Source organism: Camellia sinensis, chromosome 6, assembly GCF_055761805.1.
Source record: "Camellia sinensis isolate YWXY chromosome 6, ASM5576180v1, whole genome shotgun sequence".
Classification (NCBI taxonomy): Eukaryota; Viridiplantae; Streptophyta; class Magnoliopsida; order Ericales; family Theaceae; genus Camellia; species Camellia sinensis.
The window spans coordinates 122,669,380-122,741,468 of NC_138966.1; the positions used below are offsets into that span (position 1 = coordinate 122,669,380).

General features: G+C 39.4%; 2 protein-coding genes and 1 long non-coding RNA gene across 3 annotated transcripts; 2 read left to right on the forward strand and 1 right to left on the reverse strand.

Moving 5' to 3' along the window:
- The first annotated feature begins 14,903 nt into the window (after positions 1–14,903).
- On the forward strand, positions 14,904–21,048 carry LOC114288435 (amino-acid permease BAT1 homolog). Its single transcript, XM_028231936.2, has 7 exons — positions 14,904–15,609; positions 15,935–16,114; positions 17,182–17,301; positions 17,486–17,677; positions 18,985–19,290; positions 19,700–19,882; positions 20,425–21,048. Exons 1-7 carry the CDS (start codon positions 15,496–15,498, stop codon positions 20,914–20,916), a joined length of 1,587 nt encoding a protein of 528 aa, XP_028087737.2. The 5' UTR covers positions 14,904–15,495; the 3' UTR covers positions 20,917–21,048.
- LOC145792859 (uncharacterized) lies at positions 20,910–24,269 on the reverse strand. The gene is made up of 4 exons (XR_014332966.1): positions 24,065–24,269; positions 23,040–23,157; positions 22,601–22,729; positions 20,910–21,774 (listed from the first exon to the last, which is right to left on the reverse strand). It is a non-coding gene; the product is annotated as an uncharacterized LOC145792859 (long non-coding RNA).
- Positions 24,270–50,711: 26,442 nt separating this feature from the next.
- LOC145793550 (uncharacterized) lies at positions 50,712–51,744 on the forward strand. Its single transcript, XM_082876399.1, has 3 exons — positions 50,712–50,940; positions 51,022–51,123; positions 51,287–51,744. The coding sequence occupies exons 1-3, from the start codon at positions 50,712–50,714 to the stop codon at positions 51,742–51,744; spliced, it is 789 nt and encodes a 262-aa protein (XP_082732525.1).
- The last annotated feature ends 20,345 nt before the right edge of the window (positions 51,745–72,089 follow it).

Consider the following 72,089-nt stretch of genomic DNA (forward strand, 5'->3'; position numbering starts at 1 on the left):
AGACCAAGTCATGTCGAAACAATGCTTTGTCACGATCAATGGCAGCCGGGCGACAAAGGGCTTCGTCCAAATGATAGAAGGGCCAGAGGGCAAGGAGGGCCTGGAAGATGTGGGACGGAAAGCCGAAGAGAAATCAATTAAAGACTTAGTAAAGGTTCGGATCAATGAGAATGATCCAAGCAAGTTCTTTCTCTTGGGCTCGCCATTGTCTAGCACCGAGCAGATGGACTACGTCAACTTTTTGGTCTCCAACATTAAGGTCTTTGCGTGGATGCCTTACAATATGTCTAGCGTTGACCCAAGCTTTATTTGCCATCAATTAAATGTCTTTCCAAACGCTCGGCTGGTCATTTAGAGAACTCGGTGCTCAGCTTTACACCATGCCGAGATAGTGGCAGAGGAAGTCAAAAACTTGTTGGAGACTGAGGTGATCGAAGAGGTGCAATAACCAAGGTGGATCTTTAACACGGTTGTGGTGCTGAAGAAAAATGAGAAATTGTGGGTATGCGTCGACTACAAGACCGTCAACCGTGCCTGCCCGAAGGATAGCTTTCCACTCCCGAGGATTGACCAACTGGTGGATCTTACTACTGGTCACCAAAGGTTTAGCTTCCTAGATGAATACTGCGGCTACCACCAAATAGACATGTACGAGCTAGACAGAGAGATCACATCATTCACCATGCCAAGAGGCTTGTATTGCTACAAGGTTATGCACTTTGGCCTAAAGAACGTTGGGGCAACCTTTCAAAGGATGGTGACCAAAATGTTTTCCCTTCTCCTTAGCCGTACTATGGAGGCTTACATTGATGACATGGTAATAAAAAAGCAAAGATGAGTCCCGGAACTTTGCCGACCTAGCTGAGATGTTTGCTACATTTAAACGACACAAGTTACGCTTAAATGCTTCCAAATGTGCTTTCGGCGTTGGGACATGAAAGTTTTTGGGTTTTTTGGTTACAAATCGAGGTATGGAAGATGACCTTTCACAGATCAAGGCAATCTAAGAGCTGAAGCGACCAAATTCCACAAAGGACGTGCAACATCTTGCTGGAATGGCAACTGCACTGAATAGATCTTTAAGCCGGTCTTCAGATCGTTGCAGGCCCTTTTTCAAGACTTTGAGAGCCAAGTTTTTCTGGGATGAAGAATGTAATCGCGCTTTGACGAACCTAAATGCATATCTCTCTTCCACCCCAATCCTGGTCACTCCACAGTTAGGCGAAGAGCACTATCTATACTTGGCTGTTTCTTAGCAAACAATGAGCGTGGTGCTCGTCCGAGAAGAAGGGATTCAGTAGCTTCCTATTTTATATCTCAACAAAACATTGCTCCCAACCAAATTGAGATATTTGCCGCTTGAAAAATTGGCTCTAGCTCTCATGATGACCTCCAAAAAATTGGCGCACTATTTTCACGCTCACACAATAGTAGTGCTAACTGAATTTCCACTCAAGGTGCTCTTTGAGAAAACGGATTTTACAGGCAGAATTTTGAAGTGAGCGGTAGAGCTGGGGCAGTACGAAATCAAGTTCCAGCAGCGAACAGCCATCAAAGCATAAGCCCTGCTAATTTTGTCGCGGAATTTGCACCAGGCACCCACCTTATCTGTCTAATAGACTTGGCGTGCGACACGGAGCAAATGGAAATGGCTAGTGCAGATTTTACACAACCCATGGTGTCAATGCTGCCATAGGGAGATGAGGTGCATACGATAGACGAGCAAGACAATCCTAAGCAAGTAGAGTAAGGGCCAGTTGACTTACTGAACGACAAGATGAGTGCGCATGCAGGAAAACTGCACATGGTGCCGACCAATGCCTTGGACTTGCAAAAATCTCGAAATCCCTCTGATTGCTGGAAAGTGTTCATTGAGGAGATGTGGAAACTCTTTGTTAATGAGGCCTCAAATAGACACGGTACTGAGCTAGGAGTTGTATTAACCTCGCCAAACGGACTGACCATTGAACATGCCATCACGTTAGGATTCCCAGCGTCCAACAATGAGGCAGAGTATGAAGCTCTCCTAGCCGGCTTGAAAAGTGCTCTATGGATGGAAGCCACCAGGCTCATGGTGTTCAGTGACTTCAAACTCATTGTTAACCAAGTCTCTGGTGAGTATAAGGCTAAAGATGAGAGAATGGCCAAGTATCAAGCACTGGTACGGGCCGATATCAAAAAGTTTGCCACAATAAGAATGGAATGAATTGGCCGCGAAGAAAATAGTTGAGTAGATAAACTAGCTGACTTGGCATCCATGTAAAATACCTTTCCCAATCCTTTGATGATTGAGTTCTTGCTCCCAACCTAGCATCAAGGAGCCAGAGGCGCCCGAAGTACTCTGCACCAACTTGGGGCCATCCTAGATGGATCCAATCATCACCTTTCTAAAAGATCGAATCCTGCCCACCGAAAAGAAGGAAGTCAACAAGATCAAGGCCAAGTCAGAACGGTTTTGGCTTTCTCCGTCTGGCGTCTTGTACAAAAAGTCCTTTACTAGGCCATACCTGAAATGCGTCCATCCTAGCAAGGTTGATGCTTTCCACTTTGAGATTCATGAAGGCATGTGTGGTAGCCACATTGAAGGCAAATCCCTAGCATATCGAGCAATTTCTCAAGGGTATTGGTGGCCATGTATGTAGGCTGGCGCGTAGAAATATGTTCGCAAATACGGGAAATGTCAAAAGTTTGCTCACTAGATCCACCAGCCGGCCAGAGAGTTGTTCCTCTTGACAAGTCCATGGTTATTTGCCCTTTGGGGGCTTGATATTGTTGGACCACTCCCAACGACTCTGGGCAAGCGCAAGTTCTTCATTGCTGCCACTAACTACTTCTCCAAGTGGGTGAAAGCTGAGCCACTACCCACCATCAAAGAGAAAAATGTGAAGAGGTTTGTATGGCAGAATGTCATCACTCGGTTCAGAGTCCCAAAATCCCTCATCTCGGATAATGGTACACAATTTAATAGGAAACTGTTTCGTGGATTTTGTGAAGAGTTAAAGATTGAATTCTACAATTCCAAACTGGCCTACCCTCAATCGAATGGCCAAGCCAAAGCTTCGAACAAGACTATCTTGAGCGGGTTGAAGAAGCAGGTTAAGAAAGCTAAAGGGAGGTGGACTGAGGAACTCCCGAACGTGCTCTACTCAACCAGAGAAACTCCATTAACCCTAGCTTATGGCATGGAAGCGGTCATACCTTTAGAGAACAGCATGCCAACCATCCGGTTTGAAAATTTTGAGCCAGACTTGAACAACGAAGCTATTGCCCTGGAGTTAGGCCTAACTGAAGAAACAAGGGAAAGGGCGCTAATTCGTGTCGCGGCCTACCAACAAGAGCTCTCCAATAAGTACAACAAGACCATGTATCCACGTCTATTCAAAGTTGGGGACTAGGTCTTGAGAAAAGTGGTGGGCAACACATTAGTCCCCGGTGAGAGCAAATTGGGTGCAAGTTGGGAAGGGCCATACAAAGTAACAGGCCTTGCTGGCAAAGAGGCATACTATCTGGCGGACTTGGACGGCAAAGCCATTCCAAGACCTTGGAATGTGGCCAATCTTAAGTTGTTGTTTTGCTTTTGAAATGTAACTCTTTTTTCCCTTATTCAAACTTAGCCTTTTTGCGTTGTATGTAATGTTTGTTGAGCAATAGAAAAAAGCCACCTATTTCTCTTGTATTATGTGCTTATGCTTACCCTTTCCCCATTTTTATATTAAAGTGTTAAGCTACTGAGTACTAGGAGCAATTCAGCCTTCACCATGCAAAGAGTTAAGACTAGCTTGGGGCACAAAATCGAGTTGACTTCGCTCAATCCAGACTGACTTTGCCCGCCGTGCTAACAATTGTTATTCCCAATTGTGGTTGCTTGTTTTGAACTGATGTTACTCATCCTTTGCCGAGCTGATCTTGAACTCTGAAAGGGCAATTGGTGGTATCTCCAATTTTGACCATAGAATCTGAGCTGATTTTGCTCGCTTCCCCCCGAGCTGATTTTGCTTGCCGAGGAGAAAGTTGCTGGTCTGCCCAACTTCTGATTTAAAACCGAGCTGATTTTGCTCGCCGGAGAGAAAGTTAGTGTTCTGCCCAATTCCTAATTTGAAACTGGGCTGGCTTTGCTCGTTATCCTGAGCTTATTTTGTTTATCGGGGAGAAAGTTTGTGTTCTGCCCAACTTCTGATTTTGCTCAGTGGGGGAGGGAATTAATATGATTTCAAAGCCAACCTTTCACTTCTCTCACCGAGATGATATCTACTCGGAGGGACGTTGTGCTTCCCCATATTGAAACTAGCTAAGTCTATTATGTGAAAAGTTATTTCACGTTTGTATTGTTTGAGTGGAAATTAGATCGGCACGTCCGACACACTTCACATCTATGCAAATTTAACAAGACCGAGCTAAACGAGCAGTTCTATATTGGCCATTATACAAGATAGCATTAGTTATTCAAACAAAGAAGTAAATTGAAGAAAACAAATGCACATGGCGAACAAAAAAAAGCTGATATTTCATTGATGAAATAGTTCGGTTACAAAAATAGGGTTCATAGCCTGGTTACAAAAAACAAAAAACAAGAAAAAAAAACAAAAACATGAGAGCTTAATCCACGTTCACTATGTTGGCTTCGTCGGCAACTCCTTCATCGGCCTTTTCCTCAGTGCCAAGCACGGCATTATCTTCCAGCTTGGGATCCTCCTCAGTAGGGTTGGTCATTTCCTCAAACCCTACCAGCGACAGATTCAGTTCGGCTGGTTGAGCGGCAAATGCGTCGGCCGCAGCTGCAAGTTTCGCCGCTTTAATGAACTTTTGTTGCACGGCATTGGCATAAGCCTGCATGTGGCCCGGGATGAAAGCAGCTGGAGGATGAAAGTAGCTGGAGGATTCTTGAACACATCAGAATCTTGCGCGAGGCCAAGTTTCTACGCGGTAACTTTCCAGCCGCACTAGAAAAATATGTCCTTCGTCGCTTAGACCAGCCGTTCATATGTTCTTTCGCCCTCAGCGTAGCCGCAATCTTCAGCGTCGTCAACTTGCTTCTCTAACTCAGCTTTATGTGCATCACAGACTTTGCGCAGCTCGGCAATGTATCTAGTCTTAGTAGCCTGCAGAGCCTTATGTTTGTCCTCATCCACCCTCACCAACCGCTTAGCCAGCTGGTCAAGCTCGGCCACTGTTGCCTTCTAAGCAGCCTTCAGTTTTTCCAACTTGGTAGTTTTGGCCTTATTATCAGTTATGGCCTCCCTCAAACTTTGCTGCACAGAGACCATGCGCTCGTGGGCAAGGTAGTTTTTCTTCGTGGCCTGGAACAAAAAAGATGTCAGTACTCGCCGAGCAATAACTTGTTAACAAAGAGGGTCACACACATACCAAAGCAATCAACTTTACGGCCGGCCTAAGGACCTTCAGGTCGGAAAGTTCTTCATGCCTCTTCATGTCTGCTAGAAGGAGCAGACCCTTAGTTATGTTGAAGCCGAGGGAGTAGTCTTTGTCAACATAAACTGAATCGGCCATGGTCACTGCTCGACCCTTGTTTTTCAACTCGAGTAACCAGACTCGAGGAGCAGTGAAGCGAGTGGACTGCTCGGCCAAGGGCTGTTTGGTCTAGTCACCCTGATTGGCAGACGACTGCTTGGTTGAATCTTCATCGACCAAACCCTGCTCAGTCGAACTCCGCTTGGGCCTCTTCTTCGACCGACCAACAACTTACTTGCTGGCGAGAGCCAACATTGGTCCTCCTTCTTGCACGGCTGGCTTGGAGGATTGGCCCCTAGTGGTTTCGGCCGGCTGTGAATCGCTTGGCTCACCTGTGATCATGGACTTTATAGCACGGATCTTGGCCTTTTCTTGCTTGACAGTTAGAGGTACAAGTCTGGTCAGCGGAAGGTTTGGATCCGGCTCTAGAGAGGGGGCACAAAGAAAATTAGTGACCTTGCTTTTACGTGGTGTAGTGTGCCAGTAGCTCGGCTCGTATCTGAGCAGCTTGTAAGGCTCTCGTTCCTCGACAAGATACCACAAAGCAACTCTGATGGCCTCCTGATTGGCACGAGAGTAATCCTCCGCCAAGATTGTGTAATCTGCAAGGAATTCTAAGTGTTAGATCGGCAAAATAGACCATACGCAAAAATATAAACTGTGCTAGGCTGCTCACCAACGCTCCCGAAATTTTTGCGTATATACTAACCTGGTATAAGCGCCTCAGTGTCTTCGTAATTGCCAGACACCCATAAAAAGTCATCGTCATTTAGTTCTTTGTCTGGGTTACCCTCTACAAGATTTACTTGGCTCTTTCTAACCTTCAGGTACTAGCAGAAGCCTCCTTTATTTTTGCTAAGTGTATATTGATAAAATATCTCGGCAAGGACAAGGTTCAAACCGAGGATTCGGTTCAGTGTGGCCACGCCATTTATTATCTTGTAAGTATTGTTGGACACTTGGGTTGGACACGGCCTAGTTTGCCTCAAAAATTCACAAACTAAGGGTTGGACTGGGAAGCGTAGGCCGCCTTCCACAATAAACACGACTGTAAAGGGGCAGGCATCCAATTTGCCCCAAGGAGTGTCTCCTTTCTTGGCCAGCTCAAGGTGGACATCATCTGGAATGTTAAATTCTTTACAGAACTCGGCCATTGGCCCAGGCGAACTAACCATAAACCGGCACTTCCTTATCTACCCTGGTTTTATTTCGTATGGTAAGTTCGATAACAGCTCAGCCAAAATTGAGCAGCTCTGGTGATTATTTGCTCGGTCTTTGAGCCCCACCGATTGTGATGTTGAGATGTGCCTGGTCGATCTTAGTGATTGTCTGCATGATGACAAAAAAAGTGCAAGTATTAGCGCGGCATCAAGTGCGTGGTTTTTGTGGATTTTGTTCAGTTCAAAAAGACATCATTTTTGTTCGGTCGTAAGCTGATTAGGCCTCTGCCCTAGATAGCTGGCTCCTACCTCTGTAATGCCCCAACCCTTCACATGCCATCGATATTGTCCGCTTTGGGCCACGCACAAATTTGTTCTTCCCAGTGGGTCACCCATCCCAGAACTACTCCAGCCTAAGCACGCTTAACTGCGGAGTTCTGTTAGGGATTTCACCACCCTGGAAAAGGCCTCGATGCTATATAAAGGTCTAGGTTTTTACTTTTATAACCCAGGAACTCTCCCTCCATTCCCAATGTGGGACACTGGGGCCTTACAATCTCAGTTCGACACCCTTACTGGATTCTAGTACGGTCCAAATCACTTAAATCAACCACAAATACTTTGTAGCTTTGTTTGGGGCAATTTCAGGATCCAAAACCGAAATTTTGCTCGATTTTTCCCAAGAATTACATTGTTCATCCTAAGTATGAAGTCTATATACTGGAATTAAAGGGAATTGGGGACACGGAGGCCCCATTTGTGTTTTTGGCTCTAGTTTTGCCTAACATCCACGAATATCTTTAGTTTTTACCCCATGAGAAGGGTATCACCTGAGTTTTTATAGCCCTAGACAAGGAAAATGTGAAGAAGACGAAGAACAACAATGAAAGAGAGATAAAAGCGTGAAGAACTTATAGATTTGGATACCAAATCAAGATCCAATCGACCTCGACCTCCGTTGCGATATCCGTAAGGATGGGAAACACTGGAAGTGGAGCAAACGGGAGCAGCAACGGCGATGATGGAAGAAGCTCAAAGGTTTAGGGTTTTTTGCAAAAAAGATGAACAGTGATTAGGAAGGTCTGACCCTTTGTGTATATATAGGTGATACTGAAGAGGCGCCAATTTTTTGAATATCAGAGATAGTGGGGACAACTGTAGGGTTACACGGAACCAATCAGGGAAGGTCACATGGCATCGAAGTGATGGGTTGTCAGTACGACCAAACCCTACTCAGTCGAAGTCCGCTTGGGCCTCTTCTTCGACCGGCCAGCAACTTGCTTACTGGCGAGAGCCAACATTGGTCCTCCTTCTTGCACGGCTGGCTTGGAGGATTGGCCCCCAGTGGTTTCGGCCGGCTGTGAATCGCTTGGCTCACCTGTGATCATGGACTTTATAGCACGAATCTTGGCCTTTTCTTGCTCGACGGTTAGAGGTACAAGTCTGATCAGCGGAAGGTTTGGATCCGGCTCTAGAGAGGGGGCACAAAGAAAATTAGTGACCTTGCTTTTACGCGGTGTAGTGTGCCAGTAGCTCGGCTCATATCCGAGCAGCTTGTAAGGCTCTCGTTCCTCGACAAGATACCGCAAAGCAACTCTGATGGCCTCCTGATTGGCACGAGAGTAATTCTCCGCCAAGATTGTGTAATCTGCAAGGAATTCTAAGTGTTAGATCGGCAAAATAGACCATATGCAAAAATATAAACCGTGCTAGGCTGCTCACCAACGCTCCCGAAGTCTTTGCGTATATACTAACCTGGTATAGGCGCCTCAGTGTCTTCGTAATTGCCAGACACCCATAAAAAGTCATCGTCATTTAGTTCTTTGTCTGGGTTACCCTCTACAAAATTTACTTGGCTCTTTCTAACCTTCAGGTACCAGTAGAAGCCTCCTTTATTTTTGCTAAGTGTATATTGATAAAATATCTCGGCAAGGACGAGGTTCAAACCGAGGATTCGGTTCAGTGTGGCCACGCCATTTATTATCTTGTAAGTATTGTTGGACACTTGGGTTGGACACGGCCTAGTTTGCCTCAAAAATTCACAAACTAAGGGTTGGACTGGGAAGCGTAGGCCGTCTTCCACAATAAACACGACCATAAAGGGGCAGGCATCCAATTTGCCCCAAGGAGTGTCTCCTTTCTTGGCCAGCTCAAGGTGGACATCATCCGGAATGTTAAATTCTTTACAAAACTCGGCCATTACCCCAGGTGAACTAACCATAAACCGGCACTTCCCTATCTACCCTAGTTTTATTTCGTATGGTAAGTTCGATAATAACTCAGCCAAAATTGAGCAGCTCTGGTGATTATTTGCTCGGTCTTTGAGCCCCACCGATTGTGATGTTGAGATGTGCCTGGTCGATCTTAGTGATTGTCTGCATTATGACAAAAAAAGTGCGAGTATTAGCGCGGCATCAAGTGCGTGGTTTTTGTGGATTTTGTTCAGTTCAAAGAGGCATCATTTTTGTTCGGTCGTAAGCCGATCAGGCCTCTGCCCTAGATAGCTGGCTCCTACCTCTGTAATGCCCCAACCCTTCACATGCCATCGATATTGTCCGCTTTGGGCCACGCACAAATTTGTTCTTCCCAGTGGGTCACCCATCCCAGAACTACTCCAGCCTAAGCACGCTTAACTGCGAAGTTTTGTTAGGGATTTCACCACTTGGGAAAAGGCCTCGATGCTATATAAGGGTCTAGATTTTTACTTTTATAACCTAGGAACTCCCCCTCCATTCCCGATGTGGGACACCGGGGCCTTACAATCCACCCCCTCTTAAGTTGTACGTCCCCGTGCAATAGCCTGCTAGCTTACAAGCCCGCCCACATGCACCGAGAGACGCCAGGGGCCCATACTCGATACTCTGGAGAGTCGGCTTTGATATCATTTGTAACGCCCCAACCCTTTACATGTCATTGATATTGTCCTCTTTGGGCCACACCCGTACGGATTTGTTTTTCCTAGTGGGTCACCCATCCCAGAACTACTCCAGCCTAAGCACGCTTAACTGCGGAGTTCTGTTAGGGATTTCACCACCCTGGAAAAGGCCTCGATGCTATATAAAGGTCTAGGTTTTTACTTTTATAACCCAGGAACTCTCCCTCCATTCCCAATGTGGGACACTGGGTCCTTACAATCTCAGTTCGACACCTTTACTGGATTCTAGTACGGTCCAAATCACTTAAATCAACCACAAATACTTTGTAGCTTTGTTTGGGGCAATTTCAGGATCCAAAACCGAAATTTTGCTCGATTTTTCCCAAGAATTACATTGTTCATCCTAAGTATGAAGTCTATATACTGGAATTAAAGGGAATTGGGGACACGGAGGCCCCATTTGTGTTTTTGGCTCTAGGTTTGCCTAACATCCACGAATATCTTTAGTTTTTACCCCACGAGAAGGGTATCACCAGAGTTTTTATAGCCCTAGACAAGGAAAATGCGAAGAAGACAAAGAACAACAATGAAAGAGAGATAAAAACGTGAAGAACTTACAGATTTGGATACCAAATCAAGATCCAATCGACCTCGACCTCCGTTGCGATATCCGTAAGGATGGGAAACACTGGAAGTGGAGCAAACGGGAGCAGCAACGGCGATGATGAAAGAAGCTCAAAGGTTTAGGGTTTTTTGCAAAAAAGATGAACAGTGATTAGGAAGGTCTGACCCTTTGTGTATATATAGGTGATACTGAAGAGGCGCCAATTTTTGGAATATCAGAGATAGTGGGGACAACTGTAGGGTTACACGGAACCAATCAGGGAAGGTCACATGGCATCGAAGTGATGGGTTGTCAGTACGGCTGATTAATTGATGACAAGACAGTCGACACAAATCTCAACAGCCGGCTAAAATGGATTGCTCGATTGTAAAAGGTAATCCCACTCATATTTAACTCGAATGGGATTAAAGGGCAATTGAGAGGGAGAGTGTGTCGAACGGTGGACCAAGCTATACCAATACGGAATGTGGTGTTGGGTCGTGTGAGGAGAGCCTAGGGCGCATAGTTGGGCCGAGTCGGTCGGCACGGAATATGGTACTAGGTTGAGCTAGACCCATGCAGAATATTGTGACGAACCAAACCCGGCCGAACTGGCACACGTCGACGAGCCAAACTGCCCCAGTGTTGAGGTTCCAAGTAGCGGAACCACGTGGCGGCCGAGCTGTATACAGTTTGGGTTACATTCGTTGACAGGGATAGGTCATGAGATCGTGGTCTGTAGCCGAGATGACGAGCAGCGCGCCCACCCTCAGTCTGTTCTAGATGATGTTGTTGGGGTTTTGGCCAGGCACCTTACTTCTAATAGACCGGTTTGATTTAACTCGGCATCAAGGAGGTCAACATAATGCTAGTGGTTCACAAGTAATAGCCTGGTCAGGTATTCCATGTGGACCAATAAAGAGAAAAGAGGAATCCACTTCTGGTATGCGTCAATACCATTTGACAGTGCGACAAACATTGTTTGGAGGCTTTGGTCTCTACACGTGTAAGAAATGTAGAGGACAGCAAAACCGCCTGTCCAGAGAAGGACAACAGAGGTACTGCGTCCACAATCTCTGAGGCTACATGGCCAGCCTTGAAAAAGAGGAGCATCCAAGCATTAGTGGTAAGTAATTTCGAACTCTCTCTCTCTCTCTCTTGATAGTGCTCTAACTTCTCTCTTTTCCCAGAAAGCTAACTTCACCGTCGAAGGGGTTTTCCGGCAAACCCACCCAGCGAGTAGCTCACCATTGTTTGTTTGTAGTGTGACGGAGTTCAATTGCAGCGATCTCAGCTTGGTAGCAAGGAAATACAGAGTGAGGTGAATATTTCTCTCCCGTACAGTATCAAACCATACTCGTACTCAATTTTTTTTTTTTTTTTTTGAATTTTATCGTATCAACATACCTGTATCGTGCCAATACTAGTACCAGTACTCTTACCCATACTTCATAGGTGATAAGATAGTGGTCGCAATGACAGTGTGGGTGGTGGCACAACAATTGTAATGGTAGTGTTGTGAGGTAAGATAAATTTAGGAAGTTGGTTAAAAGCTGACTTTTTTTATTTTTTTTGACTTTTAGTTCTTTTGTGTGTAAAAAATGTGATAGGTGACGTGACTCAAAATGGGTTAAAACCGAAAAGCTAGCTTTTAGCTAACTTTCCACTAACTTTCCAAATCACTCCAAAATTAACCAAAGTAGTAATAGTAGAGTAATAGTGATAGTGGTGATTTGTGGTGGTGGTGGTGGTGGTGGTGATAGTAATTTGGTGGTGATGACAGTGATTACAAATGGTGATAGTGGTACAACTCAATAATGCACTCGTTTGGCATAATAGGTTAGGGTGGTTTGGGGCTAAAATAGTCACAAAAGACTTAAATATGCTAAAAAGTCAATAAAGCAAAATATCACATCCAAACCATAATCATTTCATTTTTTCTCTCACAAAAGTTCAAAAAACCAAAAAGCTCATCCCAACGAGGCTTTTTAGACCCAAAAATAGTTACAAAGTGAAAAACCCAAAAAACCAACCCACATCCCAAACGAACCCAATGACATAGGTGTTTGGCAAGTTAGATTTTAGCCCATTTTTGGGCTAAAATTCATAAAAAGACAAAATAGACTAAAATAGCTAATAAGACAAACTGTTATATCAAATCCATAATCATTTCACTTTTTCTCTCACAAACATCACATCTAATTATATAAAAAAATCCAACTATCTTCCTAAATACAAAAATTTTAGCCTACTAAAATAGTCAAAAACTAAAATAGTCTACTAAGGTGTTGTTTGGCAAATTTGGCTTTTTGGCTTTTTTGACTTTTTTAGCCTGGGACTTTTTTATTTGTTTGGTTTTCTTGTTTGACTTTTTTGACTTTTTTGCATTGGAATGACAAAATTGCCCTCCACTTGGAAATGATGCTTTTTTAACTTTTTGTTTGTATATGGGTCAATTTGGTAATTTTGCATCAAAAGTCAAGTGTTTTGTTATTTTGTGATTTTGTGACTTTTTTTTGTCCTTATGTGCTTATTTAGTCCCAATATGTTTACCAAACCAAGGCTAAAATAATAACTTCCCAAACACTCACATAATCATGAAAGGTTAAAAGTCCAATATTGAGTATTCATAATTATGTAAAAAATTTGTGACTTAAAAACTTTATGTTGTACAAAATTTGATTATCAAATCGACTTAATTTATTTTTACTAAGGAAAATGATTTTTTCCCCGAAATTTGTCCCCCCAAACAGCCCGAAATTTAGAAGAGAAAGAGAAAGAGAGAGAGAAAGAAAAGAGAGGAGAAGAGGAGATGGCAGCTCGTCGGCGCAGCCCCGCCCGCCGTCGCCTCTGCCCGATCGTCGCAACTCGTCGCAGCCCCGCCTCCGCCTCCGCCTCTACCTCCACCCGCCGTCGTCTCTGCCTCTGATCATCGCAGCCCCCGCCTCTGCCTCTGCCTCTGCCTCCGCCTCTTCTTCTTCTTCTTCTTTCTTTTTCTCTTCTTCTTTCTTTCTTTCTTCTTCTTTCTTCTTCTTCTTCTTCTTCTTCTTCTTTTCTGATTGAAAAAAAATAAAATAAAATAAATTCAAAACGACGAAACGACATCGTTTTGAATTCGGGGGATTCGGGCGCCCTCTCTTTCGAGCTACGTAGCACAATTCTTTTACTAAAATACATTCAGATTTGAGTTACCACTAAACTCATAACCAAACACCTGTGTTTTTGCAAAGAATTTGAGTATTGACTGTTAGTACCAAATTGTGTTTTTGCCAGGGACGGTTTATTGTTGCTGTGTCCCTTTGTGTAGAGAATATGGACCAATGTGCTAAATTGGTGGGGGATTAGCTGGATAGCTCCTCAATCGATGGAGTCATTTTGGACAAGTGGCTAAACTTCAAGTTTTGAAAGCTAGAAGGACAGATTTGGAGCTCTATTCCTTGTGCTATGCTGTGGTTAGTGTGGAAAAGAAGAAATGATTTTTTCTTCAATTATAAACAACCAATCTTAGAGGAACTATATGAAATGGTAAAAGTGCGAGTGGCAATTTAGGCAATGGCTCATTCAAATGGGATATTTTTTGCAGTCAATGATTTTGTTTCAAACTTGCAGGAAGTTCGGTTCAATAGCAGGCAGGGTTTTAAAAAGCGGCCGCAACTATTACGTAACGCCGTTATGTAACGTAATAGTTGTGATTGTTACCGCCACCCGTTACAGCTGCTATAGCGATGTGACAGAAATTCACATGTATAACGGCCATTTTGGTATTACATAATAGTCGTAACGGCACCACAATAGCCGTAACGGTCCGTTAAACACCGTTATACCTAAAGTTTCAAAATGCAACATTATGTAACGGTTGCATCGGTAGGCACCACGCGTTACCTTCGCTTTTGCGGCGGTAGTGGAGATTTGGTCAAAACCCCCTCATAATAAAATTTTAATACATTAAGAACAAGTACAAAAAGTCTTCCTTGAAAAGTTCAATAAATATTACTATTATCAAATTATTAAATTTTAAAATAACATAACTTTTAACGCAGATGTTGATTTTTAATAAAATTAATATTTTTATAATTCTCTCATCAAGATTTATCAAATAAAATTCATGTTGACTATGAAATTCTTTATAAAAAAAAATTATTGCTGTTGAAATTGATGTAAACAGTAACAGTAACATGCTACTTTGTTTGATAGTGGCATGTTATTCTATTTGACAATTACTCTATCTGTCAGTAATTTGACAGTAACATATTACTCTGGCAATATTATCTAAGAAAGAAAAAATATATATTTTATTTTGTCCTTACTCAATTATGTATTTTCTCCTCATGGGTATGAAGAAAAATAAATTTGTCTGTCCTTTTCACCGAATAAGGATCCAATAGTGAGGTTTTGACCAAATTTTCTTTTTAGAAAAGAAAGACAAGCAGATAGCTTAAACAACGTAGCAAGGCCATTTCCTGTCAAGTTGAAAGTGGGAATTGGGAACTGTCAAGCGAGCGTTTAAAATGGATTGTTATCTTTAGCAGTACATATGGACCAACTGAAAACCAAATATTTTAACTTCTTTTGTCTTTCCCTAGCACCCTCAATTTGACCTCAACAATTAAAGACAATCAAAAGAGATGGAAACGAGCCAAGAGAGTCAAAGATGCAACAGAGATCATTCTTATAATATTACCAATTTCAATAATATTATATGTAAAAAAATTAATGTAACTAAAATTTTTCTATAATTATACTAAAAATAAATTTGAAACTATGTTGTATAATTTTTTTTTTTTTTTCCTGGGCATACTTAACACTACTTTATAAATTTTGAACTTTTCTTCACAAGGTCTTTTGACCAAATGCAAGTGACTTTAAATCAAAATTTTCAAATTCAGATAGTTTTGAATTTATTTTTCAAACCTTAATTATTTGGTGAACTCATACTTTGAAATGAAACTTCAACTCATTTTTCTGTTTAAAAATAAAAATAAAAATAAAAATTGAAGTTATTTTTTTTTGAAAATATTACTTCAACCCTATAAAGTGTTATATTGAAAACATGATTTCATGAAACAACATAGATTTGAAAAATAAGTTTGACTGTTTGGATTAAAGAATTATATTTCAAAACAACTTGCATTTTAATTAGTATGAAGAAACTCCTTTCACATTCCACCTTTAGGTCTCTAATCTCTCTTTGTGAAAACATTAAATTTCATCTTCCAGAATGGGTGCTTGACTAATGTGACTGGCTAATTCAAACTCACCAGTCCTCCTGACATCATAGTCCTCGAGTTCTTGGAAAGATATATAAGATTACAATTGTTATCTCCCTCTCCTTGGCAAAATTGATCAGTTAGTTAGTTCGTAGTGTTGTATTTGCTAACATTTTAGGTATGGGCTCAAGAGAAGAAGAACAAGCAATTGTCAATTGGCAAGTTCTGGAAATGGATTCGGGAGAGAAGCGTCTCAATGAGCTCGGATACAAGCAAGAACTCAGAAGAGAGATGGTCAACTCCATATCTTCACTTAATTTTATGTCTGCATGTCTGTGTCATGTCCGTGTCCACAAATTTTGTGTAATTTTGACTATTTTTTATCAGGTTCTTTTACGCTGTGTTTGGTTGGGAGATTTGAGGATGGATTTGGAAAGAGAAAGGAAAAGTTAGGTGAAATATGAATAAAATATACTTACATTTTACCTAATTTCACACACATTTTCCCTTTCCCTTTCCAAATCCCTCCCCAAATCCCCCAACCAAACACAGCATTAGTGATCCAAAGCTAGAAATGTTTGATAAAGCAATCTTTGTTTGTTTGGTTGGTTTGTTGCAGACATTTTTCAAAACACTTGCAATTACATTCTCAAGCATGGCAGTGTTTACCGGAACACCACTGTATGGACAAAGTCTGCTATATGCAGGTCCAGCACCCTTAATATGGGGATGGATTGTGGTCACATTCTTCACTTGGTTTGTTGGAGTTGCCATGGCTGAAATATGCTCTTCCTTCCCAGTATGTTTCTTTTCTCTTCCTATTACATTTTTTGCATAATTATGATCAATAATACTAGAAACTCAGAAACTAAATATAAAATCAAACACACCAGATTTATTTGAGGGCCTACTTCTCAAAAATCCTCTCAATTCATTTATTTCAGTGTCCCATTTTATGTTTGAGTTTTGTGTTTTCTAAACTTATAATGGAATAATAATATACAAACAAAAAATTCATAGGGAAACTTTATCCAAAATGATGACAGCTTTATGTCTTCTCAATTTAAAATCAAAAATCCATCAGGTTTTCCTTTATAAAAATGTCATTATCATATCATCCTTCATAAATTTTGTATAACAATTTTATTTGTAGATCAATTTCCATATGATGCTCTAATAATCTATGGGTAGCCTCAATTTTTCAATTTCTTTGGGACCCTATGGTATCTTTTAGATTCTTTTCCTTTTCATGTTCTGTTTCCCTTTCACATGTTTCAAATTGAATAAAGATAGTATGTTTGACAGTACAATGTTTTTAAAGTGTTTTTGTTTTGTTATGAACCTGGATTTTGTATGACTGAAAACAGTTTAGAACTATTTCATTAAGATGGGTTGTCTTAAAAAGGACTAATTAAACTAATGGTTTTTAAAGTATGACCTATGTTGCATCTTATTGATTACTTTTTTAATTTTGTCAATTTATAGTCTTTGCATTACAAAATGTAAATTTGAATGATCGCAGTACTCATGCGGTCTAAATTTATTAACAGAAGCTGAAGTATTTTTAGAACTTTATTTAAAAAAAAAAAAAAAGTAAAAAAATTAAAATATGAAAACTGATTTGTATACAAAAAAATTCGACAAGAATGGTGTGATAGTAAATTATAAGTCACTTCAATGGACCTTTTGATTTTAAATGAATGGACATATACCTATCACATCATTTTGTATGAATTTTGAGTACTGTTTGTACATTACTCATCTATGTTTCTTTTTTGTCTAATTGTGTATTTGATTGATGTATTTTTATACTTCCTGATTACCAAATCAATGTGATTTTGGAAATTTGAAACATGTTGAACGTAGACAACAGGTTCGCTCTACTTTTGGGCAGCTTCTTTGGCTGGACCAAGATGGGGACCATTTGCATCATGGTGTTGTGCATGGCTCGAGACTGTCGGCGTCATCTCTGGAATCAGTGCTCAGGTGGGTGCTCTATACTCCTTCACATCAAAATGTATACAGATGAATAAGATTTTTCAAAAAGGAGTCTACTAACAAATTTTGTACATTCATATGTATTTTGTGTTCCATTGATTTTTTTTTGTTCCTAGCAAAACTGTTTGCCTACTGAGAACATTTTATATACACATTTTTTTGTGATAAATAGGCATATTCAGGAGCACAGGCATTGCAGATGATAATACTACTGGGGACAGGAACAAACAAGGGAGGGGGATACTTTGCACCAAAGAGTGTGTTTTTGGGTTTGTATTTGTTGTTAATCTTCATCTGGGCTGTCCTCAACTGCTTCGCTTTGAATTTCATTGCCTACCTCCACATTCTCTCCATTTCGTGGCAGGTACTCACATCAATAATTCATGTTCTAAATATATTTTTGATTTTTTTTTTTTTTTGATACATAGTATAGCTAGTGTTCGGGAGGGCTACTCCCATGTGATTTGATAATGGAAAGGACATGGGTTTGAATTTTTGGGTTGACGTTCTAGGGCTATATCCATTAATTGTGAGCTACTGACTCTTTGCCACACTACCCCTTTGGTAAAGCTAGGATTAAGCTATGGCCCAAGTCTCTGTCTTGATGAAGTGTCTGCAGATTTCCAGTGTGCAGTTCCACCGTGCTGTCGAGCCTGTCTACAGTGGCAGAGCCAGTAATTCAGTGAAGAGGAGGCACAAATTAATAACAATACTGATTTTGTTTTTTTCTCATAATAAACAACAATGAGATATTACTAAGCGTAAATATTAAGAGTTTATTTGGATAAATGTGAATTTTAAATTAAATGATTTGAGGTTAAATTTTATACAAATATTGTGGAGTAACTCTTTTAGGTGGATTGAAAAATTAAAAAAGAAGATAAGTTGAAATAGAAATGATATATTTTAGTAGAGAAATTCTATAATGCGCACAGCAAAAAAAATGCTTATCATATGTCGCAACTATGATTTTTGTGGTCTTTAATTATGACACATTATAATGTTAGATATAACTTAGTTATAACTTCTTGTGGTTGTTATTTTGGTTATGATTGAAGAAGTCTTTGATTATACATCAAGTAGTGATTCGTAATGCCTCATTCCGATATTAATTATGACTTATTATAATTTTTTTTTTTTTTTTTTTTTGTTATAATTGAAGATGTGTTGTTTGGTTATAACTTATATAATAGTCATTTTAGTTATGAATGAAAATAATTTGGTTATGAAAATTTATAATATCAATACCATAAAGTAATAACTAACATATGGTACACCCTTTTTGGAGATGTATAATAGAATGACTCATTTTAGTAGGTTCATTGTAATTAGAAATAAAATTTATAATACAGGGACTATTATAATTTGAAGAACGGATATTATTTAATCTTATGAAAGATATATATGATATAATTTATATATATAAGGGTACCAATATAATTATCAAAACTTGAGAGGAGGGGGGTGGGAGACGTGCCCCCCTGGGCAGTGGGCACACACTGCCTTCGCCCCTGCCTGTCTAGAAAGCTCCTTCTATCCGACTCTCCAATAAATAGAGACTCCTACGACCATGCCTAGTATAATTTTAATTAACAATATCACGATTTATATATTAGTATCGACATATGGCTTTGTCAGTTAATCATCTGAGACAAGTTAACATATTGGCAGATCATTGGTGGTTTGGTAGTGATCATAATGCTTCCACTGGTGGCACATCCAATACAACCAGCTGCCTATGTGTTCACACATTTTGAAATGGCACCTCAAGACACTGGCATTTCAAGCATTCCTTATGCAGTGATTATGTCTGTACTCTTAAGCAATTATTGTCTATATGGCTATGACACTGCTGCTCATTTGACTGAAGAAACCAAAGGAGCTGATAGAACTGGACCGCTTGCTATTCTCTCTAGCATTGGTATTATCACTGTGTTTGGATGGGCATATAACCTGGCTCTTACTTTCAGCATCAAGGTACATCCCTGAAGGTTAAGCCCTTTTTTTTTTCTTCTTCTTCTTTTATTAAGAACTAAAAATGTATAAATTCGGGATTCAAATACCACTCCTCAGCCTATGAAATGAGCAAATGATTAGTTTTCTGTCAACTGTTTATTTTTTTACACTGTTCATTTTTTTTAAAAAAAAAAATGGTTTGATCACGTAATTATTAATATCCGATCAACATAATTTTTTATAAATATATAATACTCGACGAGTTTTACACATTGAACGATTCGATTTATCAAAATAGAACCCGTGATACACCTCCACGGATCCAACAGCACCCTCCAGTCCGATCTAAGACTGGAGGGGAGCCAGTGACTTTTAAGTAAACAAGAAAAATATATTTGTAATTTATTCTAATTAAATCGTTTGATGGTAGGACCCAAATTACTTGTATGATGTGAACAACGAGACAGCAGGGGCGCTCGTACCGGCTCAGATCATTTACGATGCATTCCATGGGAGGTATCACAATTCCACAGGAGCTGTCGTTTTCCTCTGCATCATCTGGGGTTCCTTCTTCTTTTGTGGCCTTTCTGTCACCACCAGTGCTGCTAGGGTTGTAAGTCTCTCTCTCTCTCTCTCTCCAATAGCATACAAGAATTTTCCCCCACTCTCACTTTACAAACTTATTATTGTGGGTTGCGTCTGAATCATTAGTTTTGGTAAAAATTTAAAAAGAAAAATAAAAATATAATCAAATATGAATAAAATATAATTAGGTTTAACTCATTTTTTTTTTTTATTGTTGGTTCTTGAATCTTTCTACGACTGTACTTGAATCATAAATGTAGATAGGAATTTGAAAAAGAAAATAAAAAAAATAGATAAAATGTGAATGAAATATAATTATATTTCACTCATCTTTTTTCTTTTTGCTTTTCAAATTTTTACATAAATCCATGATGCAAATAGAGCCATAGAGCGGTCCAAGAACCAGTTAGCTCCTTTCTCAATCACTCTCCTACTTACTACTTTCCTTTCTCATAAAAATTTAGTTTTATCAATTATTTGGGCACAATATGGGCCTATAGTTTTCTTCCCATTCCACACTCTTATGCTATGTTTGGTTACAAGCAACAAACTGTCTCTTTTTCCTTCCAGGTTTATGCATTATCCAGGGATAACGGAATCCCATTTTCCCCAATATGGCGAAGAATTCACCCCAAGCATAAGGTTCCAATAAATGCAGTGTGGTTCTGCGCAGTCATCTCCGCCATCCTCGGCCTCCCCATCTTAAAAATCAATGTGATCTTCAATGCCATCATCTCCATAAGCACAATAGGGTGGGTCGGTAGCTACGCTGTCCCAATTTTCGCGAGGATGATGATGGCAGAGGAGAATTTCAAGCCCGGCCCGTTCTACTTGGGAAAAGCAAGAAGGCCTGTTTGTTTGGTGGCATTGTTATGGATATGCTATACCTGTTCAGCATTCTTGTTGCCAACTCTCTACCCAATTACATGGAGCACCTTCAACTATGCACCAATAGCTCTTGGTGTTGCTTTGACGATTATAATGCTTTGGTGGGTTTTGGATGCTAGGATGTGGTTCAAGGGTCCTGTAAGAAACATTGACATGAGGAATGGAAATTCTTAGTTTTTTTTTTTTTTTTTTAAAGATTGGAGAGGCAGTTGAATTTGTGATACTAGGGTTTGTTTCTATCTCCCCTGTTTCCAAAGCATTGATGTGATCTTCGATTATGGTATGATTTAAGGCTGCTGACTTGCATACTTCTGTTGCGCCCATTTCGAAGTTAAAATCTTAAACTTTCACAATCATATGAGTAAACGGAACAAAGATGCGAGTTCTCAATTCAGGGAAACTTTGGCAGAGTTGTCAATGTAGCACACGATGAATGCAGCAAAACCAAAAGCATTTCTATACATAAATCTCCGAGGAAAAAAAAATATTAAAAAAAAGGAGACAATAAAAAGAGACGTTACAACTAAAACTAATGAAAGATATGTGATCCTTTCAAACAAAAGGCAGCAAAGCAAAATTAATCTCCCAAACATGATAAATGTAACCGGCGCTCACCTTAAGGCAACTTACAGTAAAGAAAGAACAATCAAACTTGTGAGCTAACAATAAGAAAAGAGAAGAAAAGGACTAGAAATATAATTCCAATCGAAAGTCTTCTATACAAATTACCTACCACCTTTCAGACAAACCATATACCGTGCGATCCAGTTTCATAGCAAGCTGTACTCTACACATCTCATTTATCTTTCTATATCTCTTTTCTTTAATAGTGACTTAATATGGTATGCACATAAACAACTTCTGCTATATACAAATTATCTACATTACTGAAACAATAGTTTTGTTGACTTATTAGTTATGTTGACTTGTCCAGATTGTCGTACCCACGGCCACCAGCATGGATCTTCATATGTTGTATTCATCCACATGATCCTTCAAGTGAGACTTCCATTACGATCCACAATAGTATACCTGGTGAGCTCAAATAGAAACACTGAATCAGCATTTATCCAATTGTTAAGCTTGTATGTTGATTTGTCTACCGACAACTCATGCAATGCAATACTAGACTGAAAATTTTTATTGTACAAAAACTTATTTTTGCATCACCCTAGCGAATAAATTAGCAGTTTTCAATATGAAGGACAATCAAAACGAATTCTAAAGAATAATAACAAGCAGATTTTTTGAATCAATTTAGGGGATAACATCCTGAAATAGACCATTTTAAGTAAAATTGGTGTTAATCAAGGCACCAGTAATTCAGGAAAGTGCACTACATTAACAATCCTGCTAGGCTACTATTAACGTTCTTTAGCAAGAAGATCCTTCAGGCTAACCAAACTAAGCCTTAATGAGTCAACTACATGATTCATTTTTCATCTTCCTCCTCTATCAACGGCTATATGCTCAGTTGTATTAAAGAAATTCATATCCTTCAAACTAGATGTCCAAATTGGAGGTTTTTTTGAGATAACATAAAACTGACTTGTAATTAGGAGAGACTCTTATCCAAATATATTGCAAGACTTCGGATACCTAACCTGAAGCTAAATGACATGTATATCAAATTTTTGATGAATTTTCATTTTGCTATGCCCCGCATGAATATCGTAGACAAAATTAATGAATGCTTTAAAGGATGCGGTCTTTCATATGGACACAAAGCTATTATTTTTTTTTATCTTTTTCAATAAAATCATAGCATTTGTATCAATATTAGTCGGGGAAAGCTTAGAGAGATCTCCCAGAAAAACAAAACGAAAATCAAAATCAAAGTGAAAAATATCTGGTATACCTTAATTACTTTATCAGCTGGTACAACAAAAACCTTTCATTGCCAGTATAAGAGAGCCGTTATGACAGAATCACAAACAATAGATCCAAGGCTCGTCACATCTATTCCAAACTCATCCCCTAATAGTTCCTAAAAATCAGTAGACAACCTCATGAGATTTCAACAAAATGGACTAGATCTAAATTCTGAATTATCTAAATTAGAGAAATCATTGAACAAAAAATATAAATATTATTTTAAGAAGAGTATAACATTTATTCATCAGGAAAAATAGAGAAGTGCATCAAATTCAATAAAAAATTTTATGAAACTTGCAATGTTTCGTAACATGACGAATTCTTATCTAGGTTAGCATCAACATGGCAATCAATTCAAAAAAAAGCTCAGGACTTAGAAGGGCGATCGACATAGAATCTATGTAATATACTACAAAATTTACCTACACATTGGCAACCTTGTCCCAACCCCTGAAAAAACCCACTTTCCCTCCATGCCAACAGAAAAAATGGCACCATTGTGAGCTTGTTTGGATTTCAGAGCACATCATTTCTCCAAATCTGAAAGAACAAAGAGAAAAGAAAATGATTGCTTGGTACTAAATTTAATTAGTAACTCTTTATCATTCTGTAGTGCACTTGTATGATGTTATTCCAGTGATAGCCTCTATTAAAAAATTTGTTAGTTTCAATCCAAATACTTCAAACATAAGAATAAAAAATTCCATGTTATTTTACAACCCAATTCACGCATTTTGAGACTATGTCATCTCAATTCTTGGAAGAGCTTGACTTTTTCTCCTTTTTTGGGGGGAGGGGTAAATTACATTGACATCCCCTGAATTTCTTTGAAATCACACTGACATGACACCCCTTTATTATTTGAAATATCACCAACCTCCCCAGTGACGGCTAATTAACTAATAAAGTTACAATATCACCCCTTTATGTAAAAAAAAAAATTCTTTCCTTTTTTTTCTTCTTCTTTCCCTTCTGTCTTATCTCTATCTTCTTCTGGGTCTACCACACGATGGTAGCTATGGCAGTAGGAACACCAACCAAAATCCATCGTATCTCTTTCTTCAACCCTGCAACATCACCATTGTCAACCTCCACTACCTCCAATTCCTAATACAAAAGCATAAACAAGGCAACTATATTTGAAATATAGTTGCGAAGCTATTTTTTGGCTAAAATAGTTAAAAATCTAAAAATAATCCATCACGTCACTTCGTCTATTTTTTAACACGTTTTTTAAAAAAAAAAAAAAAAAAGTCAACTAGTCAATTCCCAAACGAGCCTTGTTGGGAGTTTTAGCTTAAGCAAATTATCGAACAGTTAATGGGCATCCTCCATCCAAAGAGAAAAAGAGCATGCCCCCCATACAACCAAAGAGTCCAATGGCAGCAATCAACGAGAATGAAAAAAACCCAGAATTAACGGGAAGGAAAGGATCTAAAAGTCAGACCCGCTTCTTTACGTGGCGCTTGATGATTGAACTCTGCTGAATCGGACGTCTATTGAATGAAACTCAAAACCAACAGGAAGGAAGAGGGAGGTTGCGGTCTTTGGTGGTTTCGGGTGGAGGTGCGTGAGGAGTAGGGGTGTAAATCTGGCGCGGCCCGGCCCGGCCCATGTCGAGCCTCACGGGCTCCCGCCAAAATTTCGGTCGGGCCGAGCAGGTCCACGAGCTAAAAAATCAGGCCTAGGCCCAACCCTAGTGTAATAACATCGATATCTGATTTACGTTAATTCATGGTTAAATGAGCTTAATTAGTAATTAAGAGAAATTCTGAATTAAATTACATGTGTGTGTGTTGCATTATTGTGCTTCTATCTGTTTATCGTAGAAATATCTATTTTCGTTTTTGTTTCGTTCTGTAAATTGAAAGCCTTATTGGCATCCAATCGCAAAATTGACTTAAATTATGTATTAGTTGGAATTTTTAGAATATTATAGTAGATTTAATTAAAATTCAATTCGGAACAATTAAAATAGGAATATCAATGTTCAATTAAGCTTAATTAATGAATTACTTAATCCAAGCCTATATAAGGCACCTTTTATACCTTCACTCATCATTTTCCTTCATTTCAACACATTCTTGAGCCCATACACACACACACAAACGTGAAAGTAGGAAAGTAAGGAGAAGATTGAGCTCAACCAAGGGATTTGCTACGAAAAGGAAGAATTGAATTTAGAGATTCAAGAATTAAGCCTCTAGCTCTCATCTTAGGAAGTTTAGGTAAGGTTTCAACCTTTAGATTGTTTACATCTGATGTGTAGGACATGAGCTCTAAATAATTAAGTAGGTTGATACAAGAATTGAGTTAGAATTAAAGAGAAATGAACCATATCATGCATGCATGCTCATTTCATTATAATTTGAAGTTGTTTTCAAAGAATTCCCTCTTACATGTCCTCATTTTGACCTTGGTTTGAGAATTCAACATATTTTCAAGTTAGACACCTCATTGGATCATGTTTTGGAAGCTTGGAACTTGCAGCTTTACATGCATGATATATATAGTTATATTTTCAAAGAATTGGGTTTGGTTTTGCATACATCACATACTCTTGAACCTTGATTTTGTGGAATTAATTTTGAATTCACCATGTTTTCCCAGTTTACAAGAGTTCCCTCAAGTTTTTGGCCCAAGAAACCATAATGTGCAGCTTTGGGGTTGAATTTGAAGCTTGGAAGCAAATCTGAAAATTCCAGAATTCTGCTTCCACGCTCGAGCGACAGATCCTATGCTCAAGCGACCACCTTCATTTTCATATTTCTGCTCGAGCGACCAAAAGTTGGCTCGAGCGTAAAATGCATGCTCCCAAAAGTTTGTGTGTTTTGTAGACCGCTTGAGCAACAAAAGTTGCGCTCGAGCAAGGGTATGGTCTCACGCTCGAGCGAGCATCGAGCGGGAAAATCAAGCAACCAGCACTTTTGCAAAAGTTTACAGACCGCTCGAGCGACAAAAGTTACGCTCGAGCGACCACTCACATTTTGCATGTCCGCTCAAGCGAAGGAAGTTGCACTTGAGCGAGGACCCTGTTTTCAGCATGTGTTTGTTAAGTGTTTTCAAGTGCATTTTAACATTCTCATTGCATCCTAGGCATTCCTAGGCCAAGATTAAGACACAATAATGGGAATAAGAGATAGAAACACACCAAGACAAGAAAGAACCTAGTTAATGATTCTGGGTGTGTAATTCAGTACGTATTCATTCTGTATCTGTGTAGGTCACGCGTTACAAGATATCTGAATTGCCTACTGTGTCCGTTTACTTGGAGCCATTTGTTATCTGTGAGTAATATTATATTCAAGTTAAATTATTTTCTGTATGTGGAATAAAAGCTGTTTTATGAAATGTTATGTTCTGTACTATGAATGATTGTCCAATTCTGACAAATATTTGTGACATTAAATCTGTGATTCAAGTATGCTATCTGTACCCAGACCGGAGGTTCCTTTATGGAACTAACAAGTTATATGTACCCAGTTGGAGGTTCCTTTATGGAACTGACAAGTTATCTGTTCCCAGTCCGGAGGTTCCTTTATGGAACTGACAAGTTATCCGTACCCGGCCGAAGGTTTCTTATGGAACTGACAAGTATGACCTTTGATGTTCTGTATGAGATATATTAGCCCTAACAGATAAGCCATGTAAGATTAAGCGTGACCTTTGATTTCTGTGTATGTTCTGATCAAGAATACGAATGTGAACCTGTCTCCGATATGAACTCTGATTTCTGAATTAGTTATGGGACATCATTCATTTAACCCTTTAGTATATTATTATTCATTAGGCTTCCACTCACTGTATTATTTATATATGTAGGTGAGCAGGCACGTAACCAGGCTTAAGATGATGCCTGAAGAATTTTGTGTTGTCAACCACCCTTTTGTTCCTCCAGAGGAGGTTCCGGATCATGTCAAGTCTTGTGGCCTTGTTTTGTAAATGTTTAAGTCTTTGTTCCTTTTGGTTTGTTTTACGAACAAACTTTCTATTAATTACACAGGAAGTGGCGTGTGGCTACTATAACTTTTGACGTCACACGTGTGTTTATAAAAGTTTAAGACTATCTGTCTCATGTATGTCTTCACAACTCAATGGACTATATATATTTTTGAATATTACTTCCGCAGCCCCAAACTATATGTTATTCTGTTAAGAGGCCTTCGGTAATCTAAGGATTACTGGCTGGTTACGGCGCTAAACCTATAAGGGTAGGTTTGGGTCGTGACACCTAGGCCCAGGGGTATTCAGGCCTTAGGCGGACCGGTAGGCCGAGCCTCGGGCCGACCCGTTGGACCTAGGCCTAGCCTCGGGCTTGGGCTGGGTTTAGGCGGGCCTAGACATTATTTTTTTATTTTTTTACTAAAATTTTATTATTTTCTACTAAAAAAGACATTAGGCCTTGGGCGAACCGAGCCTTGAGTGGGCCTTAAGCGAGCCGCTGGGCTCGGGCTTGGGCCCAAACAGGCCTGGCCCATCCCGAGCCGAGAGCGGGCTTCGGGCTGCCCATGGGCCACAGGCCATTTTTACACTCCTAGTGAGGAGGAGAAATTGTATGAAACGTTGTGGCCAATTAATGAAAATTATTAGGTATTCTCGTACTAGTTTCCATGCTCCTTCGTCATGTTCTTCAATCATTCAAATAAAATCATTAGGAAACGTATAAGTTTTATTATCCAATTTGAGAATTGATTACTTTGTTTGGTTCTGGTTTTAAAAAATAATTTTCAGAAAATTTTATTTTTTTATTTTCTGTATTTTAATGTTTTCAATATTTTAAGCAAATTTCTTTTAGTTTTTAGACATACCTAATATAAATACACTCCAAAATTATAATATTTGTGAAAAAAATTCTTAAAAAATACACTAAATATAAAAAATACCAAAAAAATATAAAAATTCAGTACATTTTTCGTATTTTTGTTTATTTATTAATTTTTAAAAATATTTTTTCACAAATATTTTACTATTTAGATTCATCTAAGTAAGGTGTATGTAAAAAAGTAAAAAAATTGCTTAAAAATTAAAAAATATTCACTAAAAACAAGAAAATTCAAAAAACAAAAAACTTAATTATCAGAAAACTGAAACCAAACACACTGAATGACATTTTTCATCAAACACTATTAAAAATGTCACTGACTGTTAATTTTTAATGACAGTTTAAAAATTTTATCACAAAAAATGTCACTAATTATGAGTTTTAATGGTGATTTAAAAAATTTGTCACAAGAAAAGTCACTAATTTTTCACTTTCAGTAACAGTTTGAAAAATTCGTCACAAAAAACATCACCAATTATAAGTTTTAACGACAATTTATAAAAATCGTGATAAAAAAAAGTTACTAATTGTTATTTTTTACTAAAACTTATTTTTAATAAGATTTGATGAAAATTAAATTCAACTATTATGATCTATTAATAGTTTATCCAAATTATAATACTATAGCACCATGCGGCCGTGTTTCGAGAGTATCCAACTAGTAACAAAGTTGGATGGAAAGCCAACTATGTATTTTGCTCCACAAAAAATTATATAATTATTTTTATGGGATTTTTGGTGAAACTCCCATTTTGGACCTTTTTATTTGGGTAAAGGATAATACAATCAATTTTCTTTCAAAAAGCCCCTGAGTAGGAAATGCCTACCTTAATAAGGACATTTTATAATTTTTATTTTTTTATCACAATATTGCCCTTCTATATATACGTATCATACATTTGAAATATTTGAAATCTGAGCTGAAGATCTCGCAGGAACGAAATCGGTGAAGACGATCTCAAAATCTGAAGATCTCGCAACCGAAGATCTTTCTCTTGGTCAACAATAGACGATCTCGCCGTCGACGATCAACACTCTCAATTAAACGAGAGTTTCATTAAGATTTGTGACTGTTGATCGAGTTTTAGAGGTTTTTCTTCTCAATTAGGTATGTTGATTTATTGATTAATTTTTTTTTGTTTTTGTATGTTTTTTTTTTTTTGATTTATTTTTGTTATGTTTCATCTGATTTCGTTTGACAGAATCAGAGTAAAATTTTACTCTGGTTCTATTGCTCTATTTTTTGTCTAAGAGAATTAAAGTAAAATTTACTCTGGTACGTGCTCTGTTTAGAATGAGAGTAAAATTTTACTATGGTGTTAGAATAACAGTAAAATTTTACTGTCAAGCGGTGGTCATTGCCAAACACTTCAGCCGCCACAAACACTGCCTCCACTGACGTTGATCATGTTTGTTGCAACTTTTGCTTGGGTAAAAATATCTTAGATAAGCATAAATTTTGATTATTGAGAAGATATGGGAGATATGCTCTTTTAGCTTATGCGTTTTAGTTATCAAATTTTAACTAGCAAAAAATTGCACCAAACAAATTCATTGTCTGCAAATAATACCATTTCTATAAAGTACAAATTTACTATGTTATTGAATGGTTATCTATGGGTGTGATGAGCCTGTGGTTTCACAGTAAAATGTTACTTTTAGATTAAAATTTTACCTTATTTCAAAGTAAAATGTTTTACTTTTGTACAGAGTGACATTTTACTTTTAGATTCAGAGTCTAACATTTTACTCGTTTTTCATAGTAAAATTTTACATTTATACAGAGTAAAATTTTACTTTTAAATTCAGAGTGTAACTTTTTACTTGTTTTTCAAAATAAAATTTTACTTTTGTGCAAATTCAAACATTTTATTCGTTTTTCAGAGTAAAATTTTACTTTTAGATTCAGAGTGTAACATTTTACTCTTAGATTTAGAGTGTAACATTTTATTCTTATTTCAGAGTAAAATTTTACTTTTATGCAGAGTAAAATTTTACTTTTAGATTCTTTTTGTAACATTTTACTCTTATATCGAAGTAAAATTTTACTTTTAGATTCATGTCTTAAGTTGTGTTGGTGACACACTGCATGAGTTGTCAATCTTTGGCAAACCAAATAGTAAAAATTAATTCTAAAATATAGTACAATGTTACACTAAACCACAATAAAATTTTATCAATTCAAACTAAACACAAATTGACTTTTGGACTTATAGTGACAGTAAAATTTTACTTTGATTGACAGTAAATTTTTACTATTAATTGATTGCAGATTTGTAAAATAGTTCCACCTCTTGTGTTGTTATGCAAGTATGGTGATCGTACCTGGGAGGGAGATTTATGGTCTGGAATTGGGCCGAGGTAACGGCCGGGCAGGTTGAGAGCCCAATGATGCATGGGGCCGAGATGACCGGCGATCCGCCCGTTGACGGGCTGCCAGGAATTGGGCCGGGCAGAAATTGGGCCAAGCATGTGCCGACCAGACCGTAAAGAAGCTGCTCGGCAGGTAGTGCTCGGTTGGACTGAGCTCCTTGATCAGGTAAAGGCGGAGCCAGTCAAACTGAATGACCGGCGCCCGGAAAGGCGTGGTTAGCCGAGATAATCATTTGATCGGCAGTAAGGCTGACCACAGGAGGTGCCTCGGGCTAGGCTTTGCCGAGATACAGCCTAACCCGGTCCTCCCTAGGCTTAGCCAGTGAAGTGCTTGGGTATGAAGCACGGCACGGCAGTGGATAGAGCAGCTCGGCTGCCGAGCTCCAGCTATGAAGGCAGGCAGTTGAGATTAGGTGATGGTCAGCAAGGTTTATGCTGACAGATGGGATAGCAGAGCCACGTGTCAGGAGATGACTGGGAGTAGATATAGGGCGCAGAGGGTATATATGCATGTGGACGCCCCCCCGTACGCGTGAACACGAACATTTTTGGTAAAGAAATTCTTACACTCAAACTCTCCTCTCTCTCTCTCTCTATCCTAAGGTGTGTGCTAACTTGATCGTCGGAGGGTTTTTCCGGCCACACATTGCCGGGTAGCTCACCCTTATTGGCTCGCAGGTGATCGGACAGAGACGGAGCTCGGAAGAAAGGAGTACGGGCTTGCCGGAATATTTGCTCCCCGCACAATTGGCGCCGTCTGTGGGAAGCTTGACAGACAAAACCTTGTCTTCCAGGTTCATCTGATCGCCGTCCATGGCGAACAACGACGAGTTTCCGTTGTCTACCATAGACGGAGCCACCCCGGAGTTCACCCGAAGGAGAGAAGGTCCTCCCGCCATCCATCCAATGGCAGACTTGGGGACGCCCGCTGGAGGACAGTCAGTAGACGCGCGGGATAAGCGCGGAAGAAGTCATGGTCATTCGCGGAGTCCAGACGGTCACCGGCGGAGGAGAGACTCACACACCAGACGACTGGAAAGTAAGTTGAGGGACCAAGATGCTGTCATCCGGCGAATGGCAGCGGAGATGGAGGATCTGAAGAGGCATGTCAAAGGGAAAGGTGTAGCTGGAGTGGGAGACCACAGTGAGTGCACCCTATCCCGCCGTTCAGGCGGATAGAGTCAGCGACGTACTCAGTCCATATCTATTACCAGAAGTTACCAGGTTGGTGATTCCGACGCGAGTGCAGAGAATTCTAGCGCGCAAGACAGCACCTACAAACCCTCACGTCCGGAGACGACGTCGAGGTACTCTTACTCCGCTCATTCAGAGGATTTGCGGGCAGTTTTAAAGGAGCGGGCTCGCCGGTGCGAAGCTCAGAGAATACCGGCGTTCCAGCGGTTATCCTATGGGGTTCACGCCAGCGAGGAGGTTGAAATGCCTCCCCCCCGCCAAGCAGTGCCACTCTTTGAAGATACGGACTTGGCCAGGCTGAGCGCCACCCCTTTCTCCCTGGAAATAGACACAACACCGCTTCCGGCAGGCTTCCACCAGCCTAAGTTCACAATCTACGATGGAAAAACTGATCCTTACATGCATGTGAGCCACTTCCGACAGGTTATGGCCGGACATAGGCGAAATGACGGACTTATGTGCCTAATCTTCCCGTCAAGTTTAGGCGAGCTGGGCTTAAAGTGGTTCAAGAGGTTGCCTGAATGGAGCATACAAAGGTGGCATCAGTTGGCCGAGGCGTTTGTTACACGCTTCAAAACCAACACAAAAACGCCGAAGGAAGTCGATCACTTGTTAAGTGTCAAGATGGAGCTGTGCGACACACTGAAGGCGTACAACTCAAGGTACTGGGAAACCTTCAACGAGATCTTGGACTGCCCGGTCAACCTAGCAATCACGCAATATAAGCGTGGTCTCCCGGTCGGCCATAGATTGCGGGACTCGCTGACCATGCACCAACCGACCTCCATGGGCCAACTCATGCAGCGTATCAATGAGCACATCCGAGTAGAGGATGACGCATCAGCTTCTACCGTGAAGGCAATACCGGTAGCAACGGACAAGAAGACAGCAGGCAAGGTGCACGCAGTTGGGCAAGAGTCCAGCCGCACAAATGAGGGAGCAGAGGAATCAGACCGTGGCTCGAATCGCAAAAACCGGGGTAGAGGACGTCGGAACGACCGGGATGACTACGCCCGAGATGATGTGGCAGATGCTAACAGAAGATTGAAGGCGAGGACTGGCATCATCACGGTCTTCAAGATTCCAATTTATCGCATACTTAGTGAAATTCGAGACGAGGAGTATGTCTGGTTTCCTGCTAAGTTGGGCGATGGACAGAAGGGCTACAATCCGCGGTATCGTTGCACATTCCACCGGGAGAGGGGCCACCGAACAGAGGATTGTTTTCCTTTGCGGCAACACTTAGAAGAGCTGGTCGCGGCCTGGCATCTAGATCTTTACATTGACGGCAGCGTAAAGCCGAATCAGGCTCCGGTCGATCCCAGGGGACAGGATGACCGAGACGCACCACCACAGGGAGTCATTAATGTCATCCACGGCATCGTAGAACCGGAGCGTGTTTGCGAACTCCGGGGAATGATAAAAAAGGCAGAACATATGCGGGAAGTTTTGTCGGTATAGCCTGCCATCAAAAGGGGGAAGACAGAAGAAAAAGACGTGATTAGTTTCACCTCAAGGGATCTAGAGCGTATCCAGACGCCGCACAACGATGCCCTAGTAGTAACACTACGCGTCAAAGAATTCGATGTTAGACGGATCTTGATCGATCAGGGAAGCTCGGTCGAGATCATGTATTATGATGCGTTCAAGCAGCTCAAACTCCGTGAGACAGACTTGGCTCCGGCGACTTCGCCATTGGTTGGATTTAACTCGCAACCGGAGTGGCCCTTGGGAAAGATTATCCTGCCGGTCAAAGCGGGATCCGTGGTCAAGCAAGTGGAGTTTTGGGTGCTACAAGTGCCTTCGACGTACAACCTTATCCTTGGAAGGGGATGGCTTCACGCTATGCAAGCCGTAGCGTCAACCTACCACCAGGTGATGAGATTCCCCTCGGCTATGAGGGCAATCGAGGAGATTTGGGGCAATCAGGTCATGTCCAAGCAGTGCTTCGTGGCGGTCAACGGGAGCCGGGCTGCCAAAGGATTCGTTCAAATGATTGAGGGACCGGAGGACCAGGGTGTTTTGGATGATGTGGGCACCAAGGCCGAAGACAAGGCTGTTGAGGAATTGGTTGAGGTGCGAATTGATACAGAGCAGCCGGACAAGTTCTTCTTGCTCGGCTCAAGTCTCACGGCCATAGAGAGGACCGAGATGGTTGAGTTTTTGATGGCCAACATCGAAGTCTTCGCATGGTCGCCCTACGACATGCCTGGCCTCGATCCAAGTTTTATCTGCCATCACCTCAATGTCTTCCCTGGAGCAAAGTCAGTCATCCAGCGAACAAGGAGATCGGCACTACATCACACCGAGGTAGTTGCAGAGGAGGTTAAGAACCTGCTTGAGGCACGAGCAATTCAGGAAGTGCACTACCCTCGGTGGATTTCCAACATAGTAGTGGGGCCCAAGAAGAATGGAAAGTGGCGAGTTTGTGTCGACTATAAGACAGTCAACCGAGCTTGTCCCAAAGATAGCTTCCCTTTGCCGCGCATTGACCAACTAGTGGACTTGACGGCTGGGCATAATAGGCTCAGTTTCTTGGATGCCTACCGCGGCTACCATCAGATTGCCATGCACGAGCCTGACCGAGAGATCACCTCTTTCACGACTCCAAGGGGACTCTTCTGCTACCGAGTCATGCCTTTTGGTTTGAAGAACGCCGGGGCGACCTTTCAAAGGATGGTGACCAAAATGTTTGCTCCTTTGCTTGGCCGGACAATGGAGGCCTACATCGATGATATGGTGGTAAAGAGCCAACATGAAGCAAACCATTTGTCCGACTTAGCCGAGATGTTTGCCATTCTAAAGAAGCACAAGCTGTGCTTGAATGCGTCAAAGTGTGCCTTTGGCGTGGGATTCAAAAATTTTTTGGGATTCTTAGTCACGAACCGAGGCATCGAAGCAGACCCTACTCAGATCAGAGCCGTGCAAGAATTGAAACAGCCCAGCTCGGCTAAGGACGTGCAGCATCTGGCCGGGATGGCCGCCGCGCTTAATCGGTTTATAAACCGGTCATCAGATCGCTGCCGCCCTTTCTTTCAAGCATTGAAGTTAAAGTTCTCGTGGGACGCAGAGTGTGACCGAGCTTTGGCCGAACTCAAGGAATATCTGTCTACTCCGTCACTGTTGGTTACACCAAAGCCGGGAGAGGAACTTTACCTTTACCTTGCTGTCTCCCAGCATGCGGTCAGTGCTGTGCTAGTCCGCGCTGAAGGAATCAAGCACTTTCCAATCTTTTATGTCAGCAAAACTTTGTTACCGGCAGAGTCGAGATACTTACCGTTGGAAAAGCTTGCTTTGGCATTAATGATGGCCTCAAGAAAATTGGCGCACTATTTCCATGCACATACCGTCGTCGTCTTGACCGAGTTCCCCCTCAAAGCCTTATTCGAACGGGCAGACTTCTCCGGTCGGATCCTTAAGTGGGCGGTCGAGTTGGGACAGCTTGATGTGAAGTTCCAGCCGCGCACTGCTATCAAAGCCCAGACTTTGGCTGACTTCGTCGCCGAATTTTCACCTGGCACTCATCCGGTATGCCCGGTCGATATTACCGTAGCAGATGATAAGATGCACATAAGACCATCCGAGATACAACCAGTTGGTGGTGGTAGCGACGCGGAGTTTGCGCGCACCGTCGAAGCACCCCCAGTTTTCAAGGTTTTACCACCTGGTGATGCGACGACGGAGTTGAGTATCACCGACCCATCTGCTCTGTCCGGTCCCGCCTCACCAAGGGGGGAAGAAATGGAGGAACAAGTGGAACCACACAGCTCAGAACCTGCGGCCGGCATAGCACCGCAACCTGATGATTCGCCTACGGACTTGAGCATTACAGACCGACTTGCTGAGTCCGGTGCCGAATCACCAAGGGGGGCTGGAGTGGAACCAATCACCACAGAACTTGAACCCAGACAGCCGAGAAACCGTGATCTCATTGCCCTTCGCAACTCTCAAGACCCATCAGACTGCTGGAAGCTTTTTGTGGGGGAAATGTGGAAGCTTTTTGTTGATGGAGCGTCCAACCGTCATGGTGCCGGCCTAGGTATCGTTCTTATCTCCCCAGATGGCCTAACCATTGAACATTCTATCACACTTGGTTTCCCCGCATCTAATAACGAGGCAGAGTACGAGGCCCTTCTCGCCGGGCTCAAGAGCGCTATTCAAATGAAGGCCGCCGAGCTACTTGTGTACAGTGATTCCCAGCTTATGGTGAACCAAGTCTCTGGGATTTATGAAGCAAAGGACGACAGGATGGCGAAGTACCAAGCTCTGGTAAGGGAACACATCAGGCAGTTTCAGGCAATCAGAGTCCAATAGATTGGCCGTGAAGAAAACAGCCAAGCTGATGAGCTGGCCGGCCTCGCTTCCATGGTAGATTATACGTCTCTAAACCCCCTATTAATTGACTTTCTTCCACGTCCAAGCATTGAAGACACCGGGCAGTCGGATGTTCTCTGCGCCGCACTGGGTTCTTCCTGGATGGACCCCTTAATCTTGTTCCTCAGAGACCGGACTTTACCAACTGACAAGAAAGAAGCACACAAAGTCCGGGTGAAGTCAGAGCGGTTTTGGCTCTCTCCATCTGGTGCGTTGTATAAAAAGTCCTTCACCGGTCCTTATCTAAAGTGCGTGCACCCGAGTAGTGTGGAGGCCTTCTTGTACGAAATTCACGAAGGCATCTGTGGCAGCCACATAGGGGGGAGGTCTTTGGCCTACCGAGCTATTTCACAGGGATACTGGTGGCCGTGCATGCAGGCTGACGCACAAAAGTACGTCCGCAAGTGTGAAAAATGCCAGAAATTCGCCCATCAGATCCATCAGCCTGCTAGGGAACTTCTCCCCCTCATCAGTCCTTGGCCATTCGCCATGTGGGGGCTAGATATAGTGGGGCCACTGCCAAAAGCACCGGACAACCAGAAATTCTTCATTGCGGCCACAGATTACTTCACAAAATGGGTTGAAGCTGAACCCTTGGCAACAATCAAAGAGAAAGACGTGAAGCGGTTTGTCTGGCAGAACGTGGTCACGCGGTTTGGCGTCCCAAAAATCTTGATCTCTGACAACCGCACCCAGTTTGACGGTCGCCTGTTCCGAGGATTTTGTGAAGATTTGAAGATCGAATTCTACAACTCCACTCCGGCTTACCCGCAGTCCAATGGTCAAGCCAAGGCATCGAACAAGACTATTCTGGATGGGCTGAAGAAACGGCTAGAAAAGGCAAAGGGAAAGTGGGCTGAGGAGTTACCCAGCGTCCTTTGGGCGTATCGAACAACCCCGCGGCGATCTACCGGGGAAACTCCATTTGCTTTGGCTTATGGCATGGAGGCGGTCATACCTTTGGAAGTTGGCATGCCCACCCTAAGAAGTGAGAGTTTTGAGCCCGAACTAAACGCCGAGGCTATAGCCTTGGAGCTGGACCTAGTGGAAGAGCGTCGGGAGAAGGCCCTCATCCATGTGGCCGCCTACCAACAAGAGCTCTCAAAGAAATACAACAAGTCGGTGCACCCCAGACCGTTCAAAGTTGGTGATTGGGTTTTGAGGAAAGTTATGGGCAACACCCTGGTGCCAGGTGAAGGCAAACTAGGGGCAAATTGGGAAGGACCCTACAAGATCACCGGTCTGGCGGGCAAGGGGGCTTACCACTTGGAGGATCTGGAGGGAAGAGCAATACCCCGGCCATGGAATGCGGCCAACCTGAAACTGTATTACTTTTAAGTTTTTGCTTTCTTTTCTTGTGCAAAGGAATTTTTTGGCTTGCACTTCACAATGTAAATCTATTTGTCAATCTATAGAAGTCATTTTGCTTTAGCACTTGGACTATTGTTTTAATGTAAAAAACCGAGATGAGTTATTCCGGTTGGGAGAGTTGGTGTTTTGTCCAACTTAGGACTCCCAACCGAAATGGTTTTCTCCGGTTGGAAGAGTTGGTGTTTTGTCCAACTTATGACTCCCAACCGAGATGGTTTATTCCGATTGGAAGAGTTGGTGTTTTGTCCAACTGCGGATTCCCAACGGAGATGGTTTGCTTCGGTTGGAAGAGTTGGTGTTTTGTCCAACTGCGGATTCCCATCCGAGATGATTTACTCCAGTTGGAAGAGTTGGTGATTTGTTCAACTTTGTTATTTACCAACCGAAATGGTTATTTCGGTTTAACAATTCGTTTTGTTCTTAATATTTCAACCGAGTTATGAATTCCGGTTGACGAGGTGTTGTTCAATCTATGATTTAATACCGAGGTGATTTGCCGAAGATGGAATTGATAACAACCGTGCAAACACTTAGCGAAATTTAAGTTTTTTCATTGATAAGAAAGTAAATACAAAAGGTGGGGACAGAGCCCGGTTACATCAAAAGCGGGAAAGCAAAAATACAAAAATAAGAAGACAATTAAACTAAGGGGGAGAGATTGGTAAACTCGTCCTCGGCGGCTTCAAGGTTGATGGTTGGACTTTTGTCTCGTGCACCGGGCTCGTCATGGCCGGGCTGCTCCTGCATCTCGGCATCTTCTGCCTTTGAGTCTGTCTCACCATCTCCTTCTTCAAGCCCTTCCTCGGCCTCAGCTTGCAAAGCGCTGAAGACGTCGTTCGCGTAAGGCACGAGGTAGACCGGTAGTGAAGCAGGAGGAGGATTGGCAAATACGTCGGTGTCAGAGCCCTGGCCGAGATACTCGCAGGCGGACTTCCAGCCAGCCTTGAAGTAGATGTCTTGTGTTGCAAAGACTTGCTTCTTGTAGCTCTGCTCGGCTTCGTTAAAGCCAGCATTGTTAGCAGCCTGGCAGGCTTTCTTCTTTGACTTTTTGAGCGCGTCTACCTCGGTCTGGAGCTCATCCCGTTTTTTCTCGGCCGCATCCAGCTAACCGAGCAGTCTGTTGTTATCTGCGTTTGCAATCTCAAGCGAAGACTTTGCCCGGCCGAGCTCGGCTTGGAGGCTCTCCACTTGGCTGGCTGTGTCATTGGCCTTTTGCCGAAGCCTATGGATGCGCTCCAATACGAGATGTTGTTTCTGAATGGCCTGCAAGAAGCAAAGTTGATTAGAAAAGGCACCAGGCAAACACTTATGAAATTTTCAGAGGAACATTGACTTACTCTAGCCATAGACTTCACTGATGATTTGACCAACCGAGTGTCAGGGACGTGGTCGCTGCCGACCACGTCGCTCGGTAGAAGCAGAGCTTTGGAAAGATCGAAGGCGAGCAAATGCTCTTTGTCGCCCTTGATCGAAGCCGTGGCCGGGATGTCTTGACCCCGGTGTTTCAACTGTGGACGCCAGGCCGGCACTGGGACAGGGGCGTCAGATGGATGCTCGGTAGTCAGCTCGGCGACTAGCTCGGCAGATGGGTCTGCCCGAGCTCTTTTACCGGCACGTCTTGGAGCAGGTTCTCGGCTGGATTGCCCGGTCGCTTGAGAGTCGAGAGCGACCACAGCGCCACTGGATTGACCGGCGGCAGGCGAGCGAGTGACAACGCTCGGTATCTCGGCGGATGTGGCGGTGAGCGGGTTCTTGATTCTGCTTCGTTTGGCCATTTCTTGTTCCTCTGTCAGGCGAATGAGGGGAACGTCTGGCAGAGTTGGATCTGGTGGAGGTGTTGTGAAACCCCATACTTTTATATAATAATAATAATATATATTTTTAATTTTCTTAAATAATTAGTCACAATATTTTGAATTTAATAGTCTGTATATTTTTATACTGAACATTTATTTAAAATAAAATAAAATAAAATATTTTTTTGACTTTATATTATCACTCAATATAAATTTATGAACCTTATGATATTTTTATTCAAATTACACTGAAACCTAATATTTTATATACTAAAACCCCAAAAAACAAAAAATATATATATATACATATTAAATCAGACTCTAATGAAAGTCAATTAGACTAATTAAATTAGGTGGGATTTGAGATTAGATATAATTAACTAATTTTGTGTCAATCAAGACTTATTAAGAAAATGTATTATTTAATTAAATCAATCTTAATCATAAATTAAACTATGGAAGGAAAAAAAAAAATTTATGGGTGTATATGAAGCGAGGGTGTGCTGAGAAACCCAAGTGTGTGTACAAAGAAATCTGTTTGTGTGTGCATGTGTAAGTGATGTGCTGGAAGCTTGACCAAGGTGCACGTGTGCAATATGTGTCAACAAGAGAGGTGCATGTGTGTGTGTGTATAACTAAGGAGTTAAAGGTGTTTGGGTTAGGAATTGGTGGGTATGTGCTGTGAGAGTCCTAGAGGGAGAGAGAGAGAGAGAGAGAGAGAGAGAGCCAAGAATGAGAGAGAGGGAGTGAAAAATAAGAGAGTATTGAAGCCTATTCAATTTTCTTTGGTAGAAGGAATTTCATGGGAAGCAAAAAAAAAAAAAAAAAAAAAAAAAAAAAAAAAAAAAAAAAAAATTAAAGAAAGGAAGATCTTGAAGGCTAATAGGTAAGAAAACCCTCTCAACCTTCTCATTTTTTTTTATATAATTGAAATTTTCAGATTGTATACATAGGATACATTGTCTAAACTGTTTTGAATCTGCCCGCATGTTTACCCGAATTTTTAGATAATTTTATACTCAAAATTTCGAGATTTTTTCTTCTACAAGGTTGTTGATAATGATGTCTAGTTTGTCCAGAAAGTTTTGGAAATAATTTTTGAGCTTTCTACGAATTTATACAAATTTTTAACTAAATCTGAAACTGTATTGAGAATAAATTGTTTTGAATCTGCCCGCATGTTTACCCGAATCTTTAGATAATTTTATACTCAAAATTTTGAGATTATTTCTTCTACAAAGTTGTTGATAATGATTTCTAGTTTGTCCAGAAATTTTTGGAAATAATTTTTGAGCTTTCTACGAATTTATACAAATTTTTAACTAATCTGAAACTGTGTTGAGAATAAACTGTTTTGAATCTGCCAGCATGTTTACCTGAATTTTTAGATAATTTCATACTCAAAATTTAGAGATTATTTCTTCTACAAAGTTGTTGATAATGATGTCTAGTTTATCCAGAAATTTTTGGAAATAAATTTGAGCTTTCTACGAATTTATACAAATTTTTAACTAAATCTGAAACTGTGTTGAGAATAAACTGTTTTGAATCTGCCAGTATGTTTACCCGAATTTTTAGATAATTTTATACTCAAAATTTAGAGATGATTTCTTCTACAAAGTTGTTGATAATGATGTCTAGTTTATCCATAAATTTTTGAAAACAATTTTTGAGCTTTCTACGAATTTATACAAATTTTTAACTAAATCTGAAACTGTGTGACAGATTTTACCATGTATTTGAAAATTTATTTAAAATTTTATACTAAGCCAAATCTGGTAATTTCTAACTAAAAGATGAAATTTGAGAAGTCTAGTTTCATGATAAATTTTTAGATTATGGATTTGATCTATAAAATTAAGTATGTAATTAATGTAAGGAAATGTGACAAATCTGTGTCATAAAGATTGCTGGAAATTTTACAGGATTATTTACATCTTATTTTTCTGAAATTCTTTCTGAAAAGTGACCTAAACATCCACATTGAGTATTCTGTTCAATTGCATGAATTTTTGGATTGTGTAAATAGTTTATTTATAATTTTAATATCTAAGTTATTATGTTCATACCATTGTTTAAATTAATTGTCTGTTAAATTTTGGACATTAAATTATTAATGTGTGACATGTATAATGTTTTATATTTTAGTTGGTGTAACATTATTAGTGATTGAGATTTGAATAATTTGTGTTCAATATATGAAGTTACTGATAAAGGATTAATACTAGTTGTTCAGGGTGAGTCTTGATTTTAAAGAGTGTATGAAATCAAGGGATTGACGGTTAATACCGGTCGTTCAGGGTGGGCCCTGGTTTTGAGAATTCTCACGTAAATTGTGTTGCGAAACTCTAAGATGGCACGGGACTTATTTGAACCCTTTTCGGTATTCGGTTTTGGAATAAGGGTGGATGTGCAGGTGGCACACAGGGAAGTTACTTACCCCTGGCAGACCGTTTCCTTGGGGCAGACCACGGATGCCACTACTTGGGTATATAACTCCGGACGTGGGCATCCCTGGTAGTTACGGTTGGTAACACTTAAATATTTGACCAATGGAGGGTTTCAAATTAACCGTTGCCATGCTTAGTGGTTGGTAAGTTAAATCTCTTTGGTGAGATTTCGAGTGTCACCTAATTTATTAAAAATTATTAAAATTATTCTAAGGGTTGTAATTTAAATTAAATCTCTTTGGTGAGATTTCGAGTGTCACCTAATTTACTAAAATTATTGAAATTATTCTAATGGTTGTAATTTATGTTTACAATTATATTGTTATCTCATGTTTAGAACCTCATTATTTTTCTCTTAAAAAGAATGGTAGGTTGGCTATGTTTTCTTACTGTGTTGCAAAACTCATGGCATATATTTTTGTTGCCCTGGCATTTTATGCCAGGTTTTAGCGAGGAAATAATTGAAGCTGAAATGGAGTTGACGCTAACGTAGAGCCTTGGCTGACTTGAAATCATAGCAAAAGTCGAATAACTTTATTATCCTATATATTAGCTATTAAGGACCTTATAATTTCATTGATGTTGTATTTGGATAATGTTAAGTTTTTATTTAATATTATTTGAACCTTTGGTTATGTACGAGAGTTGGAATGCCCTATTAAGATGTCAACCTTTTAGTTTATTAAGTCATTTTGTTTATTTAATTTCCCTTGATGTTTCAAAAAAAGAAAATTTGGGGCGTCACAACATGGTATCAGAGCTCTAGGTTAGAATACCTAGGGACGGTGGGAAGAGGTTTAACCTCAATTGAGGAGTAGTGTCATGTGTTAGAAGGAATAGAATTGTGTAACTCATAGTTTTTGAGAGCTTTATGCTAATCATAGTAACTATCATTGTTTGATGCTAACTGGGTTGACGCCAAATTTGTCGGATGTAAAATCATCACTGCTCTATCTTCATTGAACCTTTCCAATTCGACAAAGTATTGCCTTAAGATGATCAATTGGTAATTTTTGAGTCATGTTTATTGTATCTTGTATGTTGTTCTCTTGAAAACCGATTGCACTCTTTTAATCTTTACAGGGTGAAGAATCTCAGGTGTTTGGTTTGAAATGTGTATGGCCAAACACAATTTCAATTCAAATATCTAGTTTGGTCACCAGCTCCATAATCTTAACCCTATTAAAAGTTCAAAACTATCATGTCATCCGACTTTACCGTCTGCTCAAATTCCTTTTGAATTCTTATGCTAGTTATGCTATGGTCGTAGCCACGTCATACTCTTTCTTCTCTACTATAATTGTGTGGATCTTGGGATTAGAGCTTGAACGATTAGAAACACCTATAAGTGTAGCTTCACTGCTAGGAGGTCAAACTCGAGTAGATAACGTCTGCAAATCATGTGAACTAGGAGTCTCTAATTTACGTTTAACTTGCGACCTACGAGTCATGGAAATTTCAGACTTTGGCGTTATCCTAGGAATGGACTGGTTATCAGCCCATAGAGCCACCATTGATTGCTATCGGAAGACGGTGATTGCTTACTCTCAAGACGGAACGCGATTCCAATTTAAGGGGGATAGACAAGATTCCCTATCACTGACACTTGGAAATTCAAAGTAGCACAATCACCTAGTTGGGTGGCTAGCCAGCTTAGTTCTGGAAGATAAAGATCGTATGGAACTAGGGCTACGAATATGCTGATGTGTTCCCAGAGGAATTACCAGGACTACCCCCAAAGCGAGAAGTAGACTTTACCATTGAACTACAACCTGGTACATCACCGATTTTAATGGCACCACATCGTCTGGCACCAGCTGAATTGAGAAAGCTAAAGACATAGTTGCAAGAATTATTGGACAAGGAATTTATAAGGCCAAGCACGTCCCTGTGGGAAGCACCAACCTTATTTGCTAAAAAGAAAGATGGGACACTCAGGTTGTGCATTGATTATCGACAACTCAATAGTCACCATTAAGAATCGGTATCCACTACCTCGGATTGATGACCTTTTCAATCAGCTTAGAGGGGCAAAGTATTTCTCAAAGATAGACCTCAGGTCGAGGTATCACCAATTGCGTGTTCAGGAAGAAAATATTCTTAAGACTGCGTTTCGAACCTATTACAGCCACTATCAATTCGTAGTGATGCCATTCGGCCTAACCAATGCACCAGGCATGTTCATGAGCTTAATGAACAAAATATTCACGCTTTACTTAGATCAAATTGTGGTAGTTTTCATAAAATATATTTTGGGGTATTTCAAGTCTGAAGGAGACCATAAATAACATTTGAGAATAGTACTTCAAACTTTGAGAGAAAACCAGCTGTATGCTAAGGCTAGTAAATGTGAGTTCTGGATGGGGGAAGTAAGGTTTTTGGATCACGTGGTATATGACAAGGAAATATTAGTAGACCTAACTAAAGTAGAAACAGTGACAGAATGGAAGCAACCTAAGAACACATTTGAGATTCATAGTTTCTTAGGATTCGCCGGTTACTATCGAAGATTCAAGACTTCTCAAAACTGGCCAAACCAATGACACATATTGACTCAAAAGAGGGTAAGTTTGAATGGAACGAGTCTTGCGAAAATTCATTCCAAGAACTCAAGAAAATATTGACGAGCGCCCCTATTCTCCTAGTGCCAGAACGTGACGTTGGGTACAACGTGTATTGTGATGCTCCCAAAGAAGGTCTGGGGTGCGTAATGATGCAAAATAGCAAGGAGGTGAAATTGATAAGTTAAATCAGTTTAATTTCAAGTATTGGACCCTATGAAAGTGTAATCAAATACTCGATTCAGTTTAATAAAACTAAGGTTTAATCAATTGGGTCCGAATTGGAGTTAATTGAGTTGTGAGGATTGAGAATTTAGATTATTATGAATTAAATTTATTTATGAGGTGCTCAATTGAATATGTAATTTATAGATGGAGATTTTGAGTTTGATATGAAATTGAAGGCCTTAAAGGTTAGAGAAACCAAAATTGATGAGCTCAATAAGTTTAATTTGATAATTGGAGCATTTTGGAGATTTGATTTGAAATCTGATTCAGAATGATAAATTAACCAAAATTAATTGGGCCTTTATGGAAGTCAAATTCGACCAATTAAATTATGTACGAGTCTAGAAGTTAGAGTGTTTATGGGTGTGGGTGTATTGAGAAATCCGATGTGTGTGTGCATGTGAGTGATACGATGGAACCTCAATGAAATGTGCTAGTGTCCAGGTGCACACGTGGTGTGGAATGGAAGATGGCAGAGGATGTGAATGAGGTAAAACTGGAAACTAATAACATAATAGTAGAGTTCGCTCATTGGTTACCCACAACTTTTCAAAACCCAAGGACAACTTAAATTTCGGGGACGAAATTTTTGTAAGGATGATAGATTGTGAAACCCCATATTTTTATATAATAATAATAATAATATATATTTTTAATTTTCTTAAATAATTAGTCACAATATTTTGAATTTAATAGTCTGTATATTTTTATACTGAACATTTATTTAAAATAAAATAAAATAAAATATTTTTTTGACTTTATATTATCACTCAATATAAATTTATGAACCTTATGATATTTTTATTCAAATTACACTGAAACCTAATATTTTATATACTAAAACCCCAAAAAAAATATATATATATATATACATATTAAATCAGACTCTAATGAAAGTCAATTAGACTAATTAAATTAGGTGGGATTTGAGATTAGATATAATTAACTAATTTTGTGTCAATCAAGACTTATTAAGAAAATGTATTATTTAATTAAATCAATCTTAATCATAAATTAAACTATGGAAGGAAAAAAAAAAATTATGGGTGTATATGAAGTGAGGGTGTGCTGAGAAACCCAAGTGTGTGTACAAAGAAATCTGTTTGTGTGTCCATGTGTAAGTGATGTGCTGGAAGCTTGACCAAGGTGCACGTGTGCAATATGTGTCAACAAGAGAGGTGCATGTGTGTGTGTGTATAACTAAGGAGTTAAAGGTGTTTGGGTTAGGAATTGGTGGGTATGTGCTGTGAGAGTCCTAGAGGGAGAGAGAGAAAGAGAGAGAGAGAGAGAGAGAGAGAGCCAAGAATGAGAGAGAGGGAGTGAAAAATAAGAGAGTATTGAAACCTATTCAATTTTCTTTGCTAGAAGGAATTTCATGGGAAGCAAAAAATAAAAAAAATAAAAATAAATAAATAAAAATAAATAAATTAAAGAAAGGAAGATCTTGAAGGCTAATAGGTAAGAAAACCCTCTCAACCTTCTCATTTTTTTTATATAATTGAAATTTTCAGATTGTATACATAGGATACATTGTCTAAACTGTTTTGAATCTGCCCGCATGTTTACCCGAATTTTTAGATAATTTTATACTCAAAATTTTGAGATTTTTTCTTCTACAAGGTTGTTGATAATGATGTCTAGTTTGTCCAGAAATGTTTGGAAATAATTTTTGAGCTTTCTACAAATTTATACAAATTTTTAACTAAATCTGAAACTGTGTTGAGAATAAATTGTTTTGAATCTGCCCGCATGTTTACCCGAATCTTTAGATAATTTTATACTCAAAATTTTGAGATTATTTCTTCTACAAAGTTGTTGATAATGATGTCTAGTTTGTCTAGAAATTTTTGGAAATAATTTTTGAGCTTTCTACGAATTTATACAAATTTTTAACTAAATCTGAAACTGTGTTGAGAATAAACTGTTTTGAATCTGCCAGCATGTTTACCCGAATTTTTCGATAATTTTATACTCAAAATTTAGAGATGATTTCTTCTACAAAGTTGTTGATAATGATGTCTAGTTTATCCAAAAAGTTTTAGAAATAATTTTTGAGCTTTCTACGAATTTATACAAATTTTTAACTAAATCTGAAACTGTGTTGAGAATAAACTGTTTTGAATCTGCCAGCATGTTTACCCGAATTTTTAGATAATTTTATACTCAAAATTTAGAGATGATTTCTTCTACAAAGTTGTTGATAATGATGTCTAGTTTATCCATAAATTTTTGAAAACAATTTTTGAGCTTTCTACGAATTTATACAAATTTTTAACTAAATCTGAAACTGTGTGACAGATTTTACCATGTATTTGAAAATTTATTTAAAATTTTATACTAAGCCAAATCTGGTAATTTCTAACTAAAAGATGAAATTTGAGAAGTCTAGTTTCATGATAAATTTTTAGATTATGGATTTGATCTATAAAATTAAGTATGTAATTAATGTAAGGAAATGTGACAAATCTGTGTCATAAAGATTGCTGGAAATTTTACAGGATTATTTACATCTTATTTTTCTGAAATTCTTTCTGAAAAGTGACCTAAACATCCACATTGAGTATTCTGTTCAATTGCATGAATTTTTGGATTGTGTAAATAGTTTATTTATAATTTTAATATCTAAGTTATTATGTTCATACCATTGTTTAAATTAATTGTCTGTTAAATTTTGGACATTAAATTATTAATGTGTGACATGTATAATATTTTATATTTTAGTTGGTGTAACATTATTAGTGATTGAGATTTGAATAATTTGTGTTCAATATATGAAGTTACTGATAAAGGATTAATACTAGTTGTTCAGGGTGAGTCTTGATTTTAAAGAGTGTATGAAATCAAGGGATTGACGGTTAATACCGGTCGTTCAGGGTGGGCCCTGGTTTTGAGAATTCTCACGTAAATTGTGTTGCGAAACTCTAAGATGGCACGGGACTTATTTGAACCCTTTTCGGTATTCGGTTTTGGAATAAGGGTGGATGTGCAGGTGGCACACAGGGAAGTTACTTACCCCTGGCAGACCGTTTCCTTGGGGCAGACCACGGATGCCACTACTTGGGTATATAACTCCGGACGTGGGCATCCCTGGTAGTTACGGTTGGTAACACTTAAATATTTGACCAATTGAGGGTTTCAAATTAACCGTTGCCATGCTTAGTGGTTGGTAAGTTAAATCTCTTTGGTGAAATTTCGAGTGTCACCTAATTTATTAAAAATTATTGAAATTATTCTAAGGGTTGTAATTTAAGTTAAATCTCTTTGGTGAGATTTCGAGTGTCACCTAATTTACTAAAATTATTGAAATTATTCTAATGGTTGTAATTTATGTTTACAATTATATTGTTATCTCATGTTTAGAACCTTATTATTTTTCTCTTAAAAAGAATGGTAGGTTGGCTATGTTTTCTTACTGTGTTGCAAAACTCATGGCATATATTTTTGTTGCCCTGGCGTTTTATGCCAGGTTTTAGCGAGGAAATAATTGAAACTGAAATGGAGTTGACGCTAACGTAGAGCCTTGGCTGACTTGAAATCATAGCAAAAGTCGAATAACTTTATTATCCTATATATTAGCTATTAAGGACCTTATAATTTCATTGATGTTGTATTTGGATAATGTTAAGTTTTTATTTAATATTATTTGAACCTTTGGTTATGTACGAGAGTTGGAATGCCCTATTAAGATGTCAACCTTTTAGTTTATTAAGTCATTTTGTTTATTTAATTTCCCTTGATGTTTCAAAAAAAGAAAATTTGGGGCGTCACAGGTGTTGGAACGCATAGGAAGTCTGTAACTTTACTCCGTCGGGGAGCGGAGTATCTGTATGTGGGACTATAGCCGAGCAATTGGTTGCAATCTCGGTCGCGATAGCGGAGCGCGGTCCTGATTGCCTCTATGTTGGGGAAATGATAGTTGGCTTGCAAGGCTTGGATTGCTGCAAAAGAAACAAGAAAGAAAATGATTAAGTACAAAAACACGAAGAAAGTGTATTAACCGAGATAGTTTGCGCGGTTTACATGTGCTTCCAAAGTCTTTGCTTATCATCCAGCCCGGTACCTCGACTGTCTCGTAATTGCCAGACACCCAGAAGAAATCATCGTCGTGAAGATCCTTGTCTGGTGTGCCGATTACGATTTTCTCTCTGCCCGGTCTAATCTTGAGGTAATAGGCGAGACCGTCGCCGGTGTGGCCTAGGGTGTATTGGCGCAGGATCTCGGCTAAACCTAGGCTTATGCCTAACCGGTTGTTTAGCTCGTGCACGCCGTTTATTATCCGGTAAGTGTTGGTGGACACTTGGGTGGGTGCTAGCCCGGTTCGGCGTAGGAACTCGATGATTAGTGGGTTCAGAGGGAAGCGGAGGCCTCCTTCGACGATTGACAACATGGTGAAGGGGCATTGTTCGATTCTACCCCAAGGCGTGGTCTCTTCTTCTGCGAGCTCTAGGTGGACATCGGCCGGGACGCCGTACTCCTCCCTGATCGCAGCCAGCGCGGCCGGAGTATCCACTAGGAAGCGGAATTTCCCCATTTGTGGCCGGCCTAGTATAGCTCGGCTGAGGGGTTTGGCACTGTGGTAATTGGTTGCTGCTCGGTCCTAAGAGCCTCAGGAATGGACAGTGGTCCCCTTGGACTCTGCAGGAAAAGGATGGCAAGTGTAAGTGTGAGCGCGGTCGCGCGAAAGGAGCTGGACTTTAGCTCGGTTATTAAGAGTGCCAAACCACCTCGGTTGTCTAATCTAGCTAAGGAGCTCGGTCGCCCAAGCAGACCAGATGTTAGCCCGATTGAGCGGCCAAGTCCTTTTGTTATCACGGTTTTTGCTGGGATATAGGCAAACATGTTATTTGCTCGGTTAGATTGGTTTTTTGGATCAAATGAAGACTAGGAGCCTGGTCCGCCCCAGTTCTTCAGTGTTCTTCAGGAAAATAAAGAACACCAAGAACAGTGGGAGGTTTGGGATAGTTTCTATGGCCTATGCCCTAAGAGCTACGTTTTAGTGCCCTAATGTGTGTAATATTAAAGAAAATAGTAACTAAAGAGGGATTGAAGGTCTTACCTGTGAAGGGCAGGAACTGTTCCTTCAAGCACGAAGAATGGCAGTCGAGGCTGGGAGGAAGTTGCTTGAGCTCCAAAGCGTCAAATAGAAGAGAAGCAGTAGGAAGAAATTGAACAAGAGGGGTCTGGTATATGTAGGCAAGAGAGGCCGCCCAAATTCAAATTCTGGTAAAAAGGACGGGTTGGCTGCTCGAGGACCAATGGCAGCCCACCACGTGTCCCCATTTATGGCAACGTCAGAACTGAAGAGACAGGTTGAAGAGTCAAAGAGCCAACCGGGATACTTTCAAAGAAAAGGATGTCAGCCGAGGAGTACAGCCGGGCAAGTTTGCAGACAGTAATGATTAACTAGCCCGGTCGCCCTTTGGCATTTTGAAGACCGAAGAAATGTTACCCCGGTCGAAGTATAGGTTCCCAGTCACGCTCGTGCGGACGGAATTAAGGGGCAATTGAGAGGGAGATTTACGGTCTGGAATTGGGCCGAGGTAACGGCCGGGCAGGTTGAGAGCCCAATGATGCATGGGGCCGAGATGACCGGCGATCCGCCCGTTGACGGGCTGCCAGGAATTGGGCCGGGCAGAAATTAGGCCAAGCATGTGCCGACTAGACCGTAAAGAAGCTACTCGGCAGGTAGTGCTCGGTTGGACTGAGCTCCTTGATCAGGCAAAGGCAGAGCCAGTCAAGCTGAATGACCGGCGCCCGGAAAGGCGTGGTTAGCCGAGATAATCATTTGATCGGCAGTAAGGCTGACCACAGGAGGTGCCTCGGGCTAGGCTTTGCCGAGATGCAGTCTAGCCCGGTCCTCTTTGGGCTTAGCCAGTGAAGTGCTTGGGTATGAAGCACGACACGACAGTGGATAGAGCAGCTCGGCTGCCGAGCTCCAGCTGTGAAGGCAGGCAGTTGAGATTAGGTGATGGTCAGCAAGGTTTATGCTGACAGATGGGATAGCGGAGCCACGTGTCAAGAGATGACTGGGAGTAAATATGGGGCACAGAGGGTATATATGCATGTGGACGCCCCCCCGTACGCGTGAACACGAACATTTTTGGTAAAGAAATTCTTACACTCAAACTCTCCTCTCTCTCTCTATCCTAAGGTGTGTGCTAACTTGATCGTCGGAGGGTTTTTCCGGCCACACATCGCCGGGTAGCTCACCCTTATTGGCTCGCAGGTGATCGGACAGAGACGGAGCTCGGAAGAAAGGAGTACGGGCTTGCCGGAATATTTGCTCCCCACACAGTACCATTGTGTTCAAAGTTGTGTCAAACTGCACGTTGAAGGATTTAATTGATTTCTTAAGTTGTAAATTGAAGAAGTTTGACAGTAGTGGTTGCATACTGTTATTGTACTATTTACCTGGATATTCGCAATGCATGATTGATGATGATTCTGATTTTCAAAATATGTCGTCGCTTGTTTATCCCCTTGGTGTTGACCGGGTTGATGTGACTATTACTGAAATGGGCATTTCAAATGAAAAACATGGAGTTAGAGAATCAAGGGACGCTAGTGGATCCAACATTACTGGTGATGAAATGGATTTACACCCTATGTTTTGTTAACATAAAGAAAGGACTTTGTTGTCTTGTGGATAGGTGAATGGAATTACTCATGTAGGTCAAACATTTATTGGAGGTGCAAAGGTATTCGGATTGCATTATGTAAATATGCCATTGAGATAGGATTTGAGTTTGTGTATGTGAAGAATGAGAAGTGTCGGGTCACTGCTGTGTGTTCAATACGGGAGTCCAAAGCTTGTTTATGGCGAGTACATGCATCTCTAGAAAGTGCTAATAATTTTTTCTACATTAGGACTCTACATGATGAGCATACTTGTGGAGCTACAGTTCGTACTTCTAAAAACTCAAGGATGAGTTCAAATTTGGTTGCAAGTTTGATTGTTAATGAAGTTCATGGGAATCCCCAAACTTGTCCAATTAATGTTACGCGTCAATTTACATATCAGTACGGGCTCACCATTACGTACAATCACACTTGGTTGGGAGTTAAGAAAGCTAGGACTACTACTTTTGGAGATTTATCTATGTCTTATGATGAGATTCGATGGTATATAGATATTGTGATAAGCACAAATACTGGTAACTATTTGCATCTTGACTATAACCATCAAAGTGGATAGTTCAAGAGGTTTTTTGTTGCATTTAATGCTTCCATTCAAGGGTTTAGGCATTGTCGTCCTCTATTATTTATCAATGGAACTTTTCTGAAGGGGAAATATAAGGGCACCTTGTTAACAGCTACAGTGAAGGATGGGGATCAAGGTAGATATTACTATAATTTATTCAAAAGCAACAAGTTACTTATTCTCAGACTAACATGTTACTTATTTTCAGAGTAACATGTTACTGTTATTCAGAGTAAAAATTTACTATATTTGTCCATTTCGTTTGATATACTTACTAATTGTAAAATGTTATTTTTCAGGTTTTTTCCCTCTTGCAATGGCTATTGTTGATACGGAGACTACAGACTGTTGGGAATGGTTTTTTATGCATTTGTCGAATATATTGTTGGACGAAAGACCAATTACCTTCATATCTGATCGGAACGCTGGACTTTTGGAGGCTTTACCCAAGGTTTTACCTACTGCTTACCACTATTTTTGTCTCAAACACTTGAAGGCCAATTTAAGGAATAGGTTCTCCGGTCCAAGTTTCAGCAATACTTTCAGGAGTAGAATGGTTTTTTTGTTTTCTTCATGTGTTTATGCTCCGACAGTGGGATGTTTTAATCGGTGCTTGAAAGAATTACAAGATGAGGGAAAATGGATCGTTTGTCGGTTTCTATCCAATTTGCCCTATGACAAGTGGACTAATGCATATTTTAAAGGACAAAAATACGGTGAAATGCACTCGAATGTGGCAGAGTCTTTCAATTCATAGATCAGTCAAGCTCGTCATTTGCCCACTACGAAGATGATTGATTCAATTAGGTTGAAGATCATGGATTTGATGTCGAGAAAGAGAGAACAAGCTAAGAAATGGAATAATTTTCTTTGTCCGGAGATGGATTCAACATTAGTAAATGCTCTTAAAAGTGGAAGAACTTGGTTGGTTAGTCGTTCAAGTGATCATGTTTTTGAGGTTCAATCCCGGCCATCGGTTAGCGTTGACCTCTTGAATAGAACTTGCTCATGTTACCAATGGCAATTGAATGGATTTCTTTGTGCTCACGCGGTGACCGTTATCCAAAAAAGCAGAGGTGATTTGTATGCACATGTGGAACCATTTTATTACACTAGCAAGTTCAAAGCTTGCTATGCTGAGTCTGTTTATCCAATACCCACTGTTGAGAAACCTCTTGTAGCTATGGATGATTTGTTGTCCTTCCTCCAATTTGTAAGAAGCCACTTGGTAGGCCAAGGAAGAATAGGATTCCATCTAGGGGTGAGAAGATAAGACGAATACAGTGCAGTAGGTGCTAGAAGTACGGTCATAATAGGAAGACTTGCAAGAAGACATTGTCATGAAAGACATTATTGATTTTGTAATAGAAGTATGAAAATAATGCAGTTCTTCTGCAATAAATAGTCCATAGCAATAATAGTATAGTCTTTTAGACTAGATTTGTAAGGAGACATTGCAATAAAAGACATTTTTACTATGTTCTTGAATGATTGTCTGTTCAAGTTTCTAATTTGCTTTGTGGTTGAGTTTGACATTTTAATATATTTTTTTAATGTGGTCGAATAAGTTTCATGTAAATAAACTTATAATAGAGTTTGTTCAGTAGGTGTGAAGGTTTGAAATGGTTGTGCTCAGCCTGTGCTTTCAAAGTAAAATTTTTCAGTATTTCAGAGTAAACTTTAACTTTATTGCAAAGTAAAATTTTACTTTTTTCAGAGTATAACATTGTCTTCATTCACATGAAAGTAAAATTTTACTGCCTTTCAAAGTAAAAATTTACTATGTTGTTGAATGGTTCTCTATAGGTGTGATGAACCTGTGGTTTCACAGTAAAATTTTACTTTATTTCAGAGTAAAATGTTACTTTTAGATTAAAATTTTACCTTATTTCAAAGTAAAATTTTACTTTTATAGAGGGTAAAATTTTACTTTTATGCAGAGTAACATTTTACTTTTAGGTTTAGAGTCCAACATTTTACTTGTTTTTCAGAGTAAAATTTTACTTTTAGATTCAGAGTATAACATTTTATTCTTATTTCAGAGCAAAATTTTACTTTTATGCAGAGTAAAATTTTACTTTTAGATTCAGAGTGTAATAATTTATTCATATTTCATACTTCAGAGCAAAGTAAAATTTTACTTTTAGATTCAGAGTGTAACAATTTACTCATATTTCATATTTCAGAGCAAAGTAAAATTTTACTTTTATGCAAAATAAAATTTTACTTTTATGCAGAGTAAAATTTTACTTTATTTCAGACAGTATGTTAGCCCCTTAGAAAAACATTTCAAACCTGCACCAAAATTTACCACAATACACAAACTCCCCTGATGATCATCATCATGCAATCTTTGTACAAAAATAATCTAACAACACAACTACATATATCATCAAAGATACACAAGTATAACTTGTATTATTGTATTCTATCCATAACAACGTTCATTCCTAGTCAAAACAATATCCTGCTATAATAATGTATTAATCACCAAACCACAGTAAAATTTATTAGAACAATAGACATAGCATGTACTATCTAATACTCTTTTAGTATTCTTTCACTTACAATTACTTTTTCACCATTCTTTCATTTACAAAAACCGAATCCCCATTTTTTTTTTTTTTTTTTTTTGAGGTTGAATTGTTCGTCAGTCCATGCTTTTGGATAATCATTCAAAAATTAATGCACTATTGACGCTCGAAAATTGTTAATTTCATCATATTCCATAGAATTTGCAATAGGCTCATCTCTTATGATTTAGCGCATGATATAACATACAATAATTCCGCAATCAACACTGTTAATAAAAATCAAGATCTTGTTAGATTTAGTCAAATTTGAAAACTACCAATTCAAGCATGTAGTAGAAGCGTGAAATATAGCGATCTCGGTTTTGCCCCGACCTTCTTTATGTCCTGGACTTGGGTTCCGTGGTTAAATATTGTATCCATGTCTTGTTTTTCCGTTTTGACTCTTTGTATTTGAGTTTTGGAACTTGTTGGGAGTGTTGGGAATAGGTTGGTTGCTAGTTAGGTTAGAATGTTGTCGCTCAGATTTTAGCCTCTTCGCTCGAGCGAGGCTTCTTGCGCTCGAGCGAGCCTTTTGTAATTTGCTTCTTCGCTCGAGCGAGGTTTCTTGTGCTCAAGCGAGAATTAGGAGTTCTCACGTTTTCTTCCAGACGCAGCATTTCTGGGGAAAATAAAGTTCTTCGTTTGACTAGACTTCCTGCTCTCGAGCGAGCCTTGTGTTATTTGTTTCTTCGCTCGAGCGAGGCTTCTTGCGCTCGAGCGAGGGTGTACGTCTATGAAATACCTGAAGGGTTGTATTCTTCGATTGAGCGAGGCTTCTTGCGCTCGAACAAACGAGTGCGTCTATGGCAGACCTGAAGCTTTGCATTCTACGCTCGAGTGATGCTTCTTATGCTCTAGCGAGGTCACTGTTGTGTCTGGTCGCTTGAGCGACAACTCCTTCGCTCGAGCGAAGGTCGCATATATCAGTTCGCAGCAGAGCTTTTCTGCATCACTTTTTGTATCTCTTTCACCCAAAACCCTAGCTCAGCTCATTCTCTCTCTAAAATACTCTCTCTCTCTATAAATACACCTTGATTTGGGAGTCTCTCAACCCTAGTCCCCTTGTTAAAAAGGTAGAGCACCTTGAGGGCTTCATGTTGATCCGAATAGATCGTGGTGTCGGCTTGTTTGAAGTGTCTCCATCTTCTCCTTTGCTCTCCCAACATTGAGGTAGGGATATTCTACTCTTTAGTATGATTTTTAACCTAGGTATTTGTCATTTTGTATGAACGGTGGAATTTGGAGGGTATTTGGGTGAAACTTGGGTTTGAGCTTGAGATTTGAAAGAGATGTTTTCTATTTTAGGTCATGAAAATATATGTAGAGTATTGAAGATGGGATTATGTGAGTTAAAATGATGAAATCTAGACTTGTAATTGATATTTGGAAAAATGGGACAATTGCCCTAATTTGTGTTAAATAATTATCTTGTAGAAATGATGAAATTGATATGAAAAATATGAAATTGGGAGGATGTATAAATGAATAGTGTAATTGGATTTGATAAATCATTCACCTATGGAAAATTGGACAAATTATTTGTTTGATAGATTTGTTTATCTGTTTAGAAATATCTGTTTTGGGCTATCGGTGGAGGATAGTTATGATATGATTGTTGTAGAAACTGCATGAGGATTAAGTGAATTAAAACTAATCATTTGAATTATATCATTGAATATGACGATTTGATTAAATTGTTGAATGTGTGAATTTGGTGGTCATTGTATATGACACGCTTTTAAATACATTGTATATGTATCATTGTTTGGGAGGAGATAGAGGATGTACTCCATTTGTGTGGGAAGAGATAGGGGGTGGACTCTATTGAAAATTAAGTTGGCCGGAGTGTCCAGGGTGAAAGTCCCGAAATCTTATATATAAATATATATGGGTGCTAGTTCCCTCAGATGCGATTCCGTAAAGTGGCAAGAAAAAATTGAAGTGTTTGAATAATGATTGCTATTGAAGTATTGATAAATGAGTTGTAGCCTCGTTTGGGATTTGTTTAGATAACGGATTATATCTATGAGTTGATTTTGAATAAATGAATGAAAACGGTTTAGGACATTGATGTCGTTATGGTTTGGTCTTGAAAAAAGGATGTCAGTTGGTTTTAAGTTTTGAACATTTATCTGATATATATATATATATATCTTAGTTAAATTTCATACATTTTGTTAGTATATCTCTACTGGGCTTTGGTTCACCCTACTTGGGAAACTATTTTCAGGTACAGGTGACATGCCGCCTCCAAGGACAAAGCTTGGGAGGTTTAAGGACGGAAGGCTCCATTTTGTTATTTCGTTTTGTGTTAAATGTTTATTCAAGCCGAGGGCTTTACTTGTATAGAGACTTAGACTCTTCTTTTGTTATAACTAAGCGAAGTCTTGAAAAGATGTAAGCCCGTAGGGCACTTATTTTGTTGTTATCAATTAAAGTCACATGCAATAGTTTCAAGATGAACATTTATAAAAGTGTAATACATATAACATCTTTTGTAATGTAAACTCTGGTGAATGAAAGTATAACATTTCTATTATAATTCTAGATCTTACGAATGGTTGATTTATATCACATTTTGAGGGCGTTACATGAAATACTTATGATGTTGGGCGTTGTTGTGGACTATCTTTCACTAAAACCAAGTTTGCAAACTTTCTTCTACCTCTCTTCGTTTTGTTGGCCAACCTGTTCTCCATATATGTTATCTAACATCATTGCATAATTGTTTGGTCACGATTAAATACAAGAATAAAACACAGCAAAAAATTACTGTTAATATGATGCATAGCACTTACAATCTTTTTTGCATCCTTAAGGTAAGAATCTTCTCTGTTGTCTCTTGGCCTTAAAAAATTGTAATGTCTACACTCATCAAATTCAGTGTCAAATACAAGAACTGTCCAGTGGTAGGGTTTTTCTTCCTTGTTCCCATTGGAGTTCATGCAAAAGTGAAGGTATCTGTATCCACTCAAATCTTGCTCAAGCACTTCGTCAATTAAATCATTTCTCAAATCTCCATAACCCATTTCACTAATGACTGCATTTAATCATATAAGAGTGTCATGTCTCAAGTTGTGTTGGTGACACACTGTATGAGTTGTCAATAACCAAATAGTAAAAATTAACTCTAAAATACAATACAATGTTACACTAAACCACAGTAAAATTTTATCAATTCAAACTAAATACAAATTGATGGCTTACCCAACAAAGACTTGAGAAAAAGAATGACTTATTCTTTTCTAGCTTCTTTGCTTGTTGCTCAATCTGAAGCATTTTTACAAAGCTGTGAATGACCTACAAAAACAAAAATCAATTAAATATATGTTAATAAATTAAACTAATTTTAGTTATTGAAGTGAACACTAGTCATTGAAAATTGTATGGCCACTTACATTATTTACAGTATCACTGTCATGCCTCCAAAATAATACAATAAAGATAACTCATATACGGAATAAATATGAGAAACAACATACTTTCATACATCAGAGTTCACTGTTTAACAACCAGTTAGATGCCATGTAGGCTTACATCTTTCCAAGTCATTGCTTGGTTACACAAATTGAGTCTTGCTCATTACATCTTAAGCTCTTGGCTTTACAAATAGCAAACATACACACATAAGACATAATTAAGAAGCTCTTGCTTCCCGAAAGTCCATCCACGCTATTGCCTTGGAAGAAACATTTCACCTGCACCTGGAAATGATATTCCCCGTATAGGGTGAGCCAACAGTCCAGCAGAGATAATCTAACACAATATATAAGGTTTAGCAAAGGTATAAATACTACGTGCATAAACAATACCGATTCTAAAACATCCACAAGGTCTGCATATTCATATGCCATTAAGACCTAACCTCTTTCCATATTCCTTCAATTCATTTCCAGTTCATATATGTTACCCAATTCATGAGTTAAGTTCATTATCTTTCAACAACCAAAATGAGACTACAACTTAATGGTTTTCCAACTATGCAAAACACACATAAACACTTCAAACTTGTCATTTTACGGATATTTCGTCCGAAGGAATCGACACCCATTTATATATGAAATTCCGGGTCTTTCACCCAGGACATCTGGCCAACTTGATTTAAACGGAGTCTATCCCCTTTCTCCTCCCAAACAAATATACATATGTAATATATTTATAGACATAATCACATATGGAGTACATCCCCTTTCTCCTCCCAATAAACATACATATACAATGTATTTATGAACAGGGTCATATGCAATGACAACCAACATTTGATTAGGATTAAATCGCCTAATCCTCATGTAATTTCTACAACAATCATAGCTATCCTCCACCGATAGCCCAATATAATTATTTTCTAAAGAGATGTTCAATCTCAAAATAAATATTTTATTCAAAACTTACATAGGTGAGATAACACATATCCAATATCACCATTTATAACCACAACCTTCCAATTTCACATTTTCAATGTTAATTTCAATTATTTATTCAAAATAATAATTTTAATCAAAATTAGGGCAAAATCCCCCTTTTACCAAATATCAACCCAAACACCAAAATCAACTATTTTGGCACAACACAATCTTGTATCCAAACCTCAAACCCACTTATGCCAATTTCATCAAAATCCTTCTTTTCATTTCACACCCAAATCTTAGATTTGTCCAAACCACAACCAAATCCCATCATCTATATACAATAGCAAGTAACTAAGCTAAAAACCATATTAGAGTGTAGAAATTCCCTACCTCAAGTGTAGAAAACCCAAACAACAAGGTGGAACTTCAAAGATGACGAAACCAATTACTTCTTGGATCAAAACGAAGCTCTTGAAGCCCTCTACCTTATTCTCAAAGACACTAGGGTCAAGAACACAACAGATCCAGATGAAATCTTAGAGAGAATGTGAGTTTTAGAGAGAGAAACAGTCGGATTAGGGTTTTGGGGAAGAAATTGAATCAAAAGATTGTAAAACATCACTGCTGCGATCTGATATACACAGGCTCACTCGAGGGAAAGAGTCCTCGCTCAAGCGACCAGACACACAAAGGTCGCCTCGCTCGAGCGCAAGAAGCATCGCTCGAGCGTAGAATGAGAAGCTTCAGGTCTGCCACCCAACGCAGACGCACGCTCGAGCGCAAGAAGCCTCGCTTGAGCGAAGAAACATTTTCACAGGGCTCGCTCGAGCATAGAAAGCCTCGCTCGAACGAAGAACAGATTACACAAGGCTCGCTCGAGCGCAAGAAGCCTCGCTTGAGCAAAGAAGCCAAAATCTGGGCAATAATCGTTTATACCAAAAGACAACCAACCTGTTTCAAACTCGCCCAACAAGTCCCAAAACTCAAATTCAAAAAATTAGAGGGAAGCAACAAGACATAGACAATAATATACAATCACAAAACCTGAGTCCAGAACACAATAAAGGTCGGGATAAAACCGGGATTGCTATAATCACCATCTCTCAGAATTACATCCACATCATACAATGTAACATATACTCCATTTCCTATGCCGGACCATATGATTGTACTAGTCATAAGGTAAAAAAAATGTTGATTAACTCGTTGCAATTTGATAACAGTAAAAATCTATTGTTTCATAAAATTAAAATGGTCTTACTCTATGGTTTCCAAATTGTAAATCTTGCTCAATAGACACTTATCATTCTTATCAAGCAATTTGCATATTGCAGCTTTATCTGGAAACAAAACCCTTCCAACTGGCTTTGGTTAGCTTAGAGGCAAGTTGTCAACACAAATCACTTCATTTGATATCACTTCAATTGTTTGTTTTGTGGTCTTTTTTTTCTTTGCCTCTCTTGGCTCACATTCAAAATCAGACATCTCTTTTTTCTTCCTCGCCTTGATTTTGATTTTCTTGACCATGGATGTTTGCAATGGCTCTATGACTATAAGTGTTTCTTTCAATGTAGTTTGAATCCTAAAGTTTTGCTCTTGTTCTACTCCTTTGGCAAGTGGTATTTCTTTAGAAGCAAAAGCTTGGGTAGCCTCATGAATTGCATTTTCTTCAATCTGTTCAACCAACTATTTATTTTCATATTCGAGTACTTCAAACTCCTTTCTCAGCTTCTCCATTTCTTTCTCTGTGTTGCTCACTGTTCAACCAACTATTTATTTTCATATTCGAGTACTTCAAACTCCTTTCTCAGCTTCTCCATTTCTTTCTCTGTGTTGCTCATCTTTTCCATCATTTCTTTTATTTTTTCCTATTGATCCTCTTGTATTTTGTCACGACCCAAACCCGCCCCTATGGGTTTAGCACCGTAACCGGCCAGTAATCCGAGATTACCAAAGGCCTGCTTAACAGTCAGACAATAATATAGAGTACAGGGGCATGGCAGAAACCAAAACAGTAAATAAACAGTATCCAATGAGCTGTGACAGTCTGTATGCAAAAAGATTTTTCATACGCATATACATGAACAATACAGAACAATATGTACAACATTTACAGTCGATCAGAACAGGGACCTAATCTCTGTTAGACAGTACAGTACAGTACAGTGCTATCAGTCTATACAGTTATTACAAAACAGATATAGAGACAGACGGGGGAAATTAAAACACCCTTAAGCCATAGCTTGGCAGGCTCGGAACCTCGCAGTGAGGCACAGTGGTTGCCTTGACAAAAAGGGAGTCTAACCCACGCTCCTAGCTCCGGTCTGGTGCCTATACACCTACATATATATATATATATATATAAACAGTGAGCTAAAGCCCAGTGAATAACATGACACGTAAAGAGGTTAAGAATGAATGTCCTTACAGTAATGAAAATCGTTCATTAAATCAGTATTTCAATCATTCAGTCATAACAGTCATATGTGGTACATCCATTAGCATAGCAGTACAGTAAACAGTAGGTCTTAAAAGACCGAACAGTCAATGATGACCATCATATCAGTAAACAGTAGTGGTTCCAACATGGGAACCGACAGAGATCTCTGTAACAGTAGCAGTAACAGTAAACAGTAGTTGCTAAGGATGCCACAATACAGTTCAGAATATAAGACATACATTCATTTAGTTGACAGTAACAGTTCAGAAAGCAGTTCAGTTAACAGTCAGAAAATATTCATCTTTGAACATATCTTTACACAGTTGTTACTCACAGAGTTCTGGGCTACAGTTATGCTAGAGCACGTCCTCAGATGCCAACCCTACACAGTTTACAGGATGAACACACACTAAGTTCACGGTCCGACGTATCTCGACGCCAGCTTGCCCTTGACTCCAAAACGAGTCTGGCCTTTCATCGGTGTCACTTTCACAAAAACGTGATCACCCACTTCATACTCTCTGTCCCTTCTTCTGACATCCGCATAACTTTTCTGTCGGCTCTGTGCAGTTTTCAGTCTCTGTTGTATCAGTTTTACTTTCTCGGTCGTTTCATATACAATCTCGGGCCCAAGCAAAGGCCCATCTCTAACTTCTGCCCAGCAAATCGGAGATCTACATTTGCTGCCATACAATGCCTCGAAAGGCGCCATACCAATACTTGAATGGAAGCTGTTGTTGTAGGCAAATTCAGCCAATGGCAAATGGCTTTCCCAGTTTCCCTAAAAATCAAGGACACACATTCTCAGTAAATCCTCCAGAGTCTGGATGGTTCTTTCTGACTGGCCATCTGTCTGAGGATGATAGGCACTACTCAGTCTCAGTTCAGTACCCAATGCAGTCTGTAAGCTTTGCCAGAATCTCGATGTAAACTTCGAGTCCCTATCAGAAACAATGGACACAGGCACTCCATGCAGTCTAACAATCTCGTCAATATAGAGTATAGCCAATTTGTCCGCATTATAAATTGTTTTGACTGGTAAAAAGTGACCAGATTTAGTCAGTCTATCAACTATAACCCAAATTGAGTCCATACCTTTACTGGAGCGAGGTAAACCCACAATAAAATCCATGGTAATATGTTCCTATTTCCACTCCGGTATGGGTAAGGGTTGCAGCAAGCCTGCGGGTCGTTGATGTTCCGCTTTGACTTGTTGGCAATGAAAATATTTCGATACAAAATCAGCAATTTCTTTCTTCATTCCCGGCCACCAGAAATTCAGTTTCAAATCTTGATACATTTTTGTATTCCCTGGATGGATAGACAATTTCGAATTGTGGCCCTCTTGCAAAACTCTTCTTTTCAGTTCAGTATCATTCGGTACACACAATCTTCCCTGAAATTTCAGTACATTATTTTCAAATTTGAAACCCGGTCTCGGTTTAGATTTCTGTTCTTCGATGATCTTCTTCAAAAAGTCATCCTGTTGTTGTTCCTCTTTAATCTCTTCAATCAGTGCCGGTTGAGCAGAAATAGCAGCTATTGTTCCACCTTGTTCTCGCAAAACAATTTCAATTTCAGACTTTTCAAGGTCACATAGCAACTCTTTCTGTCCGGTGAGCAAACAGGCTAAGTTCCCAATCGATTTCCAACTCAATGCATCGGCAACGGTTTTGGCTTTCCCCGGATGGTACAAAATCTGTAGGTCATAGTCTTTAATCAATTCTAGCCATCTTCGTTGTCTCATGTTCAGTGCTTTCTGCGTGAAGAAATACTTTAAACTCTTGTGGTCTGTATATACTTCACATGTCGCCCCATAAAGGTAGTGATGCCAGATTTTCAATGAAAATACTACTGCAGCAAGTTCTAGATCATGGGTCGGGTAGTTCTTTTCGTGCGGTCTCAGTTGTCGGGAAGCATAGGCAATTACTTTCCCATTCTGCATTAAAACACACCCCAAACCCTTATGAGAAGCATCACTAAAAATGGTAAAACCATCCGTACCTGAAGGTAGGGTAAGAACAGGTGCAGTCACTAGTCGAGTTTTCAACTCTTGGAAAGCTGATTCTTTTTGGTCAGTCCAGTCAAATGATATCCCCTTCTGAGTTAATTGAGTCAACGGTAAGGCAATTTTGGAGAAATCTTTGACAAATCTTCTGTAGTACCCGGCTAATCCCAAAAAGCTTCGGACTTCTGTCACATTTGTTGGTCTAGGCCAGTTTACTACTGCTTCAACTTTCTGTGGATCAACTGAAATTCTATCCTTACTAATAACATGTCCCAAAAACATAAGATGATCAAGCCAAAATTCACATTTAGACAGTTTAGCAAAAAGTTTATGTTCTCTTAAGGTCTGTAGGGCCAGTCTCAGATGATGTTCATGTTCTTCTCTACTCTTGGAATAAATCAGAATGTCGTCAATGAATACAACAATAAAGTCGTCGAGGAATGGTTTAAAGATTCTGTTCATGAGGTCCATAAATGCAGCAGGTGCATTGGTAACTCCGAAAGGCATAACTAAAAATTCGTAATGTCCATACCTCGTTCGAAAAGCAGTTTTATCAATGTCCTTTGGTTTAACTTTCAGCTGATAATATCCGGATCTGAGATCAATCTTAGAGAAAACTTGAGCACCTTGTAACTGATCAAATAAATCATCAATACGCGGTAATGGATATTTATTTTTCACAGTTACCTTGTTCAATTCACGGTAGTCGATACAGAGCCTCAGTGAACCGTCTTTCTTTTTCACAAACAAGACAGGTGCGCCCCACGGTGAAGTACTAGGCCTGATGAACTTTTTGTCTAACAGTTCTTGCAGCTGGACTTTCAGTTCTTTCAATTCGGTAGGTGCCATTCTGTATGGAGCTTTAGATACTAGCTGTGTACCCGAAATTACATCAACAGTGAACTCAATCTCCCTATTAATCAAATCCCCTGGTAGACTATCTGGGAAAACATCTGGGATTTCTCTGACTATAGGAATACTGTTCACATTAGCATTATCATTAGTAAGTACAGTCAATACGTAACACAGATACCCTTTACACCCCTTCTTAATCAATTTACAGGCTTTCATGGATGAAATCAGATATGGAGGAGGTACTACTCCAACCCCATTAAACACAAATTCAGGTAAACCCGGTGGATGGAAAACTACTTGTTTCGTTACACAGTCTATGGTAGCATGATATTTCGTTAACCAGTCCATCTCCAATATAACATCAAAATGATCTATGTTCAGAGGCAGTAAGTCAATATACAGATGCATATCCCCAACAATAATTTCACATGCAGGGTACATATAGGCACAAGTTACAGATCCCCCAACAGGTGAAGATGCGGCTAACAGATAATTCATGGGTTCTAATGGTCTACTCAGTTTTCGCGAAAAAGCATGCGATACATATGAATGTGTAGACCCCGAATCAATCAGAACATATACATTTTGAGTACAAATAGAGAGAATACCTGGCACAACGGTCTCGGTATTCTGTACATCTCCCGATACTAGTGCGAACACTCGGTCTTGCCTCATAGGCTCTTTCTCGATAGCTTTGGGGTTAGGCTTTAGTGTAGCAATCGATGCTGCTGCGCTAGGTGCAGCTTTACTATTGGCATGCGGAGCAGAGGGGCAGTCTTTAACCATGTGGCCCACCTTGCCACACCTGTAACAAGCTCCAGATATTTTGTAACAAACCCCTTTGTGCTTCTTGCCACACTCAGAACAGGGTGGTATGGAACCACTCTCTGGCTAGGGCTAATTGTTGACCCCGTATTCTGTTTCTTGTTCAATGGGTTATTTTTGCCTTTCTTGAACTTAAAACCCTGCCTTTTACCATGCCATTCAGACGCTGGTGCTTCAGTTTGTTTCAGTGCCTCGATGTTCGACTCAGCCATTAATGCTCGGTCAAGAACATTTACATAGTTCGGTAGCTTTAAAACATTTATTCTGTCTAGTATCGCAACATTAAGGTCGCCCTCAAACTTTCTGCCCTTCTTGTAGTCAGTGTCCACCATATGTGGCGCATATCTAGCAAGTTCGGTGAACTTTGTTTCATATTTAGCAACGAACATGGTACCCTGTCTCAGCTGTTCAAACTCAGTCACTTTTCTGTCCCTGACACACTGAGGGAAATACTTTTCAAAGAAGGACTCCTTGAATTGAGCCCAAGTCATAACAGTGTTGGTGTCGCGGACTAACATCCACCACCTTCTGGCCTCTTCTTGTAGTGTAAAGGTGGGCAATAGCACTTTGTGTGCTTCAGAACATGGAAAAACTTCGAACAATTTTTCTGTCTCAAGGACCCAAGCTTCAGCCTTTAAGGGTTCAAGGCCTCCCTGAAAGGATGGCGGTTTCATTTTGCTGAACTTCTGGGTGAGAGCAATTATATCCCCATCATTAACATTCGGTTCCGGCTGTACCGGAGGGGGAAGTGGGGGCTGTTGGTTCTGTTGTTGTTCTAGTCTTGCAGTTAATAGTTCCACCATTCTCTCCAACCTCGCCATTCTTGCCTCAGAGGATTTAGTTTCATTAGCCGTGCTTGCATTATCCATTTCACTATATGCAACATTATAATAATAAACATAGGAAGTTGCATACTTTAAACATTTAAACATAAGCAGTTATATGTTTCAACACATTAACACATATACATGTCATGTCCACACACACTTTTCATGCTCATGTGATGCCCTAATTACTTTCCTAGGACACCCTATAGCTCATTTGGACACGTGTGTGCGGTATAACTCGTGGTTAAGTATCGCTTTGATACCACTCTGTCACGACCCAAACCCGCCCCTATGGGTTTAGCACCGTAACCGGCCAGTAATCTGAGATTACCAAAGGCTTGCTTAACAATCAGACAATAATACAAAGTACAGGGGCATGGCAGAAGCCAAAACAGTAAATAAACAGTGTCCAATGAGCTGTGACAGTTTGTATGCAAAAAGATTTTTCATGCGCATATACATGAACAATACAGAACAATATGTACAACATTTACAGTCGATCAGAACAGGGATCTAATCCCTGTTAGACAGTACAGTACGGTGCTATCAGTCTATACAGTTATTACAAAACAAATACAGAGACAGACGGGGGAAATTAAAACACCCTTAAGCCATAGCTTGGCAGGCTCGGAACCTCGCAGTGAGGCACAATGGTTGGCTTGACAAAAAGGGAGTCTAACCCATGCTCCTAGCTCCGGTCTGGTGCCTGTACACCTATATATATATATATAGACAGTGAGCTAAAGCCCAGTGAATAACATGACGCGTAAAGAGGTTAAGAATGAATGTCCTTACAGTAATGAAAACCGTTCATTAAATCAGTATTTCAATCATTCAGTCATAACAGTCATATGTGGTACATCCATTAGCATAGCAGTACAGTAAACAGTAGGTCTTAAAAGACCGAACAGTCAATGATGGCCATCATATCAGTAAACAGTAGTGGTTCCAACATGGGAACCGACAGAGATCTCTGTAACAGTAGCAGTAACAGTATACAGTAGTTGCTAAGGATGCCACAATACAGTTCAGAATATAGGACATACATTCATTCAGTTGACAGTAACAGTTCAGAAAGCAGTTCAGTTAACAGTCAGAAAATATTCATCTTTGAACATATCTTTACACAGTTGTTACTCACAGAGTTCTGGGCTACAGTTATGCTAGAGCGCGTCCTCAGATGCCAACCCTACACAATTTACAGGATAAACACACACTAAGTTCACATTCAGGAAACAAAGGCTTAGTCCCTACTTAGACTCGATGTGGTTCTACATCTATATCCTCATTAAGATGCCTTAAACTAGGCCTAAGAATGCCTAGGATGAAATAAGGATGCAAAGATGCACTTTAAAAGCATTTTCAGAAAACAGGGGTCATGCTCGAGCGTAGGTTACTCCGCTCGAGCGGACATGCAGACAAAGGTTTCCGCTCAAGCGTAAACTTACCCGCTCGAGCGTTCTGCAAAACAATCAAAAGTGCTGGATAGGTGAAATTCACGCTCGATTGGGCGCTCGACACCCGCTCGAGCGTAATACACAAGGTCCCGCTCGAGCGTAAATTACCCTGCTCGAGCTGACTTAAAAACAGAACAAAATGCTGGGAGCACGATTTCCACGCTCGAGCGCCAGTCACCCCACTCGAGCGTGAGTTCAAAACTTGAAATTCCCAGATTTGAACCTCAAGCTCAAATTCAACTTTAGATGCATCAAAACCATACTATTTGGGCCAATTTTCCAGAAAACATTCCAAAACTCAAGGTTTAACATGATTCAAAGCTCAAATGTAAAATCAAAGCTCCAAAAGAAGATCAATTGAGCCCAAATTGAAACTAAATTTCATGAATATGAAGAACATGCAAACATGCCTGAATTTAACCAATTCAAAGCTTCCAACACTTGCTCTAATGAGCCAATTCTTACAAAATCAAGATGAAATCATGGTCTACTCTCAAAACATGGACATGCATGTGAGGAATTATGAACTACAATCTCATAACTTCAATGTATATATACATGCATACAACAATTAAGCTTCAACACAACAATTTGAGCCATAAATTGGCTCTAGTCTTCAACTTTGCTCTAAACCATGCAAGAATCAATTTAAACACAAGAATGAGAAGATGAATTTCTACCTTAAGTCTTGTATTCAAGTATAGAAACTCAATTGCACAAATCCTTAACAATTTCTTCAAGTTCTCTAGCCAATTCTCCAAGTTGAACTCAATTCCTCACACTCCCTCACTCTAGTCGGCTATGGGACTCAAAATGGCTGAAGAAGTATGTTTGAAGAAGGCTCAAATGTGTTTAGATAGTGGGCCACTAGTGTGGCATTTTGGTGAATTAAGTCAAATTATGTAATTAGCTTATTCTAATCTATTTTAATTATACTAAAACAAATTTCAGATAAATATACCATAAAATCACATTAATTCTACTGATCTTAAGACACTAATCAATTTCAGATTCGGCCGCCGATAAGGCCTTCAATTAGCAGTTTAAAACATAGAATGTGAACAGATAATCAAATAGGCAACAGATAGATAATGCATTTAAACAGATACAGTCAATCAATCAATTTCAGATTTCAGTCAATCTATTCAGTATTTCAGTTGATTCAATTACTTATCGTAATCAGTCTCAGTTTAGCTGTAATCAGTAGTTTATTGGTAAATAGAGGTGAGGGTTATTACATATTTTTTGCATTGTTTCCCTCATTTTCTTCAGTTCTTAAACCAATGTCATATTCTTACTTTTAAGCCTCTTGTTTTCTTTTTGAACTCGTTCTAATTTCCTAAGATCAATGAAGTCCTTCAAAGGTTGATCATCTTCTAAAGCTTCAGCCACATGATCTTCATCTTCTTTAGTCTCCAAATTTTCCTCTATGTCCAATACATCTTTTTCCTCATCATTGCGAATGAGTTCCATTTCTTCTCTGGAAATGGGCTTCAGTTCAACATGATTTACCTGCATTTGAAAAATAGAAAAAGAAAAAAAGTTGTCAATGAAGCAAACTTTAACCACTAGAGTAAAATTTTACTCTGTTTCAAAGTAAAAGTTTACTCTGATTGTAAGTAAACTTTTACTCTGTTCAAGAATAAATAAAATTTTACTCTGATTGTAAGTAAACTTTTACTCTGATTTAAAGTAAACGTTTACTCTGTTCAAGAGTAAGTAAAATTTTACTCTGATTGTAAGTAAACTTTTACTCTAATTTAAAGTAAACTTTTACTCTGTTCAAGAGTAAGTAAAATTTTACTCTGTTTCAAAGTAAAATTTTACTCTGATTGTAAGTAAACTTTTACTCTATTCAAAAGTAAATAAAATTTTACTATGTTTCAAACTAAAAGTTTACTTTGATTGTAAGTAAACTTTTATCTGATTTTAAGTAAACTTTTACTCTGTTCAAGAGTAAGATTTTATTATGTAAGTATAATTTTATGCAAAGTGAACCAGTAAGGCTGAGTTTGGAAAGATGATACCTCTTCGGGCTTTAGTGTTTGCAATGACCTCTTCATTAGCTTTTTCCTCAACGTTGATAAGTTCCATCGAAGGAGCCTTGGAAACAAATTTTTTCCTTGAGGTTGAATGAGGGTAGCATGCTCGCATAACCAGTACTATAAAATAAAAAATCGAAATTAATTAATTCTCTAAAGATAGATTGCGTAATATTTCAAGTAGTTCAATTTATTTACCAAAAGAAGAAGTACACATCTAGTTACATTTTCAAGACTTTCTAATGAAGAATGGATTGAAGTAGTCAACGTGGATGCAACTACAATCGACCATGCATATGAATTCATCATTTTCCAAATCTTCTACAAGGGCGACAAAAGCTCATCCAACTGTTAGACCAATTGTTGGTAATAGCAAAGTTGCCACAACAAATAAACACATTATTCGTGCAACATCCTCAACATCAACTATCGTTGTCCCTTCCAATGCATCTCCTAATGCCTCTTGCAAACTCTTTACGGATATTCTTGACATATTACGAAACCTTCTCTGCACAAAAGGTGATTCTTGTTTCTTTCCATATGAGACGTCTACTTTTTTCGTTCCCGATTTTATCCAAAAATCAAAGTAACGTCACTGTCCCGTATGTCACACGTTTTCCTCCCAAGTTTAAATCCCTTTGCATAAAAGTCATAAGATTTGATCACATCCATGACATTATCGTCAACTTTCTTGAACTTCTTTAACACCACATCTTCTTTCTTCCAAAACAAAACCTTTGAAGTTGAATATTGTACATGGAGTACGGGAGAGAGAGAACTATGTGAAACAATATAGGTCAAATGTTGTTTCATTGATAAACCTAATGCGAGACACAAGGTTCACTAAAAGACACATTACTGCCCTCGAGAGAACACCTTTTGGATTGCTTTCATTACAGCATTCATCATCACTAGCATTGGATTGAACTTCTTTACTACTTTTGCTCTTTTTTTTAGGGACTTTCTTCTTTTGTATAGCCGTTGGTGGAACTTCGAAATCATCATCATCATCATCACCACATTTGCTTCTTGTAACAACCATTTTAAAACACTAAAAAGTTTCCCTATATCAACAGTATAACATTTTACTTTAAACAACAAAGTGACAAAACAAATAAGCACTAAAGAAAAATGCACAAGCATTGTAATGAGACAGTAAAGTTTTACTCTGTTTGGCAGTAAAACTTTACTTTTATTGAAAGTAAAATTTTACTCTGATTGGAAGTAAAATTTTACTCTGAACAATATACCCTAGGAAATAAACAAAAAACACATACAAAATTTATAGAACCAAGAATCAAAAAAACCTTGTCTCAATTTTGACTATACGCAACACAATTTTGAAATTAACATGTACAATTCACATTCAAACCGAAATCAGAGAAATGACGAAACTACAATCACATTCACATGCATAAATAGATACATATATATATATATATATATTCATATACAAATTGATATGCACATTTATGTAATGAGCAAAGGCTAGAGTTAAAGTAAAATTTTACCCTGTTTATAAGTAAAACTTTACTCTCATTGTAAGTAAAATTTTACTCTGGTTGGAAGTAAAATTTTACTCTGAAAAATTCATGAAGCAAGTGAAGTTGAAAACATTGAAATTGCAGGACCAAAACACTACAGAAATCAAAGCAACGAAATTGAAGCAAAACTGCATACACCGTTCCAAAATACCTAAACTAGTTTTCAAAATTTTTAAACCTTAACATTCTCACATGATTTAGTAATTTAAAGTATTTTAAGATAGTGATAAAAATTTTAGAACAGATAATCCTTAGTGTAACCCAAAATCCCAAACTCTACTCACCCTAAAGCAACAATGAAAAAAAAGAAAAGAAAAAAATAAGTGTATTAAAATCAGTGACCTCTGTATTTTGTTAGAATAACATTTTGTTATAAATCAAACAAAATCTTATGTCAATAATTTTGAATAAACAATTTTTTAGCAGCACTGATTCAACACACACATTACTAAAGGGTTAAGACGAAACGAGGATAAATGGCGGCCATTTTCAACACAAAATCCTTAGCAGCTTTACAATCCTACCATATACCATGCCAACGTAATCTCATACACCACTCCCAAAATGAAAACAAACGCAGACATACTTCATAATATCGAAAAACTAGCAGAAAGGGGAAAAAATCACCTGCAAAATGCGTGTCCAAAAGAGAGAGTAAAACGTAATGCGGAGTTCGATTGAGCGTAAGCGACGAACCTGTAACGTTGCAGGGGTAGAAAAACGAAGTAGCTCTAGAGAGCGAGAGTAATGAGACTTAGATAATGGTTTTCAATCGATGCTAGGGTTTTCAAATGATGATATTCAGAGAAGCGTTTTCAATCGATGAAACAGAGTGAGGGGAGAGAAACGGTAGAATTGTTTCATATTTCCTCACTTATATGGAAGGGCAGTTCAGTCAGTTCATGATATTTTTTTAATTGAGGGGCTTTTGGGGCCATTGTTTTATTTCGTGGGCTTCACACAAAATAGGCCCAATGGGAAGGGCATTTCACCAGAAATCCTTATTTTTAAATGACAAGTAAATTTACACATAGTCTAAACTATAAGGATAAAGTAAATTTTACTCATTTATATAATAATTGTTTGAAGGTTTGAAGGTGGCTCGGCCATTAAAGGACTACTATTCATTCCCCAAGACATTGTCATTTTCCCTGGTTTGAACGGTGTCTTGGAAGAGATTAAGTTAGCGTAAAATAAGTAATATTGATGCATGCTTATGAATTTTGATTCCCCCTTTCTTCCATTTCAAGAACACACACTCTCCAAAAAGAAACCCTATCTGACTGGCCTACTACTCGAACTGCTTCCTGTCACGACCCGCTCCTCGTACCCAATGGTTAAGCATCATGATGGCCAGTAACTGAAGTTACCTACGGCCAATTCTTAAATAAATTACTAAACGCGAGCAGAAAAATAATATTTAAGTGACGGTACCAAAATAATCATTGGAGCTTCTACTTAATTAAATTGTCAGAGCTGAACTATGTCTACAAAGTGTTTTGTGCCTACCCCACGCGCTTAGGAATGGCAACGGGGTGGAGCGGAGCCGGGGATCACACTCCCCGTCCCCGATCCCCGATGGCAAAAACCCCCCGTCCCCGACGGGGAAGTTATTACCGTCCCCATCCCCGTCCCTTAACGGGGATTGGGTTTCCCCGATCCCGATATTTCCCCGGCCAAAAAAAAAAAACGAAAACAACATCAACAGATCATCATCAACAAAATTATCAAACATCAACAAAGCTGAGATCTCAGCTAAATCAAACATCAACAGATCTGTGTCACATAGAGAGAGAGAGAGAGAGAGAGGACGACAGATCTCAGATCTGGTTTGGTGACTGACGAACGACGAAGGAGATCGGCGGCGATGATGGATGATGGAGGAGGTGGAGCGGTGATTTGAGGTGGACAAAGGTGTGTCCGTGATAGACGATGGAGGAAGTAGACGTGGATCGGCGGTGCGACGTGGATAGAGGTGGAAGAGAGACGCGAGAATGAAGCGGCGGTGCTAGCTATACGGCGACTCCGGCGTCTTAGACAGCGGCGGTGGCGCCGCTAAGGAAGAGGAGATGTGCGAGAGTGTGAGAGAGTAAAGGGGAGAGAGAGAGAGAGACAGAGGAGGGTCATTCTGAGAGAGAGATATATATATGAGGGTATATATGTGAATTAATGATGAAGGGGG

Excerpts from the sequence above, each read along its gene's own strand:
- LOC114288435 (XM_028231936.2), top strand. The coding sequence starts at position 15,496 with ATGGGCTCAAGAGAAGAAGAACAAGCAATTGTCAATTGGCAAGTTCTG. Across the intron at positions 15,610-15,934 it reads AAGAACTCAGAAGAGAGATG|ACATTTTTCAAAACACTTGC; the intron begins GTCAACTCCATA and ends GGTTTGTTGCAG. Across the intron at positions 19,883-20,424 it reads CCACCAGTGCTGCTAGGGTT|GTTTATGCATTATCCAGGGA; the intron begins GTAAGTCTCTCT and ends TTTTCCTTCCAG.
- LOC145793550 (XM_082876399.1), top strand. The coding sequence starts at position 50,712 with ATGAGTTCAAATTTGGTTGCAAGTTTGATTGTTAATGAAGTTCATGGG. Across the intron at positions 50,941-51,021 it reads TGTGATAAGCACAAATACTG|GGTTTAGGCATTGTCGTCCT; the intron begins GTAACTATTTGC and ends CTTCCATTCAAG. Across the intron at positions 51,124-51,286 it reads AGTGAAGGATGGGGATCAAG|GTTTTTTCCCTCTTGCAATG; the intron begins GTAGATATTACT and ends GTTATTTTTCAG.